Raw genomic sequence first — 72,089 nt, 5'->3', positions numbered from 1 at the left:
CCCTTTGCCAGATATGTCGTTTGCAAATATCTTTTCCCATTCTGTTGGTTGCCTTTTCGTTTTGCAACCAAAGTTTTGTTGATTGTTTCCTTTGCTGTGCAGAAGCTTTTTATCTTCATGAGGTCCCAATAGTTCATTTTTGCTTTTAATTCCCTTGCCTTTGGGGATGTGTCAAGTAAGAAATTGCTACGGCTGAGGTCAGAGAGGTCTTTTCCTGCTTTGTCCTCTAGGGTTTTGATGCTTTCCTGTCTCACATTCAGGTCCTTTATCCATTTTGAGTTTATTTTTGTGAATGGTGTGAGAAAGTGGTCTAGTTTCAACCTTCTGCATGTTGCTGTCCAGTTCTCCCAGCACCATTTGTTAAAGAGACAAGACAGTCTCTTCAACAGTGTTGGGAAAACTGGTCAGCTACATGCAAAAGAATGAAGCTGAACCATTTTCTTATACCATGCATAAAAATAAGTTCAAAATGGATTCAAGACCTAAAGGCAAAACCTGAAACCATAAAAATCCCAGAAGAGAACAGAGGCAGTACGTTCTCTGACACTGACTGTAGCAACATTTTTCTAGATATGTCTCCTGAGGCAAAGGAAATAAAAGCCAAAATGAACTATTGAGACGACATTAAAAGAAAAAACTTCTGCACGGTGAAGGAAACTATCAACAAAACTAAAAGGCAGCCTAGAGAATGGGAGAAGATATTTGCAAATGACATATTGGATAAAGGGTTAGTATCCAAAAATATAAAGAACTTACACAACTCCACACTCCCAAAACAAATAATCCAATTAAAAATGGGCAGAAGACGTGAATAGACAGTTCTCCAAAGGAAACAGAGATGGCCAACAGACACATGAAAAGATGTTCAACATCGCTCATCAGCAGGGAAATGCAAACCAGAACCACAATGAGATATTGCCTCACACCTGTCAGAATGGCTAAAACCAAAAACACATGTTACAACAAGTACTGGCAAGGATATGGAAAAATGGAACCCTCTTGCACTGTTAGCGGGAATGCAAACTGGTGCAGCCACTGTGGACGTTACTCAAAAATTAAAAATAGAATTACCCTATGATCCAGAAATTTCACTACTAGGTATTTGTCCCCAAATACAAAAAACACTATTCAAAGAGATACACGCACCCTGATATTTATAGCAGCGTTATTTACAATAGCCAAGTTATGGAAACAGCCCAAATGTCCATTGATGGATGAATGGATAAAGAAGATGTGGTATATATACACGATGGAATATCATGCAGCCATAAAAAACAATGAACTCTTGCCACTTGCAATGACATGGATGAGGCTAGAGAGTATAATGCTAAGCAAAATAAGTCAGAGAAAGACAAGTACTATGATTTCACTCATATGTGAAATTAAACAAATAAAACAACAAGCAAAGGAAAAAAAATAAGAATGAGACAAACCAAGTAACAGACTCTGAACTACAGAGAACAAACTGATGGTTCTTAGAGGGGTGGGGAGTGAGGAAATGGGTGAAATAGGTAATGGGGATTAAGGAGTGCACCTGTTGTGATAAGCACAGGGTGCTAACGTATGGAAGTGTTGAATCAATATATTGTACACCTCAAACTGATATAACACTGTATGTCACCTATACTGTAATCACAATAAATAAAAAAGTGAAGATAAACAAGTGAAATTAATTTTGATAATCCATTGCATTTAACCCAACATGTTTAAGATATTGTCATTTCCAAATGTAAGTACTATAAAAATGAGAACTCATTTTTTTTTCATATGAAACCCTCAAAATCTAGGGGGTATTTTACACTCAAAGCACAACTCAGTTTGCATACTAAATTTCTATTTGACGTGCTTATTTCACATTTAGATTTTTTAAAACCTAGAGTTGAAAACAGATTCACATATGCAAGATGTTCCAAGCATACTTAAAAGCTTTCCAGTAACCGAATCGAGCATTTATTTTTGTATTTAAATTTAAAATTAATTAAAGTGATACAACATGAAAAATTAAGTTCCTCCAGTGCTCTAGGTGTATTTCAAGTAGTCAACAGTCATATGTAGACAGTTGGACAGCACAGCTCAAAGATACATGGAGGCAGTGAGAGGCAGCTGTGGGAAGCTTTCTAGCAAGGGTCTTGAGACAGACTGGTGAAGAGTCAAGGGACAGGAAGTGAGGCAAGAGGAAGGGGACCAGGAGGCAGCACCAGCATCTTCCCAGGTGCAGAGCCAGAGCATGTTACTGTCTTTCCAATAAATATTTATTGAGTGCCAACTATGCATTAGGCGCTGTTCTGGTGTAGAAGTCACAGGACCTGTCCTTGCCCTTGATTTCATGTTTGTGGTGTATGTGGCCAGGGCCTGGCTGGAAGATAGATTGTAAACACGTCTATTAGATGCCTGTAGCTGCTGTAACAAAGTACCACCAATTGGGCAGCTTAGAACAACAGAAATCCAATTTCTCATGGTTCTAGGGGCTAGAAGTCCTAAATCAATGTGTTGGTAGGCTCATGGTCCCTCAGAAAGGCTCTAGGGAAGGATCCTTCCTTAACCTCTTTCTAGTCTCTTAGTCTCAGGTGCTCACTGATTTATGGCAACCTAACTCCAATCTCTGCCTCTGTCTTCATGTGGCCATCCTCTCTCTCTTTGTGTTTGGGTCTATGTCTAGATTTCCCTCTTCTTACAAGGACACCAGTCCTATTGGATTAAGGGTCCACAGTACTCCAGCACCATTCACAGGTATTTTGGGTTAAGACTTCAACTTATCTTTTGTGTGTGTGTGTGTGTGTGGGCGGGGATACAACTAAACCCATAGCAACATGTAATCCTGTAAAAATAAATTCAATATTTTCAGAAAATGCTTCAGTGAAAATAAGGCAGGGCAATGGGATTAAGAATGATGGGTAAGGAGTAGGCTGGTAAATTTCGCAGGAGGAGGCATAAGCTGAAGGGATAAAGGAGAGACATACCAACTGTCTGCCAGCTAGGCCAAATGTACCCAAGGAAGCTCTGGGGAGTCAGGTATTCCCTGTCACCTCTGAGTACCCACCACTGTTACTCTGTTGCCCTTTCTCCAGCTCCTTGTTGAAACTTGTGAGTTAAGAATCACCACAAACAAGGATGAACTTGTCAGCCAACGTTTTATCCCCACTACATGCACAATAACCCAAGAACAACTGTGAAGGTGGGCAAGACAACTTGACCCCAAGCCCAGTTCTAAGAGAGTTGGTCAAGTAGGCATAGGCCTGGATTGCCAATAAATGTTATCAATGCCCACACCATCATGGTGTCACCACTCAGGCATCTTCTCTTCCTGTTTCTTTGACTGGAACTTGATTTTATTCACCTCTACAGCCATACACTCTGGTTCAAGTCCCCATTGGACCAAGTCTGGAATCATAATGAGATGTCCATGGAAAGGAAAGGGAGCACAATACTACGCTCTGAATATAACTCTTGAATTAATTCTGTTGTGACTCTGCAGTTAAATTATTCTCTACAGCAATATCGGCACAAGATAATTGAAAACATTATCATAAAAACAGAAACTTCCCTTCTTCAAAAACAAAAACAAATTTCAAAACCTCAATCACCTAACCAACCAACCAACCAACCAAACCACAAACTCCTGCCTTCCTCCTCATTTCTAAAGTTAGAGCCCTAATTTTCACCATAAACAAACATCAATTCCAGGTGGACTAAGACTTAAACAGGAAAAGTAAAACTTTACTAGAAAAACAGGTAAAAGGTCCCAACACGCGGTTCTGATGTGTATGTGTATGTGGATTTTCCCACACCACCAAGCAATTCTTGGACCCAGCTAGTGTCCATGCCCCCTCCAGGTACACCAGTCTGCCCCCCGCATCCATGAATTCGCCAGCCTGGACACTCTCTGAACTTCTCCCCTTTGGGTTTTTCTAGAGGTTTTATTACATAGCGATGTTTGATTAGATCATTGGCCATTGGTGATTGAACACAACCTCCAGCCCCTGGAGGTCAGGGAGGGGGACTGAAAGTTCCAACCTCATCACATAGTTGCTTCTCCTGGCAATCAGTCCCCATTTGTAGGTGCTTTCCAAAAGTCAACTCACTAACATAATAAACAAAGGGCACCTTTGTTTCTCTCATCACTAGGAAATTCCTAGGAGGTCTGTGCCAGAAACAAGGAGAAAGACCAAATATATATTGCTTATTATAAATCACAATATCACAACAGGAAAATATATCTTCATCTTGACATGAAATCTCCCTTAAAGCATGGCAGCAAAGTGACGAACATTAAAACACTGAGAGATTTGGGGGCGCCTGGGTGGCTCAGTCAGTTGAGCATCCGACTTTGACTCAGGTCATGATCTTGTGATTTGTGAGTTTGAGCCCTGCATTGGGCTCACTGCTGTAGATGTAGAGCCTGCTTTGGATCCTCTGTGTCCCTCTCTCTCTTCCCTTCCCCTGCTTATGCTCTCTCTCTCAAAAATAAATAAACATTTAAAAAAATATTGAGAGATTTGACTTCACTAACAACACTAAAAAACCTTACAGGTAGCCCAAAATACCATAACTTGTAAGCCATGAAAAAGTATGCAACACATATGACGGAAAAAAATATGGGAGGGGGTATTCGCCATCATGTAAAAGTCTTACAAATCAATAAAACAAACTGCCCGATAGAAAAATGGGCAAAAGATGGGCATAAAGAATTGGTTCTTTTTTTTTTTAATTCTTTGATGTTTATTTTTACTTTTGAGAGACAGAGAGAGAGAGAGAGAGAGAGCAAGAGAGACAAAGCACGAGCAGGGAAGGGACAGAGAGAGAGGGAGACACAAAATCTGAGGCAGGCTCCAGGCTCTGAACTGTCAGCACAGAGCCCGACGCAGGGCTCAAACCACAGAACCACGAGATCATGACGTGAGCTGAAGTCGGACCCTTAACTGACTGAGCCACCCAGGTGCCCCAAGAATTGATTCTTAAAAGCAGTTCAAATGGCCAGTGCACGTGTGGATATATGCTCAACTTTGTTAATAATGAAAGAATGCAAATTAAAATAACAAGATATAAATTTTGACTTACTGGTTGGTAAAGACCAAAAAGATTGGCAATGCCCAGGATTGTGATGGTCTGAAGAAGGGGCCCTCACACACGAGTGGTGGAAATCTAAATTCTACAAACTTCGGGGTGGGCAATGCGGCAACATACATCACAGTGACTAACAGGCGTATCTCTTGCCCAAGAAATTCCACTTCTAGAAATCTACCTTGACAACATAATCAAGCAAGTGAGCAGAGACATTGGGAGTTGTATCACAACACTGTCACGGTGGAAAAAAAAAAGGAAACAACTTAAGTGCCCAACACTAGGGAATTGGGTAACTGAATGATGATCTATTTGTGCAATGGCATCTCATGCGCCCACTAATAAGGATAAAATAAATGTGTAGACATGAAAATATGCTCATGATATATTAGATTTAAAAACTGAGTCTTGGAATATTGACTACAGTAGGATCCTGATTTTGTTTAAAAAAATTTTTTTTTAACGTTTAATTATTTTTGAGACAGAGAGAGACAGAGCATGAACAGGGGAGGGGCAGAGAGAGAGGGAGACACAGAATCTGAAACAGGCTCCAGGCTCTGAGCATAGAGCCCGATGCGGGGCTCGGACCCACGGACTGCGAGATCATGACCTGAGCCGAAGTCGGACGCTTAACCGACCAAGCCACCCAGGCGCCCCCTCATTTTGTTTTAAAAGATGGTCTGAAAATGTCTAGTTAACAGGAATTGCCTCTAGAGAATGAAATTAGGGAAGACAGTATCGTTTCTTTCAAGGCAGTGGAAGGCAGTGTTTCAGAGCCAGGCTTCTAGGGTCAGACTGTGGGGTTCCAATTCTGCCTCTGCTATTTACTAGTTTTCCGTCCTTAGGCCTGTTTCTTAATCTCTTTCAGCTTCTGTTTTTTCATCTCTTAAATTGGGCACAGACACAGTGTCTAGCTCGCAGGGTTGTTGTGAGGCTTCAGACACGTATGGGTTGGTTGGTTCATTTGAGCGTAGTGTTAGCAAATGGCCAGGGCCTAATACATTTTAGCTATTGTTATGCCATTTTCTATATGCGTTGAATTTTACAACAAACATCTATCGCTTTCACAGCAAAAAAGCAATACATACACAAGGTGGCCAAAAAGTGGAAACGTAGGCAAATAGGCAGATAAAATGGCTTATTGATATTATATCATAATAAACCAGCAGCTGTGATTCCTGACTTTGTGATCACCCTGTATATTGACTTTGTTCGTAGTTTTTAAAACAAATGAGGTAAAATTCACATAACATAAACCATTTTAAAGTGAACAATTCAGTGGCATTTAGTACAAGCACAGTATTGGGTGCATCTCGTTCCCAAATACCTCCGTCATCCCGGAAGGAAAGCCTGTAGGTGTTAAGAAGTCACTCCTCAGTCTCTTCTCCCCCCTGCCCTTGGGAATCACCAGTCTGTGTTTTGTCTTTAAAAAAATTTTTTTTTTTAACGTTTATTTATTTTTGAGACAGAGAGAGACAGAGCATGAACGGGGAGGGTCAGAGAGAGAGAGAGGGAGACACAGAATCCGAAACAGGCTCCAGGCTCTGAGCCATCAGCACAGAGCCTGACGCAGGGCTTGAACTCACGAACCGCGAGATCATGACCTGAGCCGAAGTCGGACGCTTAACCGACTGAGCCACCTGGGGGCCCCCTGTGTTTTGTCTTTACGGATTTACCTCTTCTGGCTATTTTATATAAATGGAGTCATACAACACATGTCTGGCTTCTTGCACTCGGCATCATGTTTTCGAGGTCTATCCATGTTGTAGCAGGTATCAGAACTCCATTCCTTTCCATAGCTGAATAATACTCCATTGTAGGAATGTACTACCCATTGTTTATCCACGCATTTGTTGATGGACACTTGGGCTGTTTCCACTTTTTGGCTGTTGTGAACCGCGTTTCCATGAACACGCATATGCAAGTGCTTTTTTCATTGCCTCTTTCTTCCTTCTTTTTTTAAAATGTTTATTTATTTTGAAAGAGAGAGAGAGCATATGCGCATGCATGCACGCACAAGTGCACATGCGTGGTTGGGGGAGGGGGAGAGGCAGAGAGAGAAGGAGAGAGAGAGAGAGCCTCGGGGCTCGATCCCAGGAACTGTGAGATCATGACCTGGGGCAAAACCAGGAGTCAGACGCTTACCCGCTGAGTCACCCAGATGCCCCTCGAGTTCCTCTTTTAATTCTTTCGGATATATACCTACTGATGGAGTTGCTCGGTCATACAGTAATTCCATGTTTAACTTTTGGAGGAAATGCCAAACCGTTTCCCCCAGCAGCTGAACCACTTTGCGTCCCCATCAGCAATGCATAAAGGTTCCGATTTTTCCACACTCTTTCCAACGCTTGTTATTTGCCCTTTATATTTATGTTTATGTATATATTTATATTCGAGTTAGTTAACATACCGTGTAGCCTTGGCTTCAGGAGCAGAACCCAATGACCCACCTCTCACATATGACACCCGGTGCTAGCAGTCCTAGTGGGTGAGAAGTGATATGTCTTTGTGGTTTTGATTTGCATTTCCCTAATGACTGATGATGCTGAGCGTCTTTTCAGGTGCTTGGTGGCTGCTTGCGTATCTCCTCAGGAGAAAGGTCTGTTTAAGTCCTTTACTCATTTTTTTTTTTTCAGTTGGGTTGCCTTTTTGTTGTTGAGTTGTACGAGTTCTTTATATATTCTGGATGTGTATTTGCTTTTGAATATTCATCCTTTGAGGACTCAACTCAGATCCTCCAAGAAGCCTAACTTTCCCAGCTAGAATTTTATTTCTCCATAATCAGAGAACATGCAACAAAGACCGTCTGTGGCCCATGAAGCCTAAAATATTGACTATCTCGCTCAAGGGCAGGGATTGTTCTCGGCAGAGCCTTAAACGGTCAAAACGATGGCCCTTGGTTCCTGAAAAATCTCGCGTTTTGCATTTAATGTAAAGTGAAGTAATACGTTTTGGAAAAAAATTCTTTCCCAAATGATTACGACCAAAAGAATCCCGACCTTCAGATTTATTGACTTGAAAACTTTACTTGTACGGCATGTCTGAACACCTTCTGTTCTGGTAAAGAAGGATACATATCCTTCTGGTAAAGAAGGATAATTTTGTCCACCAGATGTTGTGGCTGCGCTCTTAGGAAGTGATTTGAAAAACAATTTAGATGCTTCGAAACCCCGGAGTCCGAAGTACAGCGTAAGTGGGGCGGCATCATACATACCGCTTGGTCGGATGCTGTCCTCCTCTGCTGCTGCGGAAACACAAGATTATTGGCACGAAGTGTCACTCAGTTTACGGCTCAGGAACCACAGCCAGATCCAGATCGCAAAGGCCCGTAAATGTCCTGGCTGTTCCCTGAAGAGGTTTCCGACTGACCGAAGAAATGTGCTTTAAAAATGACGCATCTATTTCAGAGATCCCTGAAGGTGGACATCTCCACGTTGCTGTTTTCACCTTGGCCTAGGCCTCCGCATACGGGAGCAATAGCACCTTGCCCCTCGCTTGGCTGTTTTGCCCTTGATTTTTCGCTGCCCCAGCTGAAGCCTTTCTGTGGCCTTGACCATCAGATTGAATGGGGGTGCTGATTACAGCCGGCCGGAGGGACATTAAAGGTTGTGACTCCATTAGCCGCCGGTCTCCTGTGTGAATGGCTGGGATCTGGATTCGGTTCGAATTACAAGCAGACAGGAGTCAGTGAGGTGAAAACAGGAGAGAGATAGGAGTCTGTCTCTACAGTCGGTAGGCCGTACCTGCGGGGGCCTGTACTAGCAGGGAGCCGGAACCCCATATCCTGGACGCAGTCAGCAAACTTTTTGTCCAAAGGGCCAGATAAAGAAATGTTTCCAGCTTGCAAGCTGTCTAACGCCGCCATTGCCTAGACAAGAGAAAGAAACAGCACAGCTCTGCTTCAGTAAAACTTGATGTACACCGCCGGGCCGAGGGCTAGATCTGGCCCATCCAGGTCTACACGACCGGTCTGAGCTGGCACGCTTTGGGGCATTTCTGTGTTCACAACCCACCCAAGGAAGGTGGAGAGACGCAAGAAGGGACGCAAGAGAGGGAAGGGACGCAAGAGAGACGCTGTTCACGCCGAGCACGTTTCCGTTAAGATTCTGCTAATGCGTCTGTCTGGGGACAGGGCTAAAGTCATGGCTAATGTGGGGCTGAGGATCCAGGGACTGCCGGACACATTTTTTTGTAGCCGACTTCCCCGGAAGAATCAAGAATCGACTGTTATCTGGAGGCCTAAAGTAAATGGGGAGACAGTCTTTCCCAAGACGGGGTGGGCCCTCCACCCTTTTTCTCTCGTGATTAGTTTGGTTCTCATCTTGTTTTCTTTCTTGTTAAACTTGATGTCAGTGATCTGGGCGTAGTTTCTGTGTAGATTATTCACTCATACGCTGGGTTTTTTTCTTTCCGAACGTAAATACTCCCCAGACGGTCTTTAAGAACTTCTGAGAAGGGCTTGGAATAATAGCGTGGGATGGTGTTTGGCACGCGTTTTAACACTAACAGATGTGCAAGGGTGTGCTGAAAATGACAACAGCTGACACGGTGCTCGGCCAGTACAAGAAAGGACAGACAGATAAACGGGGTGGCGTAGAAATGCCCCCCATATTTACTCTCGTGTCAGGTCCCGCTTTTGCCCTTATTTAGAAACCAGTGTTTACAAAGGAAAAAAAGATTCTTCACAAATCAGTGGGGGAAAGGGTGGATTAAGTAATAAATGATGATGGAAAAATTGAAGTCAGAAAAAATAATTTGGAAAGAAAACAGCTTAGGACTTTGCCTCACACTGTACACTGAGTAGGTACCACACGATATGAAGAGTTAAACGTAAGATATACAGTATAATAAAATGCAGGAGAAAATTTAGTTGACTTTTTTTTTTTTTTTTTTTTTACTTCACTATTGAAAGGATCTCTGGGTAGGAAATGACCTTCCATGCATACAGCAAAGGGAGAGACCAAAATGGAAGTGTGGATGGATTTATAAATTTACAGGAATCGTACTCTATACCTGTATTTAATCTACCATCATTTTATAACATTTAAAATCATCTCTACAATGGAAACTATAAAAATGGAATGAAAAGGTCAACAAGTGAGGAAAATATTTGCCAAGAGTAAGAAGAGTTAATATGCCCGGTATATAAAGAACCTATATGACTTAAAAAAAACAAACAATATTTCCGTAACAGGAAAAGGACACACCCCAGAAATGCAAATGCTCAGTGAACATAAAAAATTGTCCAGACTTCACTGATTATCAGAGAAATGCATAGGAAAACGTACTGGTTTTCACCCATCGAATTAGCAAAAGTTAAAAAGTGATAACACTTGGGACACCTGGGTGGCTCAGTCAGTTAAGCATCTGACTCTGGACTCGGGTCATGATCTCACGGCTCGTGAGTTCGAGCCCCCCGTTGGGCTCCGTGCTGATTGGTGGACTCTGCTGGGGATTCTCTCTCTCCCTCTCTCTGCCCCTCCCCCTTCTTTCAAAAATAAATAAGTCAACGTTAAAAAAAGTGATAACAGTCAAGGCTGGCATGGGTAGAGTAAGACAGACACTTTCAGACACTTGCCTTTTCTATAAAGTAATTTAGCAGTGTGCATTCAGAGCCTGATAATCATATTCCCTAGCCTAGTTGGTGGGGTCTAGGAATTTATTAGAAATCCATCCAGGGGCACCTGGGTGGCTCAGCTGGTTGAACATCTGACTCTTGATTTCGGCTCAGGTCACGATCTCAGGGTTGTGGGATAGAGCCCTGCAGGAGCCTGCTTAAGATTGTCTCTCTCTAGGGGCGCCTGAAGCGTCCGACTTCGGCTCAGGTCACAATCTCGCGGTCCGGGAGTTCGAGCCCCGCGTCGGGCTCTGTGCTGACTGCTCAGAGCCTGGAGCCTGTTTCGGATTCTGTGTCTCCCTCTCTCTCTGACCCTCCCCCATTCATGCTCTGTCTCTCCCTATCTCAAAAATAAATAAACGTTAAAAAAAAAAATTAAAAAAAAAAAAAGATTGTCTCTCTCTGGGGCACCTGGGTGGCTCGGTTGGTTGAGCGTCCCACTTCAGCTCAGCTCGGGATTTCATGGTTTGTGAGTTCGAGCCCCGCATCGGGCTCTATGCTGACAGCTCAAGAGCCTGGACCCTGCTTTGGATTCTGTGTCTCCCTCTCTCTCTGCCCCTTCCCCATTGGCACTCTGCCTCTCAAAAATGAATGAACGTTAAAAAAAAAAAAAGATTTTCTCTCTATCCCTTTGCCCCTCTCCCCCCACTTGCATGCACTGTCTCTTTCTCTAAAAAGAAAGAAAGAAAGGAAGAAAGAAAGAAAGAAAAGAAAGAAAGAAAGAAATTCAAAGGAAATGATCAGAAATTTGACAAAGATTTGTTTCTCTAAATGCCGAATATAACTTTTTTTTTTTTAATTGGGGAGAAAAACATGGGTTGGCAAACGATGGCCTATGGGCCCACGACCTGGTGCAGCCTGTAAGCAAAGATTTTATATATATAAATATATATATATATATATATATATATATATATATATATAAATATATATATATAATGTATTTTATATATATAAATATAATGTATATAATATATATTAAATATATATATTTATATATATAAAAATAAATAATATATATATAAATATATATATATTATATATATTATATATATATAAATATATATATAATATATATATATAAGTATTTTATATATATTTAGTATTTATTTATTTTGGGGAGAATGCAAGCTGGGGAGGGGCAGCGACAGAGGGACAGAGGGTCCGAAACGGGCTCTGCGCTGACAGGCTGACAGCAGCGAGCCAGACGTGGGGCTCGAACTCGCGAACTGTGAAATCATGACCTGAGCTGAAGGCAGACACTCAACCCACTGAGCCACCCAGGTGCTCCGCTAAGAATGGTTTTTATACTTTTAAATGGCTGAAAAAAAGCCAAAGGAAGAATAATATTTCATGAAAGTTTTATTGAAACACAACCACACTCATTCACTGACACAGTGTCTATGGCTGCTTTCGTGTTTTAGCAGCAGACTTGAGTCATTGGAATGAGGCGGAAAGGCCCGCAAAGCCTCAAATATTTGCTATCTGGCGCTTTTTGGAATTCTTTTGCCAACTGCTGGTATAATAAATAAAGGAATGCTCATATGATATAATATTTGTAGCCACCGAAATGATATTTGCAATTAATTTTTAGTAACATGAGAAAATACTCGTAACATCTTGTTAAGTGAAAAAATCTGGAATAGAGCTATTTATACTAGAGTTTCACAAGGAATATTCTGTTGGCTAATAATAGAATTCATATATTGAAAAATCTGGGTTTAAAAACTTCTGCGGGGCCTCTCCTGGATTTTACTATGTTACTTTGCAGAGTGAGTCTCTAAGAGGGAGAAATGGCATGCTATGTTCCCCAATGTTTTGATCACGAATTCCAATGTTTCATGGAACATAATTTTGGAAACGCTGATTTATATATAATGGTTTCCATTGTTCTGAAAGATATTTTATGGTCACATGGGCATGCACACACAAGATAAAAATGAGCCAAAATGGTGCCTATGTTTGTCTCTCAGCGATAGGATTATAGATCATTTTGGGGGGTTGTATTTTTATACATTTTCTAGAACAAGCATGAATTAATCTTTTGATCAAAAAAATGTTAATAAGAACAGAATATGGACTGATGTCTGTTAAGGGAAGAAGATTCTGGAATCAAAGTAGAACCTGTGAGTAAATTAGAAACATGTAGACTATTGGATCCATGCAGCAGAATTTCAAGTCATGTGCATTTACCCAGTCTGGTTTTTTACCTGCTCCTTTTCCTGTCTGTGTATTTATGTCTATGTATTTAGGTAGATATAATTTAAAGTAACTGTCTAGATCACTTAGGACAGGTTTCATATTTTATTTATTTATTTAATGTTTTATTTATTTTGAGAGAGTGAGCGAGCGAGCTGGGGAGGGGTGGAGAGAGAGAGGGAGACAGAGGATCAGAAGCAGACCCCGTGCCAACAGCAGAGACCGACGCAGGGCTCGAACCCAAGAGTTGTGAGATCATGACCTGAGCCGAAGTCGGACACTTAACCAACTGAGCCACCCAGGTGCCCCAGGTTCATATTTTAATAGAAAAGTTAATGTGTTTTTTTTTGCCTCCAAGTAAGTGAGAATCATCATTTTCTCCCAATCAAACTGGGAGGAAATTTCTTTGTTTCTTTTTCTTTTCCTTCCTTCCTCCTTTCCTTCGTTCCCTCCCTCCCTTCCCCCCCACCCCTCTCCCTCCTTCCCTTCCTCTCTTTCTTTCTTTCTTTCTTTCTTTCTTTCTTTCTTTCTTCCTTCCTTCCTTCCTTCCTTCCTTCCTTCCTTGTAAACTCTATCCCCAATGTGGGGCTGGAACTCATGACTCCAAGATCAAGAGTTGCACACTCTACCCACTAAGCCACCCAGATGCACCCCCCCACCACCTTTTTTTCAAATAAAAGACTAGCTTCATTTTTTAAAATAAACCTTTTATTTTGGAATCCTTTTATATTTACAGAAAAGATGCCAAGATAGTACAGAGAGTTCCTGAACAACCTTCATCAGCTTCCCTTGATGTTGATATCCTCTGTAACTGGTGCATTTGTCCACACTGCAGAATTAACACTGGTATGTTTCCGTCAGCGTTTTGCTGATCTTCTTTTTCTGTTCCAGGATCCAGTCCAGGAAACCACACTGCATTTAGCGAACTGGTTTCTTTCTTTCTTTCTCCCCCCCAGCTGCTTTGAGCTGGTTTCTTTTAATTCACTAAAAACTTTCAAGAATGAGATCCATTTCAATTTTGTGGTTTATCAAGCCCTAAATATAGGTGAAGTATGTGGCACTTCCTTTAAGTGGGCAGCTGTCATCCAGGAGATAGACTGTAAAAATTCTTTGTAAATTTGAAAGCTCGATATGCAGAGCAGAGGCCACATCTTACTTGGCATTTTCAGATTTTGTGCGGCCTCTGCTCTGCATATCGAGCTTTCAAATTTACAAAGAATTTTTACAAATACCTCCTTCTGTCATCCCAATCAGTCCATAGGCTCTTGTGCTCAGAAGGTCCCTCTGTTGGTTTAATGCTCTAGTGTGACTTTTTTGTTTGTTTGTTTGTTTGTTTGTTTAATTCTTCACCATTTATGAACAAGGGACCCTGCATTTTCCTTTCCCACCGATCCCTGCAGACAGGATCGGTTTAGTTCAGTAAATTTTGTGCTTTCTGACTTAGAGCTTACTCTTCTTTCTCCTACCCTACAATTTCCATCAATCTTGGGATCTATGGCTTGAACCCTGTAGTTCTTTCCCTGAATTTCCTCAAACTTTCCCTTTCTGGCTCTGTATCAATGCCTTAGCATTTTTGTATGTACTTTTTTTTTTTTTTTTTTTGCCTCAGCCACTTTGATTTCTGTTTTAAAAAATAAATCAGTCTGAAACCTTGCTTACCTGTGGGCCAAACTGCTCTGGTAATTTATGTTCATCATAATTTCCTACTGGTGGCTACTGCCTCGGCAGCTATGCACATTATGGTTATTACACAGGTTTAAAATAAAATAAAAAGGGCTCTATTTTGTTTCCGAGGTTGGTTAATTCACTCCTGCTGTTGTCAGGCCTGAACTGTGAATTATAACTCTTTTCCCGTAGGGGAGCTATTAGTTTCTCTGCAGATATGGACGCATTTGGCCAAGCAGTTTGATTTTAAAATCAGGGAGCTCTGATAGTCAAAGTAATGCTCAGTGGCCTGGATGGCAGATCCCCCGTTATTCGTGTTGGTCCAGAAAGTGCTCAATAAAATCATTCTGTGGTTCTTGAGAGAGATGGGCACCTCCCCCTGGCTTTGGATCACCGACAGAAATAGTGGTTTTGTCTGGGAGCAAAGGTCTGGGTTGGTCTCTTCTGCTTTAATTTTAGCTCTGTCAGGGTCTGGTTATGCGGACACTGGCCGTCCAAGAGAGTCGTGTCATGGTCATGCTCACTTTTAACTTAAAGGATCAACCAACAAGAATTTAGGAGAGCAAGGGTGAGAGAGACAAGGAGAAAGAGTACAAATTTAAAAATATTTCCGGATGGAAAAATGTGTAAGAAAAAACCCAAAAGACAAGATAGAGTCAAATATGCACAGCACATATGGTAGGCAAAACCTGCATACCTCTAATTTTCCAAGAACTACCACAAACCGATCGGAAAAGCGACACACCGGAAACTTTCTAGAAACGAAATGCCATGACTAATAAATGAATGAAAGGGGGCTAACCTCATCAACATTCAAAGGAATGTGGGTTTGAAGACCAATTTTCACTTGCCCAGTTGCAAACAGTCAAAGGTCGAGGACATTCAGTACTGGCGACAATCTGGGAAAACAGACGTTTGGGTATTTCTGTGGGGAAGCCAATGGAGAACCTTTAGGGAAAGCTGTCTTCTTATATTTGTAAGAATGAAAACATGAATACGCCTTTGGTCCAGCACTCCCAGCTATGGGGATCCATCCTACTGGATTAAACACACCACGGCAGAAGGTATAACCACAGGCAGATCCAGGCAGCTTTTTCTTGTAGTGGTAAAACTGGAAACAAGGTAGCTGTTCCTCAGCAGAAATATGGCTGAATGAATTGTGCAAATTCTTACTCTGAGTGATTGCCAGGAAAATGAATCACAGCTTTATATATTGACTTAGATGGCAGTGATACGTTACTAAGGAAGGGGTGGGGGGGAACAATCTTCCGGAAAAGAATAGAGTAGGCTGTAAGTTTGGTAGAAAGAAAAATAGACCTTCTCTCTTACCTGCATGTGTTTGTATACCAGCATCATGAGAGATGTAGCAGAATATTCCCTGAGTTATTATTACTGGATATCTTGGAGGCTTGACTGGATTGGGGGAATAGAGGATGTGTGGTAAGGACTTAGCCCTCTATCTATTACAGTCAACATTTTAAATGAATAGACTATGTCATTGTTGTGTTTCAATTACAAATGTACAAACGCTTATTATAAAGCAATGCAAAATAGCATTACGTTTTTCTTTTTAAGTTTTTAAAAATGTATTTATTTTGTGAGAGACAGAGACAGCGTGAGTGGGGGAGGGGCAGAGAGACAGGGAGACACAGAATCCGAAGCAGGTTCCTCCAGGCTTCGAGGTGTCAGCACAGGGCCCGATGCGGGTCCCGAACCCATGAACCGTGAGATCATGACCTGAGCCGAAGTCAGATGCTTAACTGACTGAGCCACCCAGGCGCCCCTATTTTTTTTTTTGAAGAAAAAAAGGTTGTCAATATTTGAATGTCTACTTGTGTCACCTTTGTGTGTGTGTGTGTACTTAGGCATCTCTCTCTCTATGTATTGGCATCATAAACACATGTAGTTCAGAATCTTGCTTTAGTCACTTAACTGTACATTTCCCATGGCATTTTTTCAAGTTTATTTACTTATTTTGAGAGAGAGAGTGAGAGAGAGCAAGCATGGGAGGGGCAGAGAGAGAGAGAGAGAGAGAGAGAGAGAGACAGAGACTCCCAAGCAGGCTCCCCACTGTCAGCACAGAGCCTAATGCGGGGCTAGAACTCATGAACCGTGAGATCGTGACTTGTGCTGAAATCAAGAGTCAGACGTTCAACCCACTGAGCCACCCAGGTGCCCCTCCCATGGTATTTTAAGATCCTCTGTATTATATATATATTTTTAGTATTATAGTTTTTAATGTCTGAATGTTATTTAAGTGAAGTATGATTTTCCCAACTATTCCCCTAATGTTAGGCATATGATAGTTTTAGTTTTCTGCTATTATGGTTCTTGCCGCATGAACACCTTTATGCTTATGATTTTAATTCTGTTGATTAATTAAAAAATATGTTCTCTAATATATGATTATGATTTAGATTACATAGGAATATTTATTGCTCTTGTTACACATTGCCTTGGCTATAAAATTTTGCATCAGGTATTTGAATTGAGATTCACTGCAATCCCTTTCTGTCTGTGGGCAAACCTTCTAAAGGCAGATCTGAAAATAATTTGCAAAATGTTGCTTTTCTCTGCATTTTACTGATAACCCATCATAAGGGCACACATTACCACTTGTTTATTACAGGTACAAATTTAAAATATATCAAAATGCCTATAATAGCTGAAAGGATCTTTCAAGAACAATTTAACAGCATTGTTGAAAATAATGACAGTAATTTTCATTTATCTGATACTCAACTGGCTCGCTCCACTTTCTTCTTTAGAATGATGCATTTATACAGAATTTCTTAGGCTGCTTCACTACCAGTTCTGTACACATCATTTATGGAACTGTTTGCACCTGCCCGAATTACAACAGTTTCTTGGCGGAAATCAGAGAGAAGAACGAGGGCTCCGTATCGCCCATGTTTCCACAAATCCCATTTCCTGTTTTTCTGACCTATCCTTTATTGTAGGTTCTCGTTGGTATTTTGGAAGGGGTTTCATAAGCAGCAGCAGGCTCTTCTCTATTGATATCCATGGGATTGAGGACTTGGGCCTCTCTGATCTTTTTGTCTCTTACAAACGATTCGATTATACCCATGAGTCATGGATGTGCATTGGTTGACTGTTCTAGTAGCTTTGGGGCTTACCAAGTAGGTTTGGACCTTGTCCTTTTTCTCTTCAAGACGGAATTCCTACCGTGGACATCTAATAATATTAGAGATATTTTTGCCTCCTCTCTGTAAGCAATATCAGCCAGCCCAGGCCAGCCACTGTCTTTTTGAGCTTCGTTGGTCATGAACTAGGAGCTCTAACTGATCATTTTCATTTAATTAGGTCTTTTGTTTGGGATTAAATGGCTCACAGGGCTTCATGTTTTATCACTTCTCAACCAACATCAAAATGTCGTCCATAAATTACCTGCCACACTACCTTCTCCTTTCTGATGGAGAACATAAGACACTTGTGGTGGTAAAGATGTCTGTTTTAAACTCCAGCGACAGATGGTGCCATTTGAACTCAACAGAAGTAGAGAAGAAATGGAACGCAAACCACTCGCACAGTTCGAAACTACTTAACTGATGGTCTGCAAACTCAGATGGGACACATTGCTTCATACGTGATATACCTCAAATGGAAATGCTCGAAGGTATTTACCATTCACTTTCTGCTACTTTCTTTTTCTGCACACAAAGTAAGTTTCTGTTATTTAATCATCAGCTACCTCTGCCCTCCTCCTCCTCCTCATCAAACACCCTCACTAGAAATTGGCCATGGGATTGGTATTATGTTAAGCAGGTTAAATGGATGTGGCTCCTACCTCTGTGACTTACATTCTACAAATAACACTTCACAGGGTTATCACAGTGGAAGACAAATAAAAACACCCAGAATAATGTCATAAAAAAATGTTACACCAGCTGTTCCTCCTACTGCTGTGTTTTGTGTGTGTGTGTGTGTGTGTGTGTGTGCAATTACATACAGTAAAATGTTCTAATCTATAGTGTACAGTTCAGTGAGTTTTGACAATATGTACGCCTATGTGACCAACACCCCAATCAAGATAGAGAATCTTCCATCACTTCAGAAAGTTCCTTTGTAGCCCTTCCCTATTCATTCTCCTTTCCACCAGGCAATCTCTGTTCTGATTTTTATCTCGATAGATTAGTGTTGCCTGTTTTAGAGCTTCCTATACATGGAATCACAGGGTATATACTCTTTGGCCTCTGGTTTCCTTTACTCAGTTTAATGATTTTGAGATTCATCCATGTTGATACATGCATTCGCAGCTCATTCTTCTTAATTGTTGAGTTGTGTTTCCTAGTATAGCTCTACCATGATGTTTTCCCCCATTCTCCTGTTGATGGATACTTGGTCCATTTGAAGTATTGGGCTATCATGAATAAAGCTGCAATGAACATTCTTGATAGGGTGTTTTTGACGACATACGCTTTTAGTTTTCTTTGTTTGGTCCCTGGGAATGGAACTGCTGGGTCATGTGGTAGTTTTATGTTTAGCTTTATTAAGAAACTTCCATACAGATATATTGTTTCACATTCGCTCTAGCAATGCATGAAGAGTTCCTTTTGCTCTTAATCCTTGCCAACATGAGTTTGGTATTGTTAGTTTTTAATTTTTAGATTTTTAATTTACATTTAAAATTTTAGCCATTCTAATGAATATGTAGCAGTCTCTCATTGTGGTTCTCATTTGTATTTAGGTGGTAACTAACAGTGCTGAGCATCTTTTCTTGTTTTCATTGTCCATTCATGTATCTTCTTTTTTGATATGTCCAAATCTTTTGCTTCCTTTTCATTCAATTGTTTGTCTTTTTTGTAATTAATTTGTAGGACCTCTTTGCAAATTCTGGATACAAGTTGGATAGACACATACATAGGTACATAGATAAATTCTTCTCCAAGTCTGTGGCTTGAATTTTCATTTTCTTAATGGTATCCTTTGATCAGTAAAACTTCTAAATTTGTATGAAGTCCCATTTATCATTTTTTTAATTTTAAGGATGGAGACTTTTGCACTCTAAGAAATCTCTGCCTATTTTTCTAGTAGCTTTATTGTTAAGCTTTTACATTCAGGCCTGCAATCCATCTTGAGGTATGGTGTGAGGTAAGGGTCAAAGTTCGTCTTTTAAAATATAGATATCCACTTGTTCCAGTACCAGCTGTTGAAATACTTTCCTTCCCCAATGTGGATCTTCTGGAATCTTTGTCAAAAATCATTTGGCCGTAAGTGTGTCCATTTTTCTTCTCTTTATGGTATTTTTTTGATATATTTGTGGATCATATGCCAAAACCCACTGTATTGATTGTTGTAACTTTAGAGTAACTCTTGAAGGCAGGAATGTAAGTCCTCTAGTTTTTTTCTTTTTAAAGGAATTTTGGTCCTTTGTATTTCTATATAAAGTTTAGAATCAACATTCAATTTCTACAAAATAACCCCAACAACTAGCTGGGCCTTTTTCCCGTTTTCATATTAACCCTTGACCCATGACACTATGAAGCTTTCATTACATTAAACAGTCTCAGTTTCTGAAAAGCAAATACTTCAGAAACTAAAGTCTTATTCTATGAGCGTGTCTTCCAAGCACAAATTATTACTGCAAAATCAAGTTTTGCCTTTCTGCCTTGTACAAGAATTCAGGAAGACTTCAAAGGCAGATGTGGGCTGATTGCTGTCATTTGAACATTAGGAAATGCCAACCCAGAGGAAGCCAGACATGCTTATCAACATAGTGTGAAGCTGAATGCTGTCACTCTGTGAAATCGCTTGGAGGCCAAAGTAGATTGTAAGAAAACAAAAAAACGTATCTGAAAGTAAGACAGTTTCTGGTGTAAAGAGGACACTCTGATGATCTAGAAGGTCGCATATTAAAACTTCAGATGATTATTTGATGGAAAATGCAAAATTAAAAAAAAATTCCCAGGCTTTGCAGATCCTTAATAACCTGTCCTAAGATGTCAGTGTGAGAACCTCAGATACAACGTTTTTGGCCATCTTGTTTTCCTGCTTGCTACCCAGTTGGCGTATCAATTAATATTGCTAGAGTTTGAATATATGTGTTTTATCATCTTCTGAATGACTGCTTACTCACAGTAATGGAAGGGGCTACGGAATATTCAGGGGGACACACAGGCCACTGAATAACTTGGGTCCAATAAAACACAGAGGGAATAATTTTAGGACAAGGATCCATTTATTCATGTACTCATGTACTTGCTATGTATTCTGAACCATGCCAGGTGTTGGGTATGGGGCAATGAAAAAAAAAACAGTGTTTCTCTTTCACAAAGCTTACAATGTATTTGGGAGGGGCATATAATCAGCATGCAAATAAACATAAAAACACAATTATGAACATGCAAGGGAGGACATGATCAGAACAGTATGAGAGAGAAAATCACTTAGGCTAGGATTAGAGAGGGCCTCTGTGAGGAGCGACCGTATTACCCAGGGCAAAGGAGGATCTCATGAATGAAAGGCAACCCTCTGCCCCCAGAGAATCCCCTGATCATAGGAAGTGGGGTTAAGGTGGGAAGCTTTGGGGAGCTAATTTCCAAAATAGACTTTTGATTGTTAGAGGTGGTCTTGTGGAAGACAGTGGGAGAGAAGGAAGAGGTGCATAGATCAATAAGGTTAAGAAAATGGAGCTAAAAGGCAAGGAGATGATTGGTATGTAAGTTTTAGGGAACAGGCAGAAGATGGAGGCAACTTACTTGGCAAAGTTCTTGGACAAAGTATCAGATAGTGCTCAGTGCATAGGAGGTTCATTCAAATGGATGGAAAAATTTCCAAACCAATGAAAAAGTGTAATGTTAGAGGATCTTATTTTTTCTTAGCTTTACCTCTCTGAAAATTTCATTGTTAGCAATGCTTTTCAAAAAGATCCACTCAAGTTCTACTCAGATCTATTGATGCGATGGGTCCTGGGGGAACTATTTATGGATGAGATATTCTTTTACAAGATCATTTTTGAATCAGTATGGAAATAAATTCCTTTGGGTAGAGACCAATAAATGTCCCATGGGGTGCCAACTTTTTCTGAATATATTAGAATGGTGGTCACATTTTCCAGTGGTGGTCATATGTTCTGTGCACATTATTTGCAGTTGGGGCCACTCTTTTGTGAGTCAGAGGCTTCATCTTTGAAAATGAGAATAATTATACATAGCAATGAAAATATGGTGACCTCTTGAAAATATCACCTTGAGTAGTTATAATACTTCTCATGCCATAAACATCATTCATTATTAATTCAGCCATGAAACTAAATGTAATTGAAATAGTGAAATAGCCCATGGGTCTTGTAAGATCGGTTTTAAACGCTGGTGATCATAGGGAGAAATGTAATGACCCAATAAACTCCATGTGCAGGATTTTCTTGAGGTGCATATATTATTTGCATCATTTTGTCTTTCAGGTTCTCCTACTCATCTGTCTAGCTGCTATTGCATAAAGAGAGTATATCATAGCATCTGGAGTTCTGACAGACAGCATCGGAGAGCATCTGATAGACACTAGGAGAATAAGTTTTTATTTAAGAGTATTTTGTTGCCCCCATGGGTCGGATATATTTTCCCTTCAGATGTAGTTAATATTCTTACCAACTGTAACCCTGTGCTGTGGAATATGAATTGCTAGATTGTGAACTGCACCCAGGATGATCGAAAAGACATGAATATGAATTGAAATAGTTAATCAGTCACGATGTAGATGAAGTTCTTTAGCAGTGAAAAACCACAACGTGGAGAGATCAAATGTCAACAAGCTATGTGGTCGACTCGGAACTCTTCAGGATACTGTCAAACTTTCTGAGTCTAGGCATGCCCACAGCTGAAGCTAATATTCCTTGGTGGAATGAGACATGTTGGTGGAATGAGACCCCTTGGTTCCCTTGTGAACTACAGGTTAGCTTCAGGCAAACTTTGCAAAGCCTTGTCTTCAACCCAATTACCCTTACTTGAAAAAAAGACAGAAAAAAAAAAAGGTGACCTAAAAACTGGGCGTGGTTTCAACGAATGTCTAAAATGCTACCTATTTCTCAAATTCTGAGCTCCTGTCAAATATATGAAATTAGTAGCTCCTGTTTCTCAAAATTTTACAATTGTCACATTTGTTTCCTTTCCCATCGGAGTGAAGTGTCAGATTCTGTTTTTCCAAAGGGGTAGAGGAAGCTGGTAATGGCGATAGCATATCCCACCCTTTGGCTAACTAACTGTAAAGGCCTTCCAATGGAGTCATTATGGCGGGCACAGTTTTCTCGCTGACCCGGAAGTGAGGGTTTGAACGGAACCATTAACACTGGATGTTTTCTCGTTCTTAAAAAGACAACTCTTCCTAAGACTTTTGGATGACCATATCATTTATCACTTAACTATTTTTAGATTTTTGTTCTCCAAGTTCTTGCTCCACCCCTACTTACTGTTCATGAAACCACTTGATAAAAACGCAAACATCAATCTTTTTTTTTTTTTAATGTAATTTTAGAAGCTGCGGGTAACTTGGTGTAATCGAACCGTAGGGGGCATGGAGGAACGAGGTGATAAAAGAAAAGGTGATAAAAGAAAGATTTTATGCAAGCCTCTGCAACGGTGATGTCATTTGTAGTGGAATGTAGGAGATATTGATAGGGTAAAATGCTTTTAGATAATGTCACAGATTCTTCCAGACGACACGAAGTCTAGAAAACATTCCCTTTCTCAGCTGAAGTCCCGAATATCGGGACTTCTCCCATCTGAACAGCACAGAGAAGGAATCCACGAGTCCTCTGAGTTGGTGGCAAGCAAGAGATCGTTCCTTCTACTCTTTAGGTACTACCCAGCATTCACCTTGGAAGAGCGGTTCCACGCCTGGGGAATTGTAAACTAGTGCGAGGGAGCCTTGAACTGAAAGCACGAAGGAGAGCAGAATGTGGAAGTCACCTCTTACTTCTCGAGAGCACAGCACATAGTTGTTTTGGGTCTGCTCAGTAGATGGTTGGGCACCCTCACAGGGCATACGGCGCCGATGCCATCCCTAGAGTCTGGGCGTGACCATGTGGCCCAGGTCTGGCCGGTGAGAGCCTTGTGCAGGACTCTGGGAGACCTTTCAGGAAAGAAGCTTTCTTCTCCACTGGTCTTGTTAAAGCAGCAGAGGGAAGATCCGGAGAAGACCACCCACCAGAAAGCAAAGCCCAGCGATGATGACCTTACAATAGCTGGGGACCTGGGACACGCAGCGTAGCCTCTAAACACCTCTATATGCCCGAGGAGCACACACGAAACACAAATGGAAAAAGAGAAAAGGAAAGAGAAGGAAAGAGTAGAAGACCGTTTACTAGTGGCTGTGAGACCTGGGCGAGTTTGTCTGGAGAATAATGATACCCACCCTGCAGGCTGTTCTGAGGGTTAGAGGAAACGGGGAACCTGCCGGCCGACCGTAAGTAGATGGGTGGCCACCTGAAGATCTATCTGAAGGGATCTAAGTTATTTCAGGTTTAAACTCAGCCCCTGGAACAACCCATTCTGCTAAACTTGGTCATCCTCTTCTGCAAAATGAGAGGCGCACACTCGGTCACCCCCAAGGCGTCATTCAGTTCTGACATTGGCCGCACGCTCCTGCCCTGGGTGAACTCCAGTGTACGCACGAATGATTCAGATGCAATGACCGCAGATGCCCGCCAGAGATCGCTGTAGGATATGGTTGACTCCTCGCTTCCACTGGCTTGTTAGGAATGCAAGCAGCCAGCACAGGAGACGGTGGAAAACCACCCACAGCCACCAGTGCTGGCCCCGGGGCAGGTCACGTGCCACACCATCCCTTTCCTTGTAACGCGGAGCTAACAATACCTTTCGCTTCCTTGTTGCCCAGTCATCCACCATGTAACACATATAATCTTTAATTCATTATAGGATCCTCCTTCCAAGTATATAGTTCAGGTAGACATTTCTTGTCTCTGAAGAAGAGGATTGGATTTAATTATTGGAAACTAAAAACCGTGCATGTCGGATGAAAAGGTGAGCTAAAACACAAGCATTTCAGCAGGAGTTTGGCCTGTTTCTCTCTCCTCTGTTCTGCTATGTGCTGTCAGCTCAAAGCTACTACTGCCTAAGAAGATGCCCCACCTTCTGCTGAGAGACTATTCTAGAAGCACCAGTGGTTCCCCCACAACTTGGAATTTCACTGACCATGTGAGCTGTAGCCTTAGGCATGGGGGTCTAGGGGAGATGGTGGACATACCAGTCTGAGTATGTGTATATCTATGTTGTTCCTTTCCCCACTGAATATCAATTCTATTACTTTTTTAAATCTTTATTTATTTTTGAGAGAGAGAGAGACAGAGAGAGAGAGACAGTGCGAGCAGGGAAGGAACAGAGAGAGGGAGACACAGAATCTGAAGCAGGCTCCAGGCTCCAAGCTATCAGCACAGAGCCCGACATGGGGCTCGAACCCATGAACCGTGAGATCATGACCTGAGCTGAAGTCGGACGCTTAACTGACTGAGCCACTCAGGCACTCCCACATCAATTCTATTCTTATTTAAATAGTTTCTTTTGCTTGATGGGTGTGAAAGAGACTGTAATGCTCACTAAATCACCATGTTCACCCCTCAACTTCTCATACTCCCTTGAAGCTAGGCTTGAACGTGTCCTTAGTCCTGGCCAATGAGCTCTGATTGGAAGTGACATGTGTCACTCCTGGACAAAGCAATCAAGAATCTGTGTGTCATATCCATCTACTTAATCACATGCTACTTTGACCTTTTAAACCATGTGTTCCAGCTGTAGAGCCACAAAATGGAGGAAGGTGGACTGAACATGATTATGCAATAAACATTTCTGCATGAAGTCACTGAGATTCCAGGGTCTATTTGTTACTGCAGCAGGGCTTATCCTAACCTGACTAACAGCATGGGAATGTGAACACATAAAGGAGAAGGAGATGGGCTTTATTCAGAAGCTAACTGCAGTCTCTGGCATTTCAATTCTTAATTATTATTACTTTTGGTGATTGATAAATTTGTAAGCAGTGATGAGAGGAACACTCCTATGTCAGGGAAAGTGCCAATATCTGGAAAGCCTATTTTTGCGTCCCGGGAGAACCTGGAAATCATCATATGGACATTCTAATGCACCAAAGATAAGATACATTGGAATAAAATATGTGCATGAATCTTGAACCAATGGTCCTATGGAGAAATACCCCTGAAGGTTCGTAAAGGATGTAGCTCTTACACGAAGGAAGCCTGACCACTCATAAAATTAGTGGAGGTGCCATGACTTTCTGCCATGTTCTGGAGAGCAAGATTTCAGTGTCTTTTCAAAAACGCAGAGATTCTTATTCTCTCTGCCTGAGCCAAAATTGCACACTATCCTAATTTTAAGATGAAAAGAACTTCGAATAATATTTTCTCAAACAGATTTAGTTTTGATGTCTTTTGATTCCAAGTTCTAAATCAAAGGAAAAGAATTTTTAGTTTGGTGGTTATGACCCTAATGGAATCCTCCCCCCACAAGGGACTGATAAGGAAATATTTAATTAAAAATTCTTTTCTTACCATAACATTTCCAGTGTATATCATTAAAGCTTACTGGTGATTAAGGATTTTTATGGTTAGTCACAGGTAAGAGAATTTACTTTCTACACAGTACAGCTTGGTTCAGCTTTATTTACTGATGGGTTCGGTTTTAACCTTGTTGCCTCTTTTCCTATTCCTATTTCTGCCATTTTATGAACTCGGGTGCTAGAATACTCTTCAGCAGCCCACGTCTTCTCACAGGACCTCGGGCTTGCCTTTCTGCCTTAGGGTTCAGTTTGAAAGTGAGTTATCTCTTCAAGGTCTCTCCTTTTCTCCAATAAGGAGAAGATTCCTCAAGGATGCACAGCTACTCTTCATGTGAGGCTATTACAGACTTCCTTCGAATCCAGACATTCAGCTCCAGGCTTCCCAAGTGACAATGCTTGGTAACTTGAGAGGGGTGCCATTCTACCAAGTCCCCTGGCGACCTTCCTTTCAGGTGTCATAGATGTATTATTGCTGCCTTGGGGCACCTGCAGGCATTGTTTCTAGATGATAGTCCTCTTCCACACATTATGTAGTATGGAACAACTGCAAGAGTCTCTCCTCTCGTTTGCTTAAATTTTAATACTTTAAGTTAGGATCTTATGATTAACTACTAAAATAAATTTCAAAAGCCAATGAAATTGGCTCAGCTCAACCATCCATTTCCCAGAGAAGACTTCTCTGCTCTGAACATTGTCGTAATTTTACAATGGGTGCTTATTTAATTAGTCTCTCTCTCTCCCCACCCTCTGGGCTATAACTTCCAAGTTTATGTTAGTTTTTGCCCATAAATGTATCCTTGGCTCAGTGGCTGATGATAGATAGATGTGTTGAATGGATAAATTAATAAATGAAGAAGGTCAAGGTCAGTACATGAGGAAAGTATTGAGAGGAAGTTTAGGCAGGTAAGAATAATAGATGTGTGAACTGGAGTTACATGAAGTGAGGGACTTGGTGTTTCTCCTTCCTTTGACGTTCTCTATTCCTCTCCTTTTATCCATATCCTCCCCTTCCCTTCCCTTCCCTCCTTTCTTTCCCCTCTCCCCTTCTCCTACATCTCATTCTTTTGCTTGTCTATCCCACTTTACCCTGACTGTGCCATTTTCTCATTGATAGGAATTGTAACAGAGGAATCACAGGTTGGAACAGGAATCACAGGTTGGAACAGGAAGATGAGAAGTGAAGTGAGCTGTGCAAAGAAGTAAGGTCTTATAACGCAGTCCTGAGTAGCGTACAGGAAGTTGAGGCAAAAGTTTTCTAGACTAGGAAGCATGCTGCTGCCCTGTTACAAGGGTGAGTAATTGGGGACAACTGTCCTGCTATGTTCATTCAACCAACATTCAGAAGAAGACTTTAGCTATCTGAGAATGGGCTGAGTGTTGGAGACAGTTAAGGAGACAGGACTCCTGATATCAAAGAGCCTACTGTTGAGCATCACGGTACTCAAAGTGTTGTCCAGGTTAGGGAACTAAATGTGAGACATAAAACCATAAAACTCATACAAGAAGGCATTGGCAGTAATATCTTGGACATAAACCTTCACAATATTTTTCTAGATATCTCATTGGGCAAGGGAAACAAAAGCAAAAATAAACTATTGGTACTATACCAAAGTAATAAGCTCTTGCACAGCAAAGGAAACCATCAACTAAACAAAAAGGCAACCTACTGAATGGAGGAAGATATTTGCAAATGATATATCCAGTAGAGGATTAATATCCAAAATTTATTAAAAAACTTACACTACTCAAAAGCAAAAAAAAAAATCCATGAAAACTAAATAATCTGATTAAAAATGGGCAGAGGACCTGAATAGACATTTTCCCAAAGACATAAGGATGGCCAACAGACACGTGAAAAGATGCTCAACATCACTGATCATCAGGGAAATGCAAATTAAAACCACAGTGAGATATCACCTTATACCTGTCAGAATGGCTAAAATAAAAACACAAGAGACACGCCTGGGTGGCTCAGTCAGTTAAGCATCCGACTCTTGATCTCAACTCAGCTCACGATCTTATGGTTCATGAGTTCAAGTTCTGTGTTGGGCTCTGTGCTGATGGCTCAAAACCTGCTTGGGATTCTGTCTTGCCCTCTCTCTCTGCCCCTCCTCTGCTTGTGCTTGCTCTTTCCCTCTCTCTCTCAAAATAAATAAATAAACAAACATTTAAAAAGGATAAAAAGAAAAACACAAGAAACAATAAGTGTTGGCGAGGATGTGGAGAAAAGGGAATCCTTGTGCACTGTGGGTTTAAATGTATATTGGTGCAGCCACCGTGGAGGACAGTATGGAGGTTCCTCAAAATATTAAAACTAGAATTACCATATGATCCCGTAATTCTACCACTGGGTACTTATCCAAAGAAAACAAAAACACTAATTTGAAAAGATATATGCACTTTTATGTTCATTGCAGCATTACTTACAGTAATCAAGATATGAAAGCAACCTAACTGTCCATTGATAGATGGACGGATAAAGAAGATGTGGTGTATATATACACAATGGAATATTACTCAGCCATAAAAAAGGGAAATCTTGGTGTTTGCAACAATCTGGATGGACACAAAGGGCGTTATGTGAAGGGAGATAAGTCTGACAGGGAAAGGCAAGTACCATGTGATTTCACTTGTATACGGAATCTAAAAAACAAAACAAATGAACAAACAGAGAAACCAGAAACGGAATAAAAAATACAGAGAACAGACTTCATGGTTGCAGAGGGGATGGGATTGGGGGGGCAGGAAAATAGGTAAAGGGCATTAAGGGGTACAAAATTCCAGTTATAAAGTAAGCAAGTCACGAGGATGAAAAGGACAGCATAGGGAATACAGCAATAACATTGTAATAACATTGCATGGTGACAGATGGTAACCATGCTTATCAGGGTGAGCGTAGTATAATGTATAGAGTTGTCAAATCACTATGTTGTACACTTGAAATGAATACAACATTGCGTGTCAACTCAACGTCGATAAAAAACAAAACGATAGAGTATCGTTCATGAACTGGCGGCATCAAGGTTACCCAGGAATTTGTCGGAAATGTAGAATCCTAGCCCCCACCAAGATGTACTGGTGAGGATTTTCATTTCAACTAGATGCCAAGGTCATCTGTAGGCCTATTAAAATTTCAGAAGCACCCGGTGAGAAAGCACAGACAAGTAAAAAGCCGCAGACAACAGGTGAGGAGGTGTCAGACTGGATGTAAACACAGTGGTGTGGGATTGCATGGAAGACCATCAGGCTTTCGTCTGCTGACGGGAGGGGATGTGAACAGGGAGGTCAGGAAATGGCAAATGAATGGGAATTTGAAAAGGGAAGGCAAAAGCAAAGGCCCGTGGGTGCGCAGAAGCAGGCCCCATTCAGTGAAGTGCATGTTTTTCAACCTGGATAAAACTAGAACCGGCTGAGAAATGACAAGAGATGACGTCCAACGCATGGGTGGAAGCAGGTCACGAAAGGTTAACTGTGCCCTTCTAACAAGGATGGACATTGAAGAGTCATCGATTATTCTAGTTTGTGCTGCTGGGAAGTCATTCTGAGAGGGACAGGAACAGGACTAAAGCTAGACTAGTAACACTTGTGGAGGATGTGTTATATACCAGGTTCTATACCAAACGGTTCAAATGCCTTGTTTCACTTAAGCCTTCCAACAGGCCTACGAGGCAGGTGTTATGACAACTCCCGGGGCTACAGGGGATGGACCCTCTGCACCTGAGTTGGAGAGGGTAGTGCAAGTGATGAGGTTCCCTTGGCGCTGCTCCAGAAAGGGACAAAATAAAGTTGCCTTGTGCTTGGAGTTCGAGTGTCCATGTTATGGTATCTCAAGGGTGACAGATTCTGGAGAAGAGGGGATGAGAGCCAACATTTCTCGTGTCCTTTGTTTCCTGCTTTCTGTTAAAATTCCATTTTGTTTGAAGAAGGATCTCTTCCGCCTCCTCCCATAGGTTATGCACCATCAGCCAGCTTAACACAGACACCCCAGGCAATTGGAGGTGCTCTGTGGGCTACCTTGAAAGCGAATTCCCTGAATAAACAGTTTAGTCAAAAAACACCAGGTGCTCAATCTCACAATCCATAAATTCAAACCTAACTTTTGCATCCTGTGGAGAACCGTCTTTTGCCAGGGCTGGCAGTAGCCAGAATTGGGAGGCAGGGTACATCTGTCTTCGACCTCTCCCCTGCCCCTTCCTTTTTGAAAACTGTCAGAGTTGGTTGGATTTCTCTGCCTCATCAAAACACACCTGGCTTGTGTCCATTTCCTTCGGGTCCTATCCTTCCCCAAGAAAATGTGTCATGATGTATCAATTAACTAGATATTGATCCTTCGGAAGGTGTTAGCCCTTCAATAATAGTATATCCCCAAGATAAGAGATGCCTGGTGTTTAGAATGATGATAATGTGGAGTATGGTAATCAGGAGTAGAGAATGTTGTCTGCTTTGGGATGCCTTGTCTCCCTTTCCGATGACGTCCCCCCATCTGTTACATCAGTGAAGATGGACAAGAAAAGAGAAAAGTATCTCTTTGCTTAAATGTTCTCAATTGTTCTTTCCCTTGGCTTTGCTGTTTCTCTGGCCAACACCACCTGATCTTCTAGGCTGTCCATGTGACATGCTTCCCAGTGGCTGGGCTTTCTCCATAGGCATCAATGTTTTCTCTGAAAGGTTCTATACAGGGTTACTTCACGATACATTTCCTGATGTGTCCATCTGACCCCAACACTTTCTCTTCCATTTCCCCTTAAATTATTGCCATGGGTGGTGCATTCCACAGCAACGTGCTGTTGGCTCTCCTCAAATAACTTTGAGATGCACTTTGGTTGAACGAACAACAAAGAACAAAACAAAATAGCGTGTCATACGGCTAAAGGTTAAGACACAGATACTTTCGTACATTGCTGATAGTTGTATAAATTGGTACAGCCCTTTTGGAGAACACTTTGGCAATAAATATAACAATCTTAAAATTTTCAGATTGTTTTAGAATCTGAAGTTCAATGAAAATATTTTTTAATGTTTATTTTTTTTGAGAGGGAGAGAGACAGAGTGTGAATGGGGAGGAGCAGAGAGAGCAGGAGACACAGAATCTGAAGCAGGCTAGAACCCGACGTGGGGCTTGAGCTCGTGAGCTGTGAGATCATGACCTGAGCCGAAGTCAGGCACTCAACTGACTGAGCCACCCAGGTGCCCGTCTGCAGTTCTATTATTAAAATAAAAGAGGAGGCAAATCAATTTGAATCTATACAAAGAAATACCTACAAGGATGCTCACTGTAGTACCTGTTTTGTGAAAACTTGGAATCTACTAAAAATATCCAATGAAAGGGGACTGGTTAAATAAATGATAAAATACTGTGTAACTACTCAACATAACTTTGTAGAAACATACTTTATAGCGTGTAAAAGTGTTCACAAAAAGTGGCTTACAGAAAAGCATAATGACACGATCTCATTTTGTAAAAGAACTCTACAGGTAAGTATTCATTCAAGAAAAAGAAGGAAACGAGGGCATCTGGGTGGCTCAGTCGGTTGAGCGTCTGACCTCGGCTCATGTCATGATCTCATGGTTTATGGATTCGAGCCCCAGTCGGGCTCTGTGCTGGCAGTGCGGAGCCTGCTTGGGATTCTCTCTCCTTCTCGCTCTCTGATCCTCCTCCACTTGCACTTGCTCTCTCTCTCAAAATAAATCAATAAACTTAAAAAAAAGGAAGCAATTTGCTTCAAAATGTCAACTGACAGGTAGAGGAGTGAAGGGCTAAGGGCAAGGGAAAGAGGATGATACTTTCTCTTCGTTAGTTTCTAATTTTCTGTAGTTTCTACAATGCATGTGTACTCCATTCGTGTCAGAAAAGTAAACAGTAAGAATCACAGAAAAATGGCAAAAAGAATTAAATATAGAAAAGTGATATGAAAATAAAAATAAATGTAATGCCAGAAATGTATGCCGTAGCACCCTGCGAGAGATGGGCCTCGCATTTAAGAAGGCCCGTTCTCTCAAGAGAATGAGAAGACAAGCCACAGACTGGGAGAGAATATTTGCAAAAGACATCTCTGATAATGGACTGCTGTCCAAAATACACAAGGAACTCCTGTAATTCAACAATAAGAATGTTGGGACATTGAAAATCTGCAACACTGACGATATCAAATGCTGGCAGAGAGGCGGTGCTACAGGAACTGTTAAGCGTTGCTGGTGAAGAAAAATGGTACAGCCGCTTTAGAAGACAGTTTGGCAGATTTTGTGTTTTTGTTTTTTTTGTATGTGTTTGTTTTTACAAAACTAAACATACTCTTACTATGTGATCCAGCAATCCTGCTGCTTGGCATTTACCCAAATGAGTTGAAGACCTAGGCCCACACAGAGACCTGCACATGAGAGGTTATAGTAGTTCTATTCGTAACTGCCAGAACTCGGAAGCAACCAAGATGGCCTCCAGTAGGCGAATGGATACATATATTGTGGTCCATCCGCACGGTGGAATATTATTCAGCACTAAAAAGCAATGTGCTATCGAGCACGAAAAGACACGGTGGAAACTGGAATGCATATTGCTAAGAGAAAGACAACAATCTGAAAAACCTACACGCTATACGATTCCAACTATATGACACTCTGGAAAAGGCAGAACTATGGAGACAGTAAAAAGATCAACGACTGCCAGGGGTAGTGGGGAGAGGGATGAATAGGCAGGACACAGTGGGTGTTCAGGGCAATAAAACTACTGTGTGATATTATAATGGCAGACACATGTCATCATACATTTGGTGAAACCCATAGAATGTACAACATCATGAGTGGACCCTAATGTAAACTATGGATTCTGGGTGATAATGACGTCTCAGTGTAGGTTGTAACAAGTGTGCCACCCTGGTGGGGATGTTGATAGTCAGGGAGGCTGAGCACACGTGTGTGGAGGCAGGGAGATATGGGAAATCACTGTATTTTCTGTTCACTTTTGCCGTGGACTCCAAACTGCTTTAAAAAAATAAATTCTGTTTTAAAGAAAGAGAGAGATGTGCTCTGTATCCCAACTTGAGCCAAAGTAAAGACCTTTCACAGTTTAGAGGAAATGTATGTAACAGACCCTGCTCCTGAGTCTTGAAAGAATTTTCTTTTCTGACTTCTCCTAATAGAGGATAAAGTGCTATGCATGATAAAAAACAAATAAACACCCCTCAGACATAAAAAAATCAATATGAACCACTTTTTATCAACTCCCTTGATATTACCTGATGGCCTAATACCAAGGCTCAGTTCAGGAAGTCCAAGACTAGGAAGAGTAAAAATAAAAGGGATAAGGAACACAATTGTCTGATGATCTGGTTTCTACAAGAACAATGTCGAATCGAGTAGATAGCAGAATGTGCTGGAAGTGATCTATAGATATTATTTCTTAAAATTTAGGGATAAAGTCGCCTGTTGTGGAACTTGGGTATTTGCCTGGAAAGAAATTCATTCAGATCCTACTGGTGATAGGCAGACCCACCCAGGGTCACCTGTGGGCCAGTAAGTCTTTCCTCAGAAAGTTCTTCTGGGTTGGCATCAAATATGTGGTTGGTGTGGGAGAGCTTGGATGTTTTATCTTTTCTCAAAGTCCAACTTTTCTCTTTTCCTTCCCCCATTCACCTACCCAGCCTCATTACCACCTCTTTTCCTGTTTCTCTCTTCCTCCTTCTTGTATGCCCCTCTCTCCTCTTCCCTTTCTCTCCCCCAGCCGTGGAGCTCACTCCCCCTGTCAGCATGTGGCAGGCCTTGCCTTCTCACACATAAGGGAGAGTTCAATTATAGAAGAAGAAAAAAAGCATATTGAGCAAAGATTAGCTTCCTGGGCAGTGCAGATTAAGAAAATTAATTATAAAGATGAGACTGTTTTCTTTCATTTCCTTTTGACAGCCTGAGAACGGCTCACTGGGAAGTGACCAGTATCTGACGTGTCTGAAAACCGCTGCTCTTCAGCTCGTGGACAATGATTCCTTTATCTCTTGCAGCTTTCTTTTGAGTGAGCTTGTAGGGCAGGCCCGGGACTTACAATGTCCTTAAGGTTGCCTGATGTTTTCCTTGTGGCATTTTCCCCAGTCCTGCCACACTCACACCACAAGGAGCTTTTTACATGACTCCACAGCTGGTAACACCCTTGAAGGAAGAGAGGTTCAATGTTCTGTCCTCATTAATTGCCCCCAACTGAGCTACACCCTGAAGAGACCAAAGACTCTCTACATATCTTTTAGAGTTCTATGAAGATAAAAGAAGTACCTGGAAACATTAAAAAAAAAGTGTTACACAGCCAAGGAGATGTTAAAATAAAGGGAAAGTAACACCGTGCTATGATTCTTAGTTGGTTATCATGTGTTGGGATTTATAAATGAAAACAGGCAATGATGCATATTTAATCGCTTCAGAAAGATCGAATGTGTCGGTGTGGTTGGGCAACAGATAGCTCTGAGGTTATAGGATAACACATCATAAGCATGAGTTTTCCCTTCTGTATGTGAACCGATAAAGAATTCTCCAGAACTGCTTTGTGTATCACAGTAGAGCTTTGGCTGCCTCTGTTCAGCCTGAGGAGAAGTACATATAAGAAAAAGTAAATATAAATGAGGAAACCCAGGGCCAAATTTTTTTTTGCACAGAGTTATCTAGTTCATTGGTAGGTTTTCAGGTGCTCGTCCTGACGATCCTGAGAGGAATATATCATAAATAAAATAGGAGGAGGAATTTGAAAAAAAAAAAAAAAAAAAGAAGAAGACAAGAGGTGGTTTGCTTTACGCGGGGAGAATTGTGAATTGTTTATGGCTGGTGAGGAAGCTCATGCTATCTAAACCCAGAAGCTAACTGGTTTCTGTTTTTAACAGCTTTATTGAGGTGTACTTTACACACCGTGAAATTTACCCATCTTCAGTGTATAATTCAATGACTTTTAGTAAATTTATAGAGTTGAGTAGGCGTCACCACAACCCAGTTTCCAGACATTTCCATCATCAGCAAACTATAGCCTGATTTTGTAAATCCAGTTTTATTGGAACACAGCCATGCCCTCATTCACATCCTGTCCAGGGCCTCTTTCCCTCTACAGTGAAGCTGGGTTGGGTAGTTGCAACAGAAGACTTATGGCCTGCAAAGCTTAAAATATTTACTAACTGGCCTTTTACTAGAAAGACTTTCTGACTTGTGCTTTAAAGGGAAACATGAAAAACTGAAAACAGTGAAAACTGCCCAGTGTGATGCAACGTGCCTTACTTAGATGAAACCTGCTTTATTTTTAGACATGAATTCCAAGATCCACTGGACCCATTTTTACATGATATGCCTCTCTCAGCCTCAATTTTCTTCATCTGTAAAAGAGGGACAATCTGTATCTCATAGGGCTATTGTAAATATGAAGTTTAGATGGCACATGTAAAATACATTTAGCATAGGGCAGGGTATGGGATAAGTATTCAGTAAATCACTCTCTGCAACCCCAGATGGCAGTGTTTATTTTGTTGCTCAGCTAGAGAGAGAAAGTGGAATCATTTTGTAAAATTGACTTTTCAAAGCAAAGTGTGGACATCTCAGGGAAAGCTGCAGGCTTCTGAAATACTTTGGAAGAGTATTCTAATCTTTCTTCCATGCCTCTGTCGAGGAGGGCAGGTGCACCAGTGTGTGCCTAGAAATCCTCCTTGCTCTGTGTGTAGGGCAGGGGTCGTTGCTCTCCTCCACTGGGGAAGCCCCACGTGTGGGCGCAGAGAGGCCAGCTGGGTGTTCTCCAGTTATCCAGGGCTTGGTTTCTGTAGCATGACATTGGGGCTTGTGATCAAATGGTCAGAAAAAACCATGAATGAGATCTGGAAATCATCTGGCTGAGCTCTTAATTTCTACAAAATTCATGTGGTCTTAGGAGATAAGAACAACATGAAAAGAATCAAGTTCAAAGGTTTTTTTTGAGTTAGACGGAAAATGAATGTATATGTCTGATGAGCCAAAGAAAGGCGAAATTAAATCAAGTGAGGCAATCATCTTGGTGGGGGGTGACAGAGTCTAATCTGGCTTGAAAATCTGACTCACATCAAAAGGATGCTATGTCCCATCCCATTTGATAGTTTTGAAGATGTTGTTACAAAGAATAATTAGGGCCTGGTAAGTTCCATCAGTGTCACGGTCAAACATCAGTCATGTTCTGGCCAACCCCCCAAGTTATAAGGGATACCAACCCCCAAATTGTGTGGGATGATATAATGGGTTAGCAGCTTTAACCCCAAGAAAACTTAGAATTAACAATAGATGTGTTTCAGATAATCAGAGCATGTAATCGAGTAATTAATTTAGATTTGTGCTAAGTTGAAATTTTACTAAATTTATAAGCTGAATTAGAATACTTAAAGTACTTAAGTATTGTCCTATTTATAAGTTTACTACATTTATAAACATTACTGAAGAGCTTGAAATTTTTATTGGTGAAGTCAGACAATTGTAGCTTTTTTTAAAAAAATGAAATACATTAAATTTGTAAATTTAGTTAAAAATGCTTAAAACATTTAACTAAATTAGAAATGGGGCTGACATTATTTAAGGGCCTTTTAAAGTTATTCCTCAACTTTGGTAGCCTTATCCATAGAACAAAATTTTAAGCTTTTAAAAACTTAAGGATGGTCAACTTCGACAAAGCAAGAAAGAGTATCCAATGGAAAAAAAGACAGTCTCTTCAACAAATGGTGTTGGGAAAACTGGACAGTGACCTGCAGAAGAATGAAACTGGGCCACTTTCTTACACCAGACACAAAAATAAACTCAAAATGGATGAAAGACCTAAATGTGAGACAGGAAACCATCAAAATCCTAGAAGAGAATACAGGCAGCAACCTCTTTGAGCTCGGCCATAGCAACTTCTTACTAGATATGTTGCTAGAGGCAAGGGAAACAAAAGCAAAATGAACTACTGGGACCTCATCAAGGTAAAAGCTTCTGCACAGAGAAGGAAACAATCAACAAAATTAAAAGACAGCCTATGGAATAGGAGAAGATACTTGCAAATGACATATATGATAAAGGGTTAATATCCAAAATCTAAAAAGAACTTATCAAACTCAACACCCCCCAAAACAAATAATCTGGTGAAGAAATGGGCAGAAGACATGAATAGACGTTTTTCCAAAGAAGACATCCAGATGGCTAACAGACACATGAAAAGATGCTCCACATCACTCATCATCAGGGAAATGCAATTCAAAACTACAATGAGATATCATATCACACCTGTCAGACTGGCTAACATTAACAACACAAGAAACAACAAGTGTTGGCGAGGATGCAGAGAAAGAACCTTCTTGCACTGTTGGGGGAAATGCAAACTGGTACAGCCACTGTGTAAAACAGTATGGAGTTTCCTCAAAAAGTTAAAAATAGTACTACCCTATGATCTCACAATTGCACTACTAGGTATTTACCCAAAGAATACAAAAATACAGATTTGAAGGGGCACATGCACCCTGATGTTTATAGCAGCATTATCAACAATAGCCAACCTACAGAAAGAGCCCAAATGTCCATGACTAATGAATGGATAAAGAAGATGTGACAATGGAATATTACTCGGCCATCAAAAAGAACGAAATCTTGACATTTGCAACGATGTGGATGGAGCTAGAGTGCATTATGCTAAGTGAAATAAGTCAAAGAAAGACAAATACCATATGATTTCCCTCATATGTGGAATTTAAGAAACAAAACAGATGAACATATGGGAGGGGGAAAAGAGAGAGAGAGAGAGAGAAAGAGAGAGAGAAAGAGAGAGAGAAAGGGAGGGAGAGGGAGAGGGAGAGGGAGAGGGAGAGGGAGAGGGAGAGGGAGAGGGAGAGAGAGAGAGAGAGAGAGAGAGAGAGAGAGAGAAACATACCATAAGAAACTCTTAACGATAGGGAAGAATCTGGGGGTTGATGCAGGGAGGTGGGTGGGGGATGGGCTAGATGGGTGACAGATATCAAGGAGGGCACTTGTGATGAGCACTGGGTGTTGTATGTAAGTGATGAACCACTGAATTCTATTCCTGAAACCAATATTGCACCATATGTTAATTAACTAGAATTTAAATAAAAACTTGAAAAAAAATACAGTATATCTCTCAAAGGTAATGACATTTTAAAAAATGTTTACTTATTCTATTTTGAGAGAGAGAGAGAGAGAGAGAGAGAGAGAGCAAGCAAGCGCACACTCAAGTAGGGGAAGGGCAGAGAGATGGGGAGAGAGAATCTCAAGCAGGCTCTGTGCTGTCAGCACAGAGCCCGATGTAGGGCTCGAACTCAAGAACTATGAGACCATGACCTGAGCCAAAACCAAAAGTCACACACTTAACCTATCCAGGTGCCCCAAGGTAATGACATTTTTTTAAAAATGTTTTTTATTTATTTTTGAGAGAGAGACAGAGTGCAAGCAGGGGAGGGGCAGAGAGAGAGGGGGACACAGAATCCGAAACAGGCTCCAGGTTCCGAGCTGTCGGCACAGAGCCCGATGTGGGGTTCGAACCCATGAACCATGAGATCACGACCTGAGCTAAAGTTGGACGCTCAGCTGTCTGAGCCACCCAGGCGCCCCAAGGTAATGACATTTTTAACATAATGTGCAATACTAATACCATTTGTAAAATTTTTTCAGCCATTTCAAAAAAAACCTTAAGGAATTAGATTTTTGAATTTGTAATTTAAATAAATTGAATGTTGAGTTTTAAAACACACACACACACAGAGGGGTGCCTGGGTGGCTCAGTCGGTTAAGTGTCTGACTACAGCTCAGGTCATGGTCTCGCACTCCATGAGTTCGAGCCCTGCGTTGGGCTCTGTGCTGACAGCTCAGAGCCTGGAGCCTGCTTTGAATTCTGTGTCTCCCTCTCTCTCTGCCCCTTCCCCACTCGCACTCCATCTCTCCCTCTCTCTCAAAAATAAATAAGCATTAAAATTTAAAAAAACCACAGACACACACCGAACCCCAAACTACTCTTCTCTGTATGAAAACAACCTTAAGGATGGATGTAGACACACACACACACACACACACACACACAGTCCACAAAAATAGGTGACTGGCTGGATATTAGTAGAGAGTACTGACAGAAAGAGTGAGTTTTCTTCTGCACTGAGCTGCACTGGTGGGAAGGTGGGGACCATGCCCCCCGCAAGTCCCCAACGTGGAGAAGTTAAAGATGGCTGCACATTCTTTGAAATTTCTTCCAAGAGGTGGGGTTTATGTCTCTTTCTCTGAATCTGGGTGGGTGGCTCTGTAACTGCTTGACCTGCATTTAGTAAGGCTGAATATGCTTCTACTGAAGCCCCAGCAATGCCACCACCTTTAGGTGTATATGACAGGGAGATTCCCTTACCTGTGAGTGAGGAGACGTGCTCAAGGATGTCCATAGGTGCAGAAGCAACTGACCCCGTTCTGCACGGAGGAATGGATACACACGCTCATGCAAAGGAATGCTCATCACGGTGGAAAGGAATAAACTTGAGTTATACACATCAACACAGACACATCTTACACACAAAAAGCTACAGACACATCTTACAGGCAGAAAACTAAGGGGACATAGCCAAATGTAGGACGGGGTTTCTCAAAATTTTTTCCTTTATTGCCGCCCCAAAGAGTCTTTTTAGACATTTATTCCTAATTCCACCCCCCCAAGAACCAATTATCATTCCAGTTGAGAACGCATGATGTAGAGGAATGCGCAAAGTATGATACTATTTATGGAGCATTTAAAAGGAGGCACGGGGTGCCTGGGTGGCTCCCTCAGTTAAGCACCGACTTCGGCTTGGGTCATGATCTCACAGTTTGCGGGTTCGAGCCCCTCGTCGGGCTCTGTGCTGACAGCTGGGAGTCTGGAGCCTGCTTCGGATTCTGGCTCTCCCTCTCTCTCTGCCTCTCCCCTCCTCGTGCTGTCTCTGTCTGTCTCTCAAAAATAAACATTAAAAAAAATTTTAAAGTATGCACAGCAGTTGTGGTTTGCTTACGAGTACATACATATGTGGTAAAGACATACTTATTTTGAGAGACAGAGAGAGAGAGGGAGCATGAACAGGGAAGAAGCAGAAAGAGGCAGAAAGAGAGGGAGGGATGGAGAGACAAGAGAGAGGGAGGGAGAGAGAGAATCCCAAGCAGGCTCCTTGCTGTCAGCGCCGAGCCCAACATGGGGCTTGATCTCATGAACTGGGAGATCACGACCTGAGCCGGAATCAAGAGGTGGTCGCTTAATCGACTGAGCCACCCAGGTGCTTCCCTACCTATTAGCTGTTACCAGCTTTCCCCTACCTGAAAATTTCTCCAGAGCGTACACTAAAAACCTCATGAAAGATAATAAATTTAGTGGGCTGCAGTCACCACATAATGTGATAAATACAATCAAGAGTCACTAGTGCCTTTTTACAAATTTGACTAGGAGTAACGTGTACCGGGGGAGGGGCGGGAATCAGTGGGCACGAAGCATCTTAACAGAAACTTGTGGAAGATAGCAACGCACGTCAGAAGAAAGCAAATCCCACAGGCGTGGGGCATGGAACACACACCACAGAGGCTGTAATTTCTTAATTAGGTTCCCGAAGTGGCCTTCTCGGAAGATGCATCTGTATGTTTAGTTTCTCCTGTGTTCAGCACGTGGAATATATCCCACATGGCTGGTGGCCTCTCTGACTCCCATGGCCTGAGCCGCCCTTGCCTCTTAATTATATTACACTCCATCCGAAGGCGAGCTCTGTGCAATTCCTAAAAACCCCAAAGTTTTAGCTCACTTTGTTACATTGGGTATTTTATGCTTTTGCTTATTAAAATATTTTCCACATCTACAGGCCTATGTGTACCTCTTTATGTATACATAATATAAACAGAAATATATGAACGCCCATTTCTACAGCATTTGTCTTCATAATAAGACCCAGCAGGAATAAACAGCTTTGGTCTGTGCACGTTGAGTATATCAGATTTTGCATATTTTATTCTATTGTGCGATAAAGAAATGCATTGTGACGGAGCAATGTAATTTCTTTCATAAGTGATGCAGTACTTTAATATGTAACCACATAAGAGGCTCCCTCTCCCAAGCTACTACTGGATGAATGGCTGTAACAATTCTTAGAGATGAAGTCTGGCAACACGTCGCTATCATAACTTATTTCCAGATGAGTCTTTAGTTATAATTCCTGTAATTCTACAAAGGAGAAGAAAGGGAGCTAGGGCAGTTTATCAGGACAACGTTTTCTCTTTTTTTTTTCCTCGAAGTATAATTAACATACAGTATGATATTAGTTTCAGGTGTACAACATAATGATTCAACAATTCCGTACATTACTCAGCGCTCATCACAATAAGCGTCCTGTTGATCTCCTTCTAAAGGGAACATTTATGGATAGTGTCCCAAGGGAAGCCGTGCCTTTCTTTGTGCCAGGGATTGAGGTGAGCTTTGCACTCACCCTTTATCCTTCCCAAGCTTCTGGGTGATGGAGACTATAAACAAAGTACCCAAATGATGTCAGCATGAATGGCTGGATGCAAGTCTCTTAACTCTCAAATACAGGGTTCTCTGCAACAAAATACACTTTAGAGAGATGCCTGGCGTGGAACTTCCTGCTTTCTCTTTGAGCCCAGACCCATCTGTTTGCCTGTTGGAAGAGTGGAGTCTGCAGGGCAGTCTTTATGTCCACCCCCCACATTACTTCAGGGGGGTACACGCCTGCCTCGCTTACAGAGTGGCTGGTAGGACACATTGAGAGAGAAGGCAAGGAAATGCCACTTGAGCTCAAGAAGAGCAAAGGCGGAATGTGCCCAAGTGGTCTGTGGCCCTTAAAGCTCCATAACCCTATTGATTGAGAAAAATAGTACCCGATGAATAGCCTAGACTCTAACCAATGGGCAGAGATTGTAGATGTTCCCACTAACCCTTGGTCATCAGGTAGAGAGAGGTGTGGAGGCCCCTTCTTGTATGGAAACATAAGGGGGTGTGTTGATGCGGAGGGGTGGTGTAAACATTCCTCTTTCACCCAACGTGGATTCGCTAGCCCCGACCAGGAGAAGGTCATCCATTGGACTGGGGCCTCTGAAGTATGCTGTTCAAGTAAATGTGGCAGCCGAGGGTAGAGGTTAACATTTACTGAGTGTCTACTATGTTCCAATAATTCTATATACTTATCAAATTTCACTGTCCTATCATTTCAGGCTCACAGTAATCAGCTGGAGTTACATCGCACACGGAGGTCAGGGTCTAAAATTAGCCGGGAAGTTCCTCTGGTCAAAATGATTCATGAAGATCCCTTAGGAAAAGTGCCACACTGGCTGGCAAGAAATTTACTTTCTCTTAGTAAGCCCAACACAGCCGCATTTTTCACCAGCTCTGGAACCGAATTCTGAGTTCTGCTTTTCAGTTGAGCATGGGGTAAAATAGTTGTCTGTTTAGGGAATACAATGTTCATGAAATATGCATCTTTAAAAACTACAGCTATATTTAGCTAGTGAGATGCTTATGCTATATAAGAGGCAGTGAAAACAGGGACCAAATGAGGGTGCATCCATACATGGATGATTCTTACCTCATACTTGTGCTGGAGCTTGCACTTTTTGAGTGAAAAAGGGAGCAGAATGGTATTTCCTTCTCTTTTTGGGTAATTTAAAAAATTTGAGTATAGGTGACACACAATGTCACAATAGTTTCGAGGTGTGCAGCATGGTGGTTTGACACCTCTATATGTTATGCTGTGTTCACAAGTGTAGTCACCATCTGTCACCAGACAGTGCTATTACACTATCATTGACTCTACTCCTTATCCTGTGCCTTTTATTCTCGTGACTTATTCATTCTATAACTGGAAGCCTGTATCTCCCACTCTCCCTCCCCCATTTTACCCAACACTCCAGCCCCCACCCCCTGGCAACCATCAGTTTGTTCTCTGTATTTTTAGGCATGATTCTGCTTTTTGGTTGTTTATTATTTTTTTTCTAGGTTCCACATACGAGTGAAGTCATGTGGTATTTGTCTTTCTTGATCTGACTCATTTCACTTAGCATGGTACTCTCTAGGTTCATTCATGTGGTCTCAAATGACACAATCTCATCTTTTTTTATGGCTGTGTCATATTCTGTTCTGTATATACACACACACACAAACACACACACACACAACACATCTTCCTTATCCATTTATCTATGGATAGACACGTTGCTTTCATATCTTGACTATTGTAAAAAAAATGCTGCAATAAACATAAAGGTACATAGATCTTTTCAAATTAGGGTTTTTGTTTTCTCTGGGTAAATATCCAATAGTGGAATTATTGGATCATATGATATTTTTATTTTTACTTTTTTGAGGAGCCTCCATACTGTTTTCCACAGTGGCTGTACTAATTTACATTCCAACCAACAGTGTACCAGGGTTTCTTTTTCTCGACATCCTCGCCAACACTTGTTATGTCTTGTCTTTTTGATTTTAGCCATTCTAACAGATGTAAGGTGATATCTCATTGCAGATTTGATGTGCATTTCCCTGATGATGAGTGATGTTAAGCATCTTTTCATGCGTCTGTTAGCCATGTGGATGTCTTCTTTGGAAAAATGTCTGTTCAGGTCCTCTGCCCATTTTTAAATCATATTGTTTTTTGGTACTAAATTATAGAAGTTCTTTATATATTTTGGATATTAATCCCTTGTTGGATATATCATTTGCAAATATGTTCTCTCAGTCAGTTGCCTTTTTGTTTTGTTGATGGTTTCCTTCACTGTACAGAAGCTTTTTATTTTAATGTAGTTCCAGTAGTTTATATTTGCTTTTGTTTCTCTTGCCTCAGGGGACCTATCTAAGAAAATGTTTCTAAGGCCAATGCCAGAGAAATTACGGTCTGTGCTCTGTTCTAGGATTTTTATGCTTTCAGTTCTCACATTTAGGTCTTTAATCATTTTTTTAAAGCTTCTTTTTTTTTAAAAAAAAGTTTATTTGTTTGTTTTTGGAGGGACAGAGACAGCAGGGGAGGGGCAGAGAGAGAGGGAGAGAGAGAGAATCCTAAGCAGGCTCCACGCTGCCAGCTATGGAGCCTGATGTGGGGCTCGAACTCATGAATGGTGAGATCATGACCTGAGCTGAAACCAAGAGTTGGATGCTTAACTGACTGAGCCACCCATGTGCGCTTAGGGCTTTAATCATTTTGAGTTTGTTTTTGTGTGTAGTGTTAAAAAGTGGTCCAGTTTTATGTTTTTTACATGTGGCTGTCCAGTTTTCCCAGCATCACTTATTGAAGAGACTGTCCTTTCCCCATTGTGTATTCTTGCCTCCTTTGTCATAGGCTAATTAACCATATAATCATAGGTTTATTTCTGGGCTCTCTAGTCTGTTCCATTAATCTACATGTCTATTTTTGTGCCAGTACCACACTGTTTTGATTACTACAGCTTTGTAGTAGGTCTTGAAATTTGGAATTGTGACACTCCCAGCTTTGTTTTTCTTTTTCAAGATTGCTTTGGCTATGTGGGGTCTTTTGTGATCCAATGTAGATTGAGTATTCGTTGTTCTAGTTCTGTGACAAATGCTGTTGGTACTTTGACAGAGATTGCCTTGAATCTATAGATTGCTTTGGGTAAGGTGGACATTTCAACAATATAATTTTTTCAATCCATTCTCTCTCTCTTAATTTTGTTTTTCGCCAAGATTACATAATTGAATGTATCTGATTGTGCATATAATAAGACTGCATTATAATGGTGTATTAGGTTAGCCTAGGCCATGTTGGGCAACAACATCCTGAAGTCTCAGTGGCTGAGCCCAACAAAGGCATATTTCCCACTCACATGAAGTCTGAGAGGAGACAGTGACTCAAGGCGGCCATCCTCCTTTTGAAGACTCAGCAATGGACACTGTTTCCATCTTGTGTCTTTGCTGTCTCATCTTGTAGCCCCTGCAGTCACGTCTCTAGAGAAGAGAGCTGAAAGGTCGTCTATTGGCTCTTAAATGTTTTGACCCAGAAGTGACACACATCATATGCTCACAGTTCACTGGACAGATCTAGGTACATAGTCTTGTTCAACTTTAAAGGGCCTGGGAAATATGGGGGTGTACATGAATATGCAGAGAGCAGTAAATGTCTCTGCCACAGGTCGTGAATTTAATGAGTGATTCTGTGCATGGCTTTGTTCTAAGCACTTTATATGCATGATTTAATTTAATCTATGAGACAAGTAGGATTTTTATCTGTATTTGAAGTTGTGAAACAGAAAGCTGGAATCACTAAATGATTAATCTAAATTTACCCAGTGAATAAACAACAGGGCCAGGATGTGAACCCACCTTGATTTACATCGGAGCCCCTAATCCAGGTACTTGTCTTGTCATTGAGTCACACTTCAGCCCTCTCGTAAGACTTTAAAACTGTTGGTTGGGCCTATGACTGAATATTCATTGTAGTTTATCCTAAACTAAAGGGTTTGATTTGTATATGATTGGGGCATGCTATGTAGTCCGGAGAGTTTTTCCCCAAGTATTTCTTTTGGATGTATATATAACATATATTCTGCCCTCTCTTTAAAAAAAGTGTATCCTCGTCTATAATTTCCTCTTTCCTCCCCTGAAATGTCTTCTTTTCTCCTCTCACACTTAATTCACAACTTTGTTTTTATATAGGCATTAAAAATCTGTCCACGTTTACTTGAAAGCTGACAAATATCCCTATGGGCCAGGGCTGGAAGTGGTGCATATCACTTCTTCCCACAATCCATAGACCAGAACTAAGGCATCTAGCCACACCTGGCTGCAAGTGAAGCTGGGAAATGTAGTCTAGCTGTGGGCTCAAGAAGAGGAGATGGGTTTGGTGAATACCTTGACAATCTCTGCCACAACCAATATGAACATTAAGCTAGCATCTTCATAGAGGGCTCAGTTTATGCCCCTGATTAGGAGCAAGGAATCAGGATTACGAGCCAGGGGCCAGGAGAACCATAATACTTCACGTCAGCCTCAAGTGGGGCATGGCCTGAGGCAGGCTCATTTTTCTTATGCTACGAACATCATCTTGCAATAGTGTTCCGAGATTATATAGTAATGGATAGGCATCAGACACGGGATATATTGTAATCAAAGAAAGGATGACAGCCTGGAGACTCACACATTCAGATCCCCACAAGGTCCAGAGGCTAAGCACAGTAGACAGTACCAGGAGCTACTTGTTAAGAATGGTGGACCTCAGTCACATGGATATGGTCAACTCTAAGGGGTCTGGGAAGTGTAGTTTAACTGTATGCCAAACTGAATATGGTGTGGAGAACAATGAGCTAGTTTCTGCCACGGTGAGAGAGAAGTGATCTAATTTGTTGAAGTCACTGTCATTCCTAGCCTCTGTCCCCAACTGAAGTTACATCCATTTTAGTATTGAACAGTTTTGTCTTATATACCAGTATAACAAAATTGCCAAGAAGTATACAAAGATAAACTCTATAAACAAAGATAAATAATCTCTATAAAATTCAACATACTACCTGTTTATGTATGCACATGGGTCTGTAAATGGGAAGATAATAGTCCAAGAGAGATAGAGCGAGCAGGGGAGGGGCAGAGAGAGAGGGAGACATAGAATCCCAAGCGGGCTCCAGGCTCTGAGCTCTCAGCACAGAGTCCGACGCGGGGCTTGAACTCATGAACTGCAAGATAACGACCTGGGCTGAAGTTGGAAGCTCAACGGACTGAGCCACCTAGGTGCCCTGGGATGGACTTTTTTTTTTTTTTTTTAACCCATGTGTTTCTATACTGTTTATTTTTTTTTTTTTTTACAAAAGGAATATATTTATGTTTATAGTAAATAAATTTGAAATAAAAAAGAGCTCATATACAGTCTTGGTTAAGGCCTCTCTTGTTTTTACTTTTTAAATGTTTATTTATTGAGAGAGAGAGAGAGAGAGAGAGAGAGAGAATCCCAAGCAGGCTCCACACTGTCAGTGCACAGCCCAGTGCAGGGCTCAATCTCACGAACCATGAGATCATGATCTGAGCCGAAATCAAGAGTTGGATGCTTAACAGACTGAGCCACCCAGATGCCTCAAGGCCTCTTAAATAACCTATGTAATTCTGAACTCCAAAACTCATGAAGTTTAAGAACCTTCGAGAGTTCACACACAGCCCAGAAAATAAATGCCTAGATGTAAAACACAAGAATGGCAGTGAAATTGAGGGACTCGGAGAAGAAAAGAGAAATAAGGAAGTGGATATTAGATAAATGACAGCTTGTCTACATCGAGTGAGGACAATCAAAGGGAAGAGTGGCTTAACGTGCAAGAGTAAGGAGTTAGGTTAGTCATAAGCCAGATCTTTTTTCACGTTCTTGCTTGTAAAAAATTGGGCTGGGCTATAACGGGAGGGTGTGGAATTTCAGTTCCCAAGGGCTAGTGTGAAGAAAGAAGGAATATTGTTATATTCCTCAAGTTGGATAGAATTTCATCACCTTTGACTCTCGTGGGCATGGTTATTCGAGGTAAAACACACCGAAAGACTGTTTCTGTTTCCTATTTATCCGGGAGTTTTTGTCTTGGCTGGCACCGTTAGGAGAGAACTAGATAGTGTGTGTTTCGGGAGAGAGGGCAGGTTGGCGGAACGTTGCGCCCAGGAGGATGTGCCGGGCTGAGGCAGCACAGGGCTGTCATCCGTTAAGCAGGGCTGAGATATAGATTTTCACCATTGATTACACTTTGTTCTGTATTCTTTTATGTTCACATTCCCCGCCCCCCCCCCCCCCCCCCGCTTCTTAACTTTTCAGCTTCCTTAGGAGAAATATTTTGCTTATTAAGGATGGTATGAATAAATATTTAATCATCATCCCCTTATTATACTGCCTATAATGCTGGCAGAGCATTTTCTAACTTGATAAATGTGTTAAATTTACTTGTAAATTAAGGATATTCGTATTACAGATGGGTGTGTCACGAAAGGAATAAAATCTATGCTTAATACCATAAAGTCTTATAGGATACTCATGGTGAGCGAGCCTTCCTTTTTTTTTTCCTTTTTTTTTTTTTTGAGGTATTCGCAATTTCCAGATTTAGTGTTCACAATTTTAGAGCACCGAAGGGCAAAAACAGACTGGGATAAATGAGCAAAGTGATGTGAACTCATTTGCTGGCTGCTGTTCAACCTTTTTCTTCTTCAAACACCTTGAGACACTCCCCCCCCTCCCCCCAACAAGATCGGGGGTAAGGGAGAATCAGACAGAGGGATCAGGTGGCAACAGGAATTTCAGACTCCTTAATAACACCCCCGTTCATGTCAGGAGATCTTATATTTTGATAAAATTTAGGAGAAAAGTTTGGGATCCAATAATTTTCATTTTATAGGCTCTCCGCTTTGGTTTTTACCTCTGATCTGCTTAAGCGGTGCACTCCCCCAACAATTTATTGCCTTTTAAGGCTGTGAATTCGGAGGGCTGACAGTAAATCTGGACGAGCTCTAATATGCCCTGTGCCAACTGTAATTTAGCCGGTCCTTTGAGAGCACAAGTTTTTATTACCATAAATCTTCTGCTTCCAGGCGTCTCCCTGCTGACAACGTTGTCCAATTTTGGATCCCGACGTCTTCATTTCAAAAGCCCGAAAATGAAACCGCAAAGGTCAGGTTTCATTGTGATTGTGGGCCACGGGGAGAAAAAGACCACATTCCTCAGGATCGAGCGGCCACCCACCGCTTGCTTTGGCGAGCACAGGGCTTGGGCAAAATGTCACCATGCAATTCAGGTGAATGATTACACCTGGCACTCGGAGCATCAGGAAATATTTGGTCATATTTCAGTGTCTGACTCTGTCACCACACAAGGAGAGAAAGGTTTTCCAGAAGACTCTGATTTAGCATACATGAACACTGCGAACTTCCTACTTTTGGAATGTCCTTTTCTCCTTCTTTATATAACTGATGGCTCCCAACTTTCCGATCTTATCTCAAGCAGCACAACTTGACGCGGCTGACCTTTCAGCACCTCGCAGGTACCGGCGAAACAGGGATAACGATGCTTCCTGCATCAAAGAGTCATCGGGAAGATTAAATGAGTTAGTGCGTGCCATATACTTACGGGGGCCCCTGGCATGGAGTAAATGCTCAACCACGGACAGCTATTATTATGACCTCGATGACTACCACGGCCAAGGCTGCCTGTGCGAGACACTCTATGCGATTCACTGGCATTTTCTGTGTCATTCCCGCGGCAGCCCTGTGAGGTCAGCACTACTGACATTTCTGTCTGGCAGTGGAGGAAACTGAAGTGAGAAGGGTAGCTTGTTCAAGGTCCCAGGCCAAGTCAATGCCACATCCAGATTTTGCATCCAAGCACTCAGACCCCCGAGCCCGCGCTCATTAGCAAAGCCATGGTGACAAAGCTATGAAGCCGATGCTGTCACTGTCCTGCGCATAGCCCATCACTCTTAACTGCTTCATGGCACACCGGCCTGACTTCTAACTCCCAGTGCCTACATTTTGTCGCTCGAGGACTCTCTCTGACCTCCGAATCCTGCTTTACCACTCAGGCGGAAGACCGAAGGTGTCAGGGAATCAACATCCCTGGAGCAGTCCTCAGCTAATGACTGCTGGGGGTTTGTGGATAGATACCCTGGCTCCCTTGCCTCAGGGATAACTGAGACATACCCTCCCTGACTCTGCATCTGTTATTATCTTCCTTCTGCTCCCCGACTCACTTCTTCACCTCCTATTGTTTCCTCCACCTCCTGATAACTTACACTCGAACCTTGTCCCCGAGTCTGCTTCCGGGGGGAACCCGACTAAGATCATGTCTTGCGACACAAGGGTTCTGTGATTCTAAAGATATTGAAAGTGGAGAAGAGCGAAGGAGTGGCCGGACCCAGACAGAAGGAAGTAGGTGTACCACAAAGCGATGGGTCCTGCGAAGACGCGGCAAGGTTTCTTCGCCCAGTTTCTTAACTGCCCCAGTTTCTTAACTGCTGACATTTGGGGGCCAGATGTGACTTAGGGGGCTGTCCTGGGCATCGTAGGAGGTTGATCAGCATCCACCACGCATCCCTAGTTAGGACAACCCAAATTGTCTCCAGATATTGCAGATGTCCCCTTTGGTGGTGGTGGCGGGTGTGTGTGTGTGTGTGTGTGTGTGTGTGTGCGTGCGCGCAAAGTCACTCCCAGTTGAGAAACATTGAGTTAGAGAAATGAGACTGTCCTTTTGTGTTTGATTGACATACTGACTCAGCAGGTATTAATTCAAGAGAATTATAATGATATTAACATTATTGAGTTCCCACATGCGAGGCATTTTACGGGCTGCTCTACATGCCATGTCTCCTTTGGTCCTCACAGCAATTTTTTTTTTTTTTTTTTTTTTTTTGCCTCCGTAGTGAGGAAAACAAGGCTCAAGGAGAGTGAGTGATTTGCCCAGTGTCATAAAACAAGGAAAAGATGGACCCAGGGTTCAAATCCAGGTCTGTCAGGCTGCAAGCTTATGCCCCTTCAGCTAAGATTCATTCATTTATTCATGAGTGCCTCAAACAGATGCACTATTTATTGAGCATGTGCTGGGTGTCAGGGATGGGGCGTTAATAGAGAATGCTAGAAATCTAGTGCTCAGCTTGGTACCTGGCACAGAGTTGTGGCTCAAGATATATTTCTTACACCAAAATCAACAAAAGCAAATGACACGAAATGTGTGTGTGTGTGGGGGGGGTTAATCTGAAAAAATGAAATCACTTTTTTGGACATCATTTTGTTAGCATATGTGTTCTAAATTTCAAAAACCTTACAAATCAACTCTTGGAACACAACCTATTCAAAATCCGAGGAGCAACTGCATATAGTTTGGAAAATTCATTTTTCTCCTTATCCCTTCGATTTGAAAAATAAAGACTTCACTTTGTAAACCATATGCGATTATGATTTTAGTGGGTGTAATGATTTTTGGAGGGACTCATGGGAACACGAGTTCTGATGTTTTCAGAACACCGTTTCATTTCTATTTGACTTAGACAATTAGCAAGAGGACCTTAGCTGCTTAGCAGATCATCGTTTCACCTAAGTTTCTCAGGACTAGTAATTAGATAGTGGTTTCCAAGGTAATGGAAACGCAACATGTTTTGCCCTCTGGTGTTATCAGAAGTATAAAATGGGATTCTGCCTGTCTTAGTTTTTGCTTAGGTCTTAAAGGCTCTTAATATAAAATAAAAAGATGTTAAGTACTCTCACATTCTAATGTTCCAACCTGAGGTGCTGGATTGACACACATAGAATTTTGGACCCTTAGCTCAATATCAACTCAAGTATGTCCGAGGATTGATGCTTGAGAGGACAGGAGGGTGAGTGAGTGAGTGCGAGGGAGAGGGAGGGAAGGAGAGAGAGAAAGTTCTTTGGATTCTGTAGTTGTGTGACATTTCCTTTTTTTTCCTCCCATGACGGAGGTGAAGTTGGACGCTTACCCTCACTGCAAGTCAGTGAGAGGGGCTTCTTGGCACCTCTTAGAGACAGCTTGCTGCATGTGTCTTCTGTATTCAGGGAGCATGCAGAGATTGGAGCCAGACCCATGATGAAAGAAAGAGTATAAGCAAGGGAATAACTAAATGAAGTAGCCAATATTAGTTTCCTAAACTGGGTGACTTAAAAGAATATAAATCTATTCTTTCATAGCTCTGGATGCTAGAGGTCAGAGATCAAGATGTTAGCAATGCCACGCTCCATCTGAAGATTTGGGCAATCTTCCTTTCTTGCCTCTTCCAGCAGTTACCTATAGTCACCATGCTATACATTAGATCATCAGAACTTATTCATCTTATAACTGAAAGTTTGTTTCCTTTGACGGACATTTCCCCCTTCCTCCCACTCTCCAGCCCCTAGTAACCATCATTCTACTCTCTGTTTCTCTAAGTTCAGCCATTTCTTAAGCTTCCACATGTAAGTGAGAACATACGATATTGGTATGCCTGACTTATTTCACTTAGCATGACGACTTCAAGGTCCAACCACGTTGCTGCAAAAGGCAGCATTTCCTTCTCGTTTTATGGACGTATGATATTCTGTTGTATATGTTTTCTTTATCCAGGCATCTGTTGATGGACACTTAGGTTGTTTCCATGTCTTGGCTATTGTAAATAATGTTGCAATGAACATGGGGATATAGATATTTGAGGCGGTGATTTCATTTCCTTCGGGAATTGCTAGATCATATATAGTTCTACTTTTAACTTTCTGAGGAACCTCCATACCATTTTCCACAGTGGCTGCACCGGTTTGCATTCCTGCCAACAGCGCACAGGGGTTTCCTTTTCTCCACATCCGCACCAACACTTGTTTCTTGTCTTTTGGACAATAGCCATTCTGACACGTGTGAGGTGATCTCTCATTGTGGTTTTGATTTGCATGTCTCTGATGATGAGTGATGTTGAGCACTTTTGCATGTGCCTGTTGCCTATTTGAATGTCTTCTTTGTAAAAATGTCTATGCGAGTCTTCTGCTCATTTTTTAAGTTGGTTTATTGATTTATCTTTGCTATTGACTTGAATGGGTTCCTTATATATTTTGGACATCAGATAGGTGATTTGCAAATACTTTCTCGCATTCCATAGGCTGCCTTTTCGTTTTGTTGATTGTTTCCTTTTCTGTGCAGGAACTTTTTAGTTTGATGTAGTCCCACTAGTTTAACTTTTGTTGCCTGTGCTTCTGGTGTTATAGCTGAAAGAATAATCATTAAGAGTGATGTCAAGGAGCTTCTTCCTCATGTTTTCTTCCAGAAGTGTTATGGTGTCAGGACTTACATTTAAGTGTTTAACCCATTTCGAGTTAGTATTTTTGAGTGGTATAGGATAGGGGTCTGATTTCATTCTTTTGCATGTGAATATCCAGTTTCCCCAACACCATTTACCCTTTTCCTCATTGTGGATTCTTGACCTCCCTGTCAAGTATTAGTTGACTATATATGCATGGATTTTTTTCTGGGCTCTTGATTCTGTTCCATTGGTCAATATGTCTGTTTTTATGCTAATACCATACTGTTTTGCTTACTATTGCATTGTAATAAACTTTGAATTCAGGAAGTGTGATGCTTCCAGCTTTGTTCTTTCTCAGGATTGCTTTGGCTATTTGGGGTCTTTTGTGGTTCCACACACGTTTTAGGATCAGTTTTTCTATTTTTTGTGAAATGCCATTGGAATTTTGACAGGGATTATATTGAATCTATATATGGCTTTGGGTAGTATGGACATTTTAACAACATTAATTCTTCTGATCTATGAATCTGAAATATCTTTCATTTATGTCTTCTTTAATTTCTTTCATCAACGTCTTATAATTTTCAGTGTAGTGATCTTTCACCTCCTTGGTTATATATATTCCTAAATATTTTACTTTTTTGATGCTATTTTAAATGGGACTACTTTCTTTCTTTTTCAGATAGTTCATTGTTTAGTGTATAGATACACATTGATTTTTGTGTGTTGATTTTGTATCCTGCAACTTTACTAAATTCCTTTATTGGTCGTATCAGTTTTCAGTGGAATCTTTAGGGTTTTATGGAGATAAGATCAGATCATCTGCAGAGAAAATTTTGCTTCTTCCTTCCTGATTTGGATGCCTTTTATTTTTTTGTGTTGCCTAAGGGCTCTGGCTAGGACTTCAGCACAATGTTGAATAAGAATAGTGAGAGTGGGCATTCTTGCCTTGTTCCTGTTCTTAGCACAAAACCTTTCAACCTTTCCTCACTGAGTATGATGCTAGCTGTGGTCTTGCCATATATGGCCTTTATTAGGCCTACTAGCCTTTATTAGGCTGTGGTCTTTAGCTAGCTGTGGTCTTGCCATATAGGGCCTTTATTAGACCTATTATGTTGAGGTACATTCCTTCAGTACCCAATTTGTTGAGTTTTTATCATGAAAGGATGTTGAATTTTGTCAAATGCTTTTTCTGCATCTTTTGAGACCAGTGGCTACATCCCTTTTTTCTCTAGCTTTATTGAGATATAATTGACATATGATTTTGCATAAGCGTAAGACATACAGCAGAGTTATTTTATGTATGTACAGATTGCAAAATGATTACCGCATTAAGGTTAGCCAACACATCCGTCATCTCATATCATTCTAGGGTTTTTTTGTTGTTGTTGTTGTTGTTTTGTTTTTTTGCTTGTGTGGTGAAAATTTAACATCTACTCTCTTAGCAACTTTCAAATATACAATGCAGTATTGTTACTGCAGTCACCATGCTTTACTTATTACACAACATATTCATCTTACAAGTAGAAGTTTGTACCCTTTGATTACCTTCACTCATTTCCTCTATCCCCCACTTCTCACCCCTGGCAACCACTAATTTGTTCTCTTTTGCTATGAGCTTGAGTGTTTTTAGATTCCACATATAAGTGAGACCATGTTGTCACAAATGGCACCTACTTTTCTCACAAGCTCCCAGATGATGCCCATGCTCCTGGTGTGGGGACCCTACTTTAAGTCCTAAGGTTTTGAGCTCTCTGCTAAATATTGTGAACATGCCTCTTTTTTTGAGAGGAGGGGATTCACAGTTTCCAGCATTCTCAAGCAGCCTGTGACATGAAAAACATCAAGAACCACTGCCTCAAAGAAATTAAGGTATAACCAGCTGAGTGAAGAAGTTTGTATGAGATTTGAAAATACAAATTTGAAAAGAGGCTAAGATAGATACCCACGGTCAAGGCCCATAGGAGTGTCTTAATTTGTGGGAAGGAATAAGGCTGTGCTCTTCAATGTTCCCTTTCTCTTGAAGGTGGGGAAAGGGGAGAGGTGTTCTTTATTTCTGTGGCTCATATGGAGCTCAGTGCCTCAGTGTTGCTTCTTGGGCCCTACAGGATTTTCGGGTTTCTCTGCTGCTTCCCCCCCATTTTCAGAGATTGGTATAAGGAGATGGAAATGAAACAAAACACAAACCTTTTGGGCCATAATGGCCACCAGGGGTTGCTTTAAAATGCAGAGTCTCAGGCCTCAATCTAGAGCCTAGGAATCTCCATATTTCAAAATTACCTCACATGACTTTGATGTGGCCCTCCCCAGCCATGTTTTGAGAAACCCTGACCTGTTATTTTCTGAGTGTTATGCTGGCTTGAAGAAAACAAATTAAATCTCTAGGTGCACCACAAATCTAATTTCTCAGCTACCTGTGGTTATGAAAGCTAGGCATCTCTCTTTTCTTATTACACTTCCAGCTAGGGTCATTTCCTCCTAAGATTCTAACTCCCCTGTGCCCTCAGGTTAAGTCAGAGCATTTCTCCTCATTTGGCTTCCCAAGTGCCGGGAAGAACTACTGTGCCATGTTTTGTAACCTCTTCCCCGTACCCTGGAGGTGTGCCATCTCAGCGGTGGACCTAGTACTTTCTCTTTGCAACATGCTTTCTAGAGTCAGTAAACTTTATAAAGTGCTTCATGAGCTATTTGGACCTGAGGCATTGCATAAAGAAATTATGCAAACAGAGTGGCATTGGGTGTTGCAGGCAGGTGGCGAGAAATTTCCTCTCCTCCCCTCCTACCTGCCCTGGCCCTGGGAAGAATTTGAGCGCAGATCTGTTGGGAAGCCTTTGCGGAGAAAGGCTGAGCTGTTAGAAGAGTAAAGTTGATAACATAAGCTGGTAACACCTGCAGACTGGAGAAACCGTCAGGGGAGGCGATAGATTGAGATGCTGGATGTTATGCTTTGAGGAGGAAAATCCATCAGCTGAGGATATAATAATACGACCATTTACTGAGCATCTACTATAGGTCAGGCACCAAACTAGGCATCTGCTTATATACCTTTTCTTATTCCACATTGATCACAATGTTGTGAGGAAAGGTGTTTTTAATCTCCATGCCACAAAAAGGGAAACCGAGGCTCAGGGCCATGGGGTGAATTCGCTCCCTATAATACAATTACTAAGTCGAAAATCTAGGGTTCAAAACCCTGTTCCTTAACCACAACCATCATCTTGCCACTATACAGCTCTGCATCTATTAATAGCCGGGAGGTAAGTGGAAAGAAAGGAGAGAGGTGACAAGAGGCATGTAAGACTGATACTGTGATGAACACAAATCCCTTTCTGGCTTATCTTTCTATGCCAAGTTTTGGGATATTATTGCTATTACACAAACACTACTTCTTTTATGTTGTGCATGAAAAATATTTCCATTTCTGCTGGAGCAAAAATATAATTTTGGAAATAAGGAGATGAGGATAAGATTTTGAAAATGATAACTCAATAGATTTTTTTTTTTATTTCTTTGTAGGTGTCGTTCCCCTGCTACTATCTTATGAGTCATAAGGTTTATGGCCAGGGAAATAACGGGAGGAATCAAAGATCATACACATGAAAGGAGGAAATGAAGGAGAGATGCTTCTAGTCCACTGGGACAGGAAGTTCTTTTGGCTCTGGGAGGAAGACCCAAGGAAGGACAAAGAAGTTTAAGAGATCAGATTCTGGTGTCCTTACTTCTTCCCATGCTAATGGCTCAATACCAAGAGGTGAAAAATTCCACACAGGGGCGCCTGGGTGGCTCAGTCGGTTGAGTGCCCGACTTCGGCTCAGGTCATGATCTCACAGTTCGTGAGTTCGAGCCCCGCGTCGGGCTCTGAGCTGACAGCTCAGAGCCTCGAGCCTGCTTCCGATTCTGCGTCTCCCTCTCTCTGCCCCTTCTCCGCTCATGCTCTGTCTCTCTCTGTCTCTCAAAAAAATGAATAAACATTAAAAAAAAATTAAAAAAAAATTCCACACAGTTTGATAGGTGATGACCCAAAGAGGGGGGCTCAGGTCCTAGCTCATGTATAAGACTCTGAGAAGAAAACTCACAAGGCACTCCCCAGGCACACAATACTCATAGAATGTTCTGGAAGACAACCTAGGTTTTATTGAGTTCATCTGTTTGAAAAATGCCATAGACTTCTGATCTAATTGCTTTAGAGAGCTTTCAGTTTAGTTTTGTTAGTACAAAGAGGTCTCTTTACCAACTGTATTTTGGAAACACATACATGATTTCTTTCTTACTCTTCTTTGTTTTAGTAGCATAGCACAATGAGTCAGATTTCATAAAAGGTCAGAAAAATGTGACATCTCCTATGGATGCTGAAACTTGAGAGTCCTTACATGCCAAAGGGTAGAATTGGCTCCTCACTGCCTGCTCCCATTCCTGACAATACAGCATGGATATGAGCCATGCCTTTGACACTTTGTGTTCCTGGTAGTTACACAGAAATATAGGGCAGACAGAGATGGCAGTGCCTCCTAGGGATTAAGGGCTTCTTTTTTTTTTTAAGTTTGTTTGTTTATTTATTATTTATTTAGAGAGAAGGGGAGGGGCAGAGAGAGGGGGGAGAAACCCAAGCAGGCTCTGTGCCATCAACGTGCAGCCTGATGTGGGGCTCAACCTCATGAACCATGAGATTATGACCAGAGCTGAAATCAAGAGTTGGATGCTTACCCGACTGGGCCATCCAGGCACCCCAAGGGCTTTTTTAATTCAATTCGTCTCTCATGTACATGGCTTGATCTTATTTCAAGGAAATGGTGTAGAATATTGCAACTGTTGGATGTACTGTAAACAGATAGTGACTCAAGCATGTCTGAGGCTGCCTGATTTTATTATGGTGGTTCCTTGATATCATTACTGTGTTCTGGCTATCGGCCTTGGATGCTTGGTGAATTGATTGCAAGGACAGTTCAATTTGTTCATGGCTGCCAGTATCTATGTCCTTTAGGAGTGCCGTGCCACATCTGGGATTAGCCTTTTTGACTTGTTTTAGCCAAAGAGACAGTAGCATCTGTGACATGAGCAAAGACTTGAAAAGCAGTGCTGGTGCATCGGGGCTTGTCCTTTTAGTGCTCTTGGAATCTTGCCAGCAAGCCCAGGCTAGCCTACCGGGGGAGGAGACACCATGTGGAAAAAAACTGATAGTCAGCACCCAGTCAGCTTGGCAGGTGGTTACTGCTACATGTGTAAGTCCCAACCAAGGTCAACATGGTAGCTCAAATCAGCAGCACCAGCCAGTTTAACCCACTCTAAATTGATGATACACAGAATCATGAGATCAATAAACAGCTGTGCCTTTAAGCCACTGCATGGCTAGGTGGTTTCTTATGCAACTGAATTAATATAGATACTAAGAACATGATTTAGTTAGTCTATTCAGAAGTATTTGGGGTTGGGACGACCTCACAAAGGACAGATGCATTAAACAATGCAAATTTATTAATATACTAAGAAGCAAGACTGATAGGTAGACAGGATGATTATCCGTGCATTTTCTCCTTTTGGAGGATTTTCATGGGAGTCTGAATGATTCTCAAAAGGCAGCCTTGGTAGCAAAAATATCAGCCTCCAGGAGGCAACTGCTTGGTCTGAGAGCTGGCTTTCTGCATCCATGTCCACTCTCATTGTACAGCAGATTTACAAAGGAGAGAGGGAGAGGATGAGGGAGAGAGAGATCTCTCATGTCCAGGTGTGATAAGAGTCTCATCTTCCCTGGAGAGGCCATAGTTACATATACAGATTTTCCCACTTTGGGCTCCCCTTTCCTAGAAGCCATGAGACCTGCACCAAATGTGCCTCTTTGAAGTCACACCCAGGTCACTTTGCTTACGCTTGGAAATTATGACGTCTTATAAATCAGCTTTTATTATAGGTTAGTTCTATGGCATCTTATGTTTAAGGTTTTCAATCCTACATATTTTAATGTTTATGGGAAGAATGGATGGAATTGAGATGGACAGTTGATGGCGGGGCTACCATAGTCAAGAGGCTACCGCAGGGGTCCAGACAAGGGAAATGATTATTAAGATTAAGCTGTTGGCTGTGCAGATGGAGAGAAATAGATGGACTTGAGAGAGTTTGGAGGCAGGGCAGTCAGGGGTACCCCAGGATGAAAGTGGGGTAAAAGGGAGGGATCAAGGGTGATGCTGGGTTTTAGGAGGGAGCAGTTTGTCGATACCATTTGCCATATGAGGGAAAAATCTTTATCTTTGTCTTTCATTCTATGGAAAAACAGGGGCTCAGAGGCGTTAATCAGGATGACTTGGGCACAGTTCTGGCACCACTAAGCCCTGAGTAAATGTCAGGTTTTATTTTCATTGCCTAGTCACACAGCTAGTCTGACTCCAAAGTCTATATACTCCAAATGAGTGTTTCTTAAAGTTTAATGTGCTTACAAATCACCTGGCTATCTTGTAAAAAAGTAGATTCTGATTAAGCAGGCCTAGAGTGGGCCTTTCAATTCTTTATTTTTCATAAGGTTCCAAGTGGTGCCAATTCTGCTGGTCCACCCACTATTCCCTGAGTTACAGGGAATGGGAACATGAGATTGAATAATAGTAATGATGTCACTTTGGCAGCAATAATAGCTGAACACTTACAGAGTGTGGGCAAAGTCTGACCCATAGCTATCTGAGTTTGTCTTTAGGGTTTCAATTCCAAACTGTTAATGCAAGTGGTTGGGCTGGTTCTTGGAATAGAGGTACACTATGAAGAAGTCTCATGGTAAGAGACTGGGACACTCAAAATAGGTACTGAGCAGTTTCCTGTAATTTTGTGTATCCAAAGCCACGGCTTGTAGCCTTTTTGGCAAAACTGAAATATTCCAACAAGAATGAACCTTAGTCTTCCGAGAAGAAACAGAATCGTTTCCTTTGGAGCAAGGTATAGGAGAACTTTTCTGGGCATTCCAACAGAGACCTAGGGCAGCCTTGTGTAGAATGCCCTTGAAATGTAAGTGATGGAACCACATTTGACATTCTTTAATACATAAAGACTCACCCCTGTTTAGGAAGCTATCTCCAGGAGTTGACAGAACATAAAGACCTAAAGAAGCTATCGCAGGCTGTCAGAAAATATCCAACTACATTAGTACAGGATCAGCTCGCTTGCTCAACAATTTAACCCAGTATGCTGTTGACAGATTTCTTAAGCAGTTCCATCAAACTGCATGCAACCTGACAGCATTTTTAAGTACTAAGCCCACATTTTTGTCAAAGAAAAACATTTTAAGCTGATTTCTCTCTGGGGAGGGGGGGGTGGGTGTCAAGGTGTAAAATAGCTTTCATGGGCTGTCAGATGAATCATGGTGAGTTAGCATCAGAAGTGATTTTGATCACCAAACTTTAGGGCTGGAAAAAATTTAGAATCCATGGAAGTCACAGAATCTCAGAGCTGGTGGGAACTGAGCAGAGCTTCTCATGATGCAGTGGAGAAACGTGGGACTCCAAGAGGTGAAATGACTTGAAGTCATACAGCTAAGTGACACTACTGATTGACTTGACACACATCACTTTGTTAAACTCTAAGAATTGGAATCTCACAGAGCCCACATTTCCCATGGAGAGATTTATTAAAGCACTTGGGGAACAGGGAAAAATGGGACCTCCACATACAGACCATCTCCTGTCCTTGAAAAACAAAAGAGATTTAAAAGTATTCCACATTCCACAAATAGGAGACTCCTGACATTATCTCCCTCTTGGCAGGAGAATTTAAATCAGATGAAGGAATTTCTTCTTCCTTCTGAAGGTTGACACGAGCTAAGAGATGCTCATGAGATAGAAGGGAAGACGGTCCTTACTTGATAAGGGCTCCTACCTGAAGGGTTTTTTTTTTTTTTTTTTTTTTTTTAGGGATGACAGAGGTATGTTCCATATGCTAATTATATAGGATAATGATTTAATTTCTGTGCCTTTGATTTTCTCTGATTTTGGTTCTGTTTTTCCTAAGTTTTACAGTAAAATTCCTATAGAAAAATATTGAGTCCTCTTTTACATGCCCTAAGGGGAGAAGGGTATTGGTTTACACCTAGGACCCTCACTTGCAGGATTCAAGCACAACACCCAGCATGCCACTCAAGGCCATTAATGATCTGATTCCTGCCCTGCCGACATCCATCTACTATTTAGCCATGGGAAACCATATTTCTTCTCAAAATGCATCTTCCTTTTCCCTAACTCTGTATCTTTGCATTTTCTCTTCAATCTGCCTGGAATATCCAAGACCCCTTCCCTTCTACCCTGTGAACATTTGCTCATCCAATTAGACTGAAAGGGCGGGCCTACGCCGGCCGACTCCATCTTGTTCTGTGTCCTTCACCTTGACCACACCTCCTCCTCTTGAGTAACCCTCCCCCTCACCTGCCTAACAGGACTCGGACCCTTCCCCAGCCAATTGGCTGAGGCCATAGCCATTACCTCACCAACTGCCCCTAGGCCCCAATAAAACCTTTGTCCTTTTGAAACTCGCTCTCTCTCCCTGGTATCTCACCGCTGTGTTGGTGCAGGTAGGGGATTGAGCTCGAGCTAGCTCAAATAAAGGCTCTTCTGCTTTTGCATCGGACTTGGCTCCCTAGTGGTCTTTGGGGATCATGAATTCTGGGCATAACACTTGGGGGCTCGGCCCGGGATCCCCAAGACCCCCAAGGGACCCCCGACCCAGAGAGCCTGACTGGCCATGGTTAGTGTCTGTTTGTTCTGTCTTTTCTGTGTGAGCTCATTTCTGGAATTCTGGTAGTGCCCGACGCGGTCTAAGTGGATGCACTGGAGGACCACGGGCTGGGAGTTTTGGAAGATGTTCCGATCCTCCCTTCTGGAGGGACGTGGAATCCCCTCAAAGGTCTGAGACGAGGCGGGTCGCTCCCGCTGGTCGGCGTGAGGCTGTCGTCTTTGGAGGGGCGTGGAATCCCCTCAAATGTCTAAGATAGCTTTCAGTTTTGCTTCCATGGAGTTGGAAGACTTTCTAGGGGCCCTCTGTTTGTCTGTTTTTGTGTTTCTCTGTTTTGTTCTGTGGACTTACTGGATGGACGTTATGGGACAGACTCAGACTACTCCTCTAAGTATTATGATTGATCACTTTAAGGATGTGAGGGGAAGAGCTAACAACCTCAGTGTGGAAGTCCGAAAGCGTCGGTGGCAGTTTTTTTGTTCTAGCGAGTGGCCAACTTTCAATGTCGGATGGCCACCAGAGGGGACCTTCGACCTCCCTACCATCCACCGAGTCAGGAGTATCATCTCTCGGCCTAAGACGGGCCATCTTGATCAGCTCCCTTACATTATCACTTGGCAGGACCTTGTAAAAGACCTACCCTCTTGGCTTAAGCCCTTCCTAGCCCTGCTCCCTCCGGAGCCAAAACCCATTCTTGCTTTGCAGGGGACAAAGAAGAGGAAAAGTCTTACCCAGCCTTCAGCACCCCTCTACCCTGTCCTACAGGGGGGTACTGAAGAAGAATTAATTTTTCCTCCCCCGTATAATCCCTCTAGGATGCTGGAAGAACACCATCCTCCCCCTCCAGGGGAGGCAGACGCTGTTCCGAGAGCGGGAGGCGGAAATGCTCCAGTGGGAAGCCCGTCCTTTACCAGACAAAGGGCTCAGAGGGAGCAATCCGCCTCCGCCGCCGACTCCACTATTCTGCCCCTGTGAGCCACCGGACCCCCAGACGCGGAGGGGAATCAGCCCCATCACTATTGGCCTTTCGCCACTAGTGACCTCTACAATTGGAAAGCTCAGAATCCTAAGTTTTCCGAGAAACCGGCAGGGCTTATTGATTTATTAGACTCTGTTCTTTTTACCCATCAGCCCATGTGGGACGATTGCCAGCAGCTTTTGCAGGTCCTGTTCACGACTGAAGAAAGAGAAAGAATCGTCAATGAGGCCCGAAAACTAGTTCCGGGCGCAGACGGGAATCCCACCACCAACCAGGCTCAGATAGATTCCTCCTTCCCCTTAACTCGGCCCCAGTGGGATTTCAACATGGCAGAAGGTAAGGAGAGGCTCCGGGTCTACCACCAGACTCTAATGGGGGGTCTCCGAATGGCTGCTAGAAAGCCAACCAATTTGGCCAAGGTAGGAAATGTACAACAGGGAAAAGATGAATCTCCGGCTGCCTTTTTAGAACGGATCATGGAGGCATTCCGTACCTATACCCCCATGGATCCAGAGGCTCCGGAAAGCAAGGCAGCTGTTATCATGGCCTTTGTAAACCAATCGGCCATAGACATTAGGAGAAAATTACAGAAAATAGATGGACTAGGAGAAAAAAGTCTGCAGGACTTACTGGTGGTAGCCATGAAGGTATATAATAACCGGGAGCCTCCTGAGGACAAGCAGGCTCGCGCCATGGCGGCTGCCAGCAGTAAGCAGACTCGAGACCTGGCCAGAATATTACTAGCTACCACTGCTGACTCCCCTGAGGAACGAGACCCCGTCTCCGGCAGCTGGCAGACGACGCAAGAAAAGGTAAAAGAACCACCAAGGGGGGGAAGCAGAGGCTGCAGAAGGATCAGTGTGCATACTGCAAGGAGATAGGGCACTGGGCCCGAGATTGTCCAAAAAGGGCCGGCGGGAAGAGAAGCAAGACTGATCGAGTAAAAGTCCTAGAGCTAGATGAACTAAGTGATTAGGGGAGTCGGGGTTCGGACCCTCTCCCCAAACCCAGGGTAACTCTTAAAGTGGAGGGGACCCCTGTTGACTTCCTTGTCGACACCGGAGCACAACATTCGGTCCTCCGCACCCTACAAGGAAAACTAGCCAGCAAGAAGTCCTGGGTACAAGGGGCAACTGGTATGAGCCAGTATTCATGGATTACCCGAAGAACAGTAGATTTGGGAATGGGCTGGGTATCCCACTCCTTTATGGTAATACCAGAATGCCCCTACCCGCTGTTAGGACGGGACTTACTGACCAAGATTGGAGCTCAGATAACTTTCAGACAAGGGGGGCTTCAGGTCACCAATGGCAAGGGCCACCCCATCCAGGTCCTGACCATGAAACTGGAGGAGGAATACCTCCTCCACCAGGAGGCGCTCCCAAGAGAGGACAATATAGACAGATGGCTACAAGAATTCCCCTCGGTTTGGGCAGAGATGGGGGGGATGGGACTAGCCGCTCACAGGACCTCAGTCCTGGTAGAGCTCAAGCCAGGAAAGAGTCCGGTAAGGATCAAACAATACCCCATGTCTCAGGCCCGGAAGGGGATCCAGCCACACATCCGGAGACTACGAAGCCTAGGGGTACTAGTTCCTTGCCAGTCTGCCTGGAACACCCCCCTACTGCCGGTCAAAAAGCCTCACACAAATGACTACCGACCGGTATAAGACCTCCGGGAAGTAAATAAGAGGGTCGCGGACATACACTCAACTGTTCCCAACCCATATACTCTCTTGAGCTCCTTGGCACCCTCCAGGGTCTGGTATACTGTACTAGATTTAAAAGACGCCTTCTTCAGTCTGCCGCTGGCACCCCAGAGCCAGCCCTTGTTCGCCTTTGAGTGGCATGATCCGGAGGAGGGCTACAGTGGGCAACTCACCTGGACACGGCTACCTCAGGGATTCAAAAATTCACCCACCATCTTCGACGAGGCACTACACGAGGACCTGGGTGAGTACAGAAGGGAGCACCCTGACCTCACCCTCCTACAGTACGTAGATGACATCCTGATTGCTGCCGACACGGCCAAAGACTGTGAGCGAGGGACCCAGGACCTGCTGGCTACCCTGGGGGCCTTAGGGTACCGGGCATCCGCGAAGAAGGCTCAGATATGCAGGGAGAGGGTAAGTTACCTGGGATATATCCTGGAGGGCGGACAGCGGCGGTTATCAGATGCCAGAAAAGAAACTGTCCTAAAGATCCCTACTCCCACCTCCCGAAGAGAAGTGAGGGAATTCCTAGGATCAGCCGGCTACTGCCGCCTCTGGGTTCCAGGTTTTGCTGAGATCGCCAGGCCCCTATATGAAGCTACCAAAGAGGGGAAAACATTTAAATGGGCTGAAAAAGAAGAAACTGCCTTTAATCAGTTAAAAAAAGGCCCTCCTAAGTGCCCCAGCCCTGGGCCTACCAGATATTACGAAGCCCTTCCACCTCTTTGTAGACGAACATAAGGGAATAGCAAAAGGGGTTCTAACTCAAGCCTTAGGCCCCTGGAACCGCCCAGTGGCTTACCTGTCTAAGAAACTAGACCCAGTGGCTGCCGGCTGGCCGCCATGCCTAAGAATTAGTGCAGCGACAGCACTCCTAGTCAAGGATGCAGACAAACTGACCCTAGGACAGGAGATCTGGATCACGACCCCACACGCCATTGAAGGGGTCCTGAAACAGCCTCCTGATAGATGGATGAGCAACACACGTGTGACTCATTACCAGAGCCTCCTACTCAACCCTCCACGAGTGCGGTTCCACCCCAGTGCAGCCCTCAATCCTGCAACCCTGCTGCCCGACCCTGACCTAGGTGCTCCACTATATGACTGTGCGGGAATCCTGGAACAAGTACATGGATTCCAGACGGACCTGACCGACCGGCCCCTCCCCGATGCCGAGGCTACTTGGTTCACTGATGGCAGCAGCTTTGTGCGGGACGGACACAGGTATGCGGGTGCAGCGGTGGTCACCGAAACGGACACCGTATGGGCGGAGGCTCTACCCTCCGGAACGTCAGCCCAGCGAGCGGAGCTCATAGCCCTCACCAAGGCGCTGATGCTGGGAGCTGGAAAACGGCTTAACATCTACACAGACAGCCGTTATGCATTTGTCACAGCTCATATTCATGGGGCAATTTATCAGGAGAGGGGGTTACTGACGGCAGAAGGACGGACTATAAAAAATAAGCAGGAGATACTTAACCTGCTTATGGCCTTATGGCTTCCTGCCAAGCTAGCCATTATCCACTGCCAAGGGCACCAAAAAGCTGATAACCCAGTAGCTAGAGGTAATCGAAAGGCTGACCGGGCAGCCAAGGCAGTAGCCCTTACTCCAGTCCCCACCATGACCATACAACTACCGGACCCGGGAAACCCAGTTTTACCAGACCAGCCCAGATACTCCCAGGAGGAGTTACAGCGGATCAAGAAACTCCCCATGGCCCAGTAGATAAAGGGATGGTGGTATACACCTAACAAGGAGCTCGTGCTGCCAGACCGGCTCGGAGTCTCAGTATTAGAGCACATGCATCGGTCTACTCACATGGGGGCCTGAAAATTAAAAGACTTAATCCGACATGCCGGAATCAAGATTCACCAACAGGACACCAAAATAGAGCAAGTTGTATCTGCTTGCAAGACCTGCCAACTCACCAACGCGAGAGCCCCATCAAATAAAAAAGGAACCAGGCTCAGAGGCACCAGACCGGGAGCCCAATGGGAAGTCGACTTCACTGAAGTCAAACCAGGAAAGTATGGTTATAAATATCTTTTAGTATTTACAGACACCTTCTCTGGCTGGGTGGAGGCATACCCAACCAAGCATGAAACAGCTCAGACGGTGGCTAAGAAGCTACTAGAAGACATCTTACCCAGGTATGGTTTTCCTGCCATGGTAGGATCAGACAATGGACCAGCTTTTATCTCGCAGGTAACACAGGCAGTAGCCAAGGCGGTGGGGGCAAACTGGAAATTGCATTGTGCTTATAGGCCCCAGAGCTCACGACAGGTAGAAAGAATAAATAGAACCCTAAAAGAGACCCTTACCAAATTAACCATGGAGACTGGCGGGGACTGGGTGACTCTCCTACCATACACCCTTTACCGGGTTAGGAATACTCCTTATACCTTGGGTTTTACTCCCTACGAGATCATGTTTGGCAGGCCACCCCCTATTATTCCCAACCTTCGAGCTGAGCTTCTTGCTGAGTTTAAAGATCAAGAACATTTTCTTTCCTTGAGAGGGCTCCAGAGGGCGCACGAGGACATTTGGCCGCGCCTCCGTGCCATCTATGAGGCTAGCCCGACCCCGACACCTCATCAGTACAGGCCAGGAGACTGGGTCTACATCAAGAGGCACCACCGAGAGACCCTCGAGCCGCACTGGAAGGGACCCTACATCGTGGTGTTGACAACCCCCACCGCTCTCAAAGTAGACGGCATCGCGACCTGGGTCCATCACACCCACGTTCGGCCAGCGGACCCCTCCTCGATCCGGGACTTCGTCACGCGATGGGCCATCAGTCGGGACCAACACAACCCGCTCAAGCTCAAGCTACAGCGCATTCGACCCACCTAATATTGGTAACTCTGTTAACTCTGCTTGTCATTGCTCATGCTGCCGGGAGTCCCCACGCCCCCCAAAACATCACCTGGCAGATCATAGACACCAGCTCGGGGACAATACTTAATCAGACCTCCCAGAGCCACCCTAGGGACACTTGCTTCCCAGAACTTTGTGTAAACCTCCAAACTCTGTTCCCCTTGTCACCATAAATGCAGCCGGTCCCATGATTGGGTCCCTAAGCTACATGACAAGGGGGGAATGAAAGGGCGGGCCTACGCCGGCCGACTCCATCTTGTTCTGTGTCCTTCACCTTGACCACACCTCCTCCCCTTGAGTACCCCCCCCCCCCCCCACCAACAGGACTTGGACCCTTCCCCAGCCAATCAGCCGAGGTCACGACCCTTCCCCAGCCAATCGGCTGAGGCCACAGCCATTACCTCATCAACTGCCCCTAGACCCCTATAAAACCTTTGTGCTTTTGAAACTCGCTCTCTCCCTGGTATCTCACCGCTGCGTCGGTGCAGGTAGGGGATTGAGCTCGAGCTAGCTCGAATAAAGGCTCTTTTGCTTTTGCATCGGACTCGGCTCCCTAGTGGTCTTTGGGGATCACGAATTCTGGGCATAACAAGACCAGGTCAGTGTCTTCTCCTCTGTGAAGGCATCTGTAGGGTCTATAGTCAGAAGCAGTGGTTGTTTCTTCCTGCATTTATAGCACTCTGACCTTACTCTAACCACAAGGTCTCATACATTTACATGTATGTCTCTCCACAGTGATGGGCAGGCCCAGTCTGCTTACCGAGTCACCTGGAGAGCTCCAGAAACACTACTACGTCTCGGCCTTGCCCCTAGAAATTCTGGTTTGCAAGGTGTAGGGTGGGTTGAGGGCACTGGTATTCATGCTGAAGCATGAATGAAGCACATTCGAATGTGCAGCCAGCAGTAAGGAATATTGTGATTAGAAGGTCAGCTCTTTGCAGAGACTAGGCTTGTGGTTTTTTTCGTTATCCCTCCCTACTAAGTGCCCAGACAGTGCCTGCACTGGAACTTGAGTGAACCCAGAAAGTGAAGCCAGTCAAAGTAGCCTCCTCTGAACACATAGTTGCTTACTTTGTTGAATGATCCGTATTTTCAGAGGGGATTTAAGTGCGCTGGGGGGAGACACGTACACAAACATCACAAAGAGGGAAATGGGGCCAACATTTGTGTGTTCAAGTGATATGATTGGCATCCACATATACTATTTAAAAAATAAGCCCACAAGGAAGCTGTCTAGAGAATCATCTGTTTGCCACTTAAGGAGGGCAGAAGTGAGAGAAGGTGGGGTTGAGGTTTGTTGTTGGGGGTGATGTCCAGGTAGGTGGAAAAGTGCTTTGGCAAGGCAGTAGAGAGCAGCATACACACGAATGAATGCCAAAGCTGTACGGGCTGGGTCCAACTCCCAGCAACATCGCTTACCGGTTCTGTGATCTTGTTCAAGGCACTTCACCTGTCTGTCCTCATTTTCCCCATCTGCAAAATGGGAAGCTTATATTATTACCGGTAACTGGCTTCCTAGGATTACTATCATGATTCAATAAGTTAATGTACATGAAGCGCCTAAAACAATATCCGGTGCCTAATAAACTCCCAGTGAATGGCAGCTCTTTTTATTATTATGGTTGTTGTTGTTTTTGTTCCTCTTATTTCTCGGGGAGGCGGAGCTTTTGCTGGAGCCAGAAGCGGATGCAGTGAAGCCAGTTACCCAGCTTCTATCTACCCAGAAATAGATAAATGAGTCTTATTGCTGTCCTCTGCTGTTTGTCCAAGATCCTTGGTCTAACGTGTTAGAAGGAGTGATGCCTTTTATCTTTAAAGTATAAATGAAAAAGTGTTTGGGAGATGCCTTGGGGTACCTTGTCCATTCAACTAGAGAATGACCAATGATGGCACTCAGCTTTTCAAAGGGAAGCCTCAAGTGCCTCTTTAAACACAATTGGCTTGGGGCCTTTGGCCTAGAATATCATTGCTTCCCTACAGTCCTGCTGGGGGGCAAGTTAAGGTTTAAAGACTTATATATACGTCTTTTTCTATCAATTGTTTTTCTTAGGCAATGCTGAGAACATAGCACAGATTTCTGTTACAGTCATTTCCTTCAGAAATGATAGTGATTCACAGGAAATATATTTTATGACATTCTCTCTGAACTTTTTACATGACTTTAGAAGAGAATTAACCCTTTGGCCACCTCCTGTTCTATCTAATGGAGAACACAGCCATCAACCACACAGCCAGACAGCAATCTCCATACTTTGGGTTCAATCTCCACATGAAAAGCACATTTGCAATTGACAAGCCTAATTTAATTCAGTAGGAAAACAAAAATATTTTATAGATTTAATATTTTGGCCTAGGAATCCCTCAGAATGTGGCTGTATTTGGAGACAGGACCTTTTTAGAAAACATTGTTTTTAATGTTTATTTTTGAGAGAGAGAGAGAGAGAGAGAGAGAGAGACAGAGTATGATCAGAGGAGGGGCAGAGAGAGAGAGAAAGACCCAGAATCTGAAGCAGGCTCCAGGCTCGGAGCCGTCAGCACAGAGCCCAAAGTGGGGCTCAAACCCACAAACCGTGAGATCATGACCTGAGCCTCAATGGGAGGCTTAACTGACTGAGCCACCCAGGCTCCCCTGGAGACAAGACCTTTAAAGGGGTCAATTAAAATGAGTAACATTAGGATCGGTCCTAATCCAGTCTGACTGGTGTTTTTCAAAGAAAAGGAAACTGGGACATGGAGAGACATCAGGGACGAACACCCACAGGACAACCATGTGGAGAGGCTGCAAGGGTCGTCACCTGCAAGCCAAGGAGAGAGGCCTCAGCTGAAACCAACTCTGTCAGCACCCTGACTTGGTATTTCTAGTCTCCAGAAGTGCAAGGAAAATAAATTTCTATGGTTGAGGCCACCCAGTCTGTGGAATTTTGTTATGACAGCCCTAGTGAACTAATACACTCCCATTTTGCCAGTTTTGATCCCAAGGTCCAGCACTATTCCGGTCTGTTCTTTCTGGACGGATGTGGCTGGCAACGGGCATGGTGGTGACAACTCTTTTGTCCGCATCTGGGTGACCCAGCCTCGAGGACAGAGCATCATTTACACAAACAGGTCACATCCCACAGGTCACATCCAGTCTCGGCCTCTAACAGGGCTGATCTCTCTCGTAATGTTGCCCCCTCTTCGCCATGACTATTAAATCAGATCAACAGCTTATTTCCCATTGGTTCACTTTCCGTAGACTCCACTTGAGAGAACTCAGGCTGTAATTACTGTTGCTTAACGGCTTTATCTTGCTTAAGACGACAAATTTTAGCAATGCTGGGAAGTAAATCATTTTTGTGACCACATTATGCTGACTAATACGACATAATCTCAAATTAATGTATTCAAAAGAGTACATTCCTAGCCCACGCATAGTCAGCATGTTTGCAGTTTTCCTGTTCCCAAAGTGAGATAATCAAAGCATCCATTAGGACTTTTCCATGATTCCTGAAGCTAAATATGCAACATATTCTTGAGAAGATTCCCCATAAATTAGCTGATGCTTGTTTTCTTTTCCTCAACTTCCATGGAGAAATGATGAAACGTGGCTATTATAATATCAACACTGGGGATGATAGATAACAAGCATTGAGCATTTCTATCGGTGGGACATTGTATCTTGTATCACCTCATTCATTACTTAAAAAATAATTTTATGAATTCGTTGCTATTAATATCTTCATTTTGCAGATAAGGAAATGGAAATATAGAAAGGTTACCAAAACTGTCTCACTATAGAACTTTACAGAATAAAAGAGCAAATTTACAGTGTTTTATCCCCTGTCTGTATTGCTGTCGGTTTTTAATATATTTTATTTTTAACAACAAAAAGTACTTACAAAATCTGTACACATCTGGGCAACAGCGTGATGCAGTGAGAAGGTTGTCTTAAAATATTGGCTCCACTCTTTCTTTTTTTTAAAGTTTATTTATTTTGAGACAGAGACAGCACGAGTGGGGGAGGGGCGGAGAGAGAGGGAGAGAGAGAGAATCCTAAGCAGGCTCTGCACTCAGGAGGGCAGAGCCTGAGGAGGGGCTCAAACTCCCAAAACTGTGAGATCGTGACTCGGGCTGAAACCAAAAGTCAGATGCTTAACTGACTGAGCCACCCAGGCGCCCCTAAATATTAGCTCTACTCTTGACAGACTCTCTGACCTTGGGAAAAATTACTGACCTTAGCTAAGCAACAGTAGATTCAACTATCAATGAGGTTCTCATATCCCTCAAAGTAGGCAAGTGGACATATTGTGTAGATATATATATTGGCTTCTCTTGGGTAGATACCTAGGAATGGAAGTACTGGGGTGCATGGTAAATTTATGTGTCACTTTTTAAGATACTACCAAGTTATTTTCCAAAATGGCAGTGTTATTTTACATTCCTATCAGCAGTGCATGAGAGTTCCTGTTTCTTCACCCTTCTTGTCTGTTGTATTGATGACAGCTGTTCCAGCCATTGTAGGAAGTATGCAGTGGTATCTCATTGTGGTTTGAACCGAATTTGCATTTCCCTAGTGACCAATAATGTTGAGCATCTTTTCACGTGCTTCGTATTCATGTGTATATCGTCTTCAGTAACATGTCCATTCAGATCTCTTGCCAATGTTTTAGTTGGGTTGTTTGTCTCATTATCAACTTGTAAGGGTTCTTTGTAGACTCTGGAGAAAAGTCTGCTGGACTTCTTTTACATTAGTTCTGAACATCAAGTGCACCACGCAATGCAGAATGTCTAATAAATATTTGACATGAATCATTCTTATGATGCTATTCAATTCAGTTTAGCTGAACAGATTTTTATTGAGTAATGACTATGCGGTAGGCGTATTCCAGGCACTGGCGATTCAGTAAGAGAACATGACAAGACCAAATCTCTGCTCTCAGAGAAGTGAGGAGTCGTGATTAATGGTCGCATAGCTATCGGGTAGAAAAGAGTGGAATTTGTGCCAGCCAGCCTACACACTGTCTACAGCCTAGGCACAAGTGTTGTCAAATATACCAAACTT

General features: G+C 42.7%; 2 protein-coding genes across 2 annotated transcripts; both read left to right on the top strand.

Annotated features, from left to right (window-relative positions):
- Positions 1–24,078: 24,078 nt before the first annotated feature.
- Positions 24,079–63,978, top strand: LOC128773789 (uncharacterized; the record flags this gene model as incomplete). The annotated part of the gene is given in 3 exon segments (XM_053891375.1): positions 24,079–24,215; positions 62,458–63,233; positions 63,236–63,978. Coding segments are annotated over 3 exon segments (1,656 nt in total), but the record flags the coding sequence as incomplete, so codon positions are not given.
- A 207-nt stretch (positions 63,979–64,185) lies between these two features.
- Positions 64,186–67,094, top strand: LOC128773859 (uncharacterized; the record flags this gene model as incomplete). Its single annotated transcript, XM_053891825.1, has 2 exons — positions 64,186–64,584; positions 66,038–67,094. Coding segments are annotated over 2 exons (1,386 nt in total), but the record flags the coding sequence as incomplete, so codon positions are not given.
- Positions 67,095–72,089: the final 4,995 nt, after the last annotated feature.

The sequence above is a fragment of the Panthera pardus genome, unplaced genomic scaffold (assembly GCF_024362965.1).
Source record: "Panthera pardus isolate Hobbes unplaced genomic scaffold, ASM2436296v1 HiC_scaffold_27, whole genome shotgun sequence".
Lineage (NCBI taxonomy): Eukaryota > Metazoa > Chordata > Mammalia > Carnivora > Felidae > Panthera > Panthera pardus.
This window is presented reverse-complemented; position numbering and strand designations above follow the sequence as displayed.